We start from the raw sequence: 59,087 nt of genomic DNA, 5'->3' as shown, positions 1-59,087 counted from the left end.
CCAAGAAATCCGCTAGAGCTTGAGCCTTAATGGCAGCTCTCGGACGGTAGCTGATGCTGAATTCGGTGAGCTCAAATGCCCACTTGGCTAGCCTACCAGATTTTTCAACCTTGCCGAGAACTTTTTCCAACGGCTGATCAGTTAAGACCACTATCTGATGGCAATCAAAATAGGGTCTCAGCTTCCGAGCAGCTACTACTACCGCGGAAAGCGACTTTCTCGAGTAGAGGGTAGCGAGTCTCGGCATCCGTCAGTGTATGACTGACGAAGTAGATCGGTTGCTGATTTTTATTTTCTTCCTTCAGCAATACTGCGCTGATGGTGACTTGGCTAACGGCCACATACAGGTACAAAGTTTCCCCTTCAGCTGGGCTAGCCAGCGTTGGGAGTTGAGCCAGATGCTCCCGAAGCTGTTTAAAGGCTTCTTTTTGCTCTTCCTCCCAAACGAGCTCTTTTGTTTTCGGGAGTTTCAGGGCTTTGAAGAAGGGTAACCCCTTATCCGAAGCTCTGGAAATGAACCTCGAGAGGGCTGCCATTCTTCCGGTGAGCCGCTGAACATCCCGCTTCGTTTTCGGCTCAGGAAGGTCGAGCGCCGCTTTGACTTTGGAGGGATTAGCATCAATCCCCCTTTTGCTGACCATGAACCCAAGGAATTTCCCTGACTTCACGCCGAAGACACACTTCTTCGGATTAAGCTTCATTTGATGTTTTCTCAAGGTGGCGAAAGTTTCAGCCAGGTCCTTTACATGGTCCTCAAGTTTTTTGCTCTTGACGATCGAATCGTCGACATAGACTTCCATGTTTCGGCCCTTTTGATCGGCAAAAACTTGATCCACCAGCCTTTGATAGGTTGCCCCCGCATTTTTCAATCCAAAGGGCATCATTTTGTAATTGTACACCCCAGCGTTCGTGACGAATGCTGTCTTTGCTCGATCGTCGGGGTGCATGAAGATCTGATGATACCCTGAGAATGCGTCCATGAAACTAAGCAAGGCATGGCCACTTGTCGAATCGACTAGCTGATCGATCCTCGGCAAGGGATAGAAATCCTTCGGACAAGCCTTATTTAGGTCCGTGAAGTCAACGCACATCCTCCAGGTACCATTGGGCTTCTGAACCATCACCACATTTGCCAGCCATTCTGGATATTGGCAAGGTTCGATGAACCCTGCCTCCAGCAATTTTTTGACCTCGGCTGCGATGTCTCGGTTCTTATTAGCGGAATAATTCCGCTTCTTTAGCTTAACTGGTCGACACGTTGGGTCAACATTAAGCTTATGGGAGATGAGGTCTGAACTTATCCCGGGCATATCAGCTGCCGAGAAAGCGAACACATCTCTGTTGTCCCGAAGGAGCTGAATAAGTTCACAACGGGTGTTTGGATCAAGGTCCATCCCGATTGTTACACATTTCTCAATGTCTCTTTTGGCCAACTCAACTGTTTCAGTCTGCTGTTCCATGTCCATTGCTGATGGACTGGACTCTTCATAATCTGGCCTGCTGCCAATGTCAGCAGGTCTCCCAGTCTTTTTGTTCATCGGCTGGCTCTCTGAGTCTTGCAGCTCAGCTGAAGAGCTAGCCTTTTCCCTTTCGGGCCCTTTTTCTCTGGGCACAGATCCTTGGGCCGAAGCACTTAGGCCCTTTGGCTTTTTTGTGCTTGGCTCTCTTTCTTTCTCCTCCTCATCCTTGTCGTCATCTGGGCGACTACTGGATGGCTTGAGGTAGTTGCACCTTCGGGCGTCCTTTTGGTTGCCCTGTATCCTTTCGGGGAAGCCGGCGTCTGAGACATAAATCATCAGCTGATGATAAGTTGAGACGACCCCTTGGATCTCATGAATTATGGGTCTCCCTAGAATCACGTTGTACACTGAAGGAGCGTCAATGACCAAAAATTCAATCATGACGTTCCTGGCTGCCTCATCGCAACCGATGGTGACAGGAAGTGTCACCTTCCCATCTGGATAAGTTGAAGCCCCGTTGAACCCGGATACCGGGTAGGGTACCGGCGTAAGGTGCTTGGGCTTCAACTTGATTTGATTGTAGGCCTTTCGGAACAGAATGTTTGCTCCGCTGCCACCGTCAACAAGGACCTTACTGACGTCGTGGTTAGCCACCGTGGCGATGATCACCAACGGATCCTCGTGAGGGAACGCTATCCCCCGGCAGTCGGCGGCTGTGAACGTCATGTTCGGCACCGGCGACTGGGGAGATTGAATGTCAGCGTTGTTCACCTGGTGAGTCAAAGCTCTAAGGTGTTGCTTGTGTTCCCTCCGAGAATATATTCCTCCCGAGATAACATTGATCGGAGGGAATTTCCCCTCCGGCTTTTTACTGTTTTTCCGGGGGAAGTCGAGGTCTTGCCGAGAGTCCTTTGCTGACTTCTCGGATTCTTTTTTCTCGCGGTGATCCGCGATATATTTTTTCAAGTATCCCTTCCGGACCATGTCCTCTATCTGGTCCTTCAGTTGGATACACTCCTCAGTGTTGTGTCCCGAAGACTCGTGGAACTCGCACCACTGATTTTTATTTTTTCGCTGATACCACTCTGGAAGTGGTCTCGGCTTTTGGTAACTCTGCTCCCCCTTCGTCACGCTGTAAATTTTGGCGCGTGGAAGAGAGAGCGGAGTGTAGGACTCGTATCTGCCTGTGTATGAGGCAGATCTTTCCTTCCTTGGGTCGCTGGCCGAAGATTGCTCCGAGGCCTTTGACTTTCCCTTTGCCTTATGGCCTTGGCCTTCAGACAAGGGTATTTGTCTCTGTTTCCCTCCCCCGAATTGAGGTTGGGTTCTCGCTTTGTTCCATTCTTCGGCTCGGATGAACTTATCCGAAGCATGAAGAGCTTCCTCCAAGGTCTGCGGGGTATGCATGACCATGAAGTCTAGGAACTTTCCGGGCTGAAGGCCATTCTGCATTGCGAAAACGGATAGACCCTGGTCCAGCTGAGAGACGCTGGATGACTCGTTACTGAAACGGGTCAGATAGTCTCGGAGGCTTTCGGTTTCCCCCTGCTGCAGACTCATGAGTTCTGCAGTAGTCTTCTCTCGGCGATTAGCCGTGGAGAACTTGCTCCTAAATTTGGAGGACAGATCATCCCACCCTGTTATGGAGCCCTGCTTTACTCCCTTGGAGATCCACGCTTGCGCGACCCCCTTGAGAGTGGTTGGGAAATATTTGCACCAAGTCGCTTCGGACCTGGGGCAAAGATGCATATGAGTCTCATACGAGGCCACGTGATCCTTCGGATCCGAGGTCCCGTCATATGTGATGTGCGACGGTATTTTAACCGTGGGCACGCGCTCTTCCAGTATCCATTGCTCGAATGGTGAACTGGCGGGAAGCATAACGGCCTTGCCCTTGTTCCTGGCCGAAGGGACCGCGCTCCGCCCTCTTAGAGAGGTAGAAGTGGTTTTCGTCCCTGGCTGGGAAGTCTGGGCCTCGGCTGCAGGGAACGAGAGGCGACTGCGCACGCTCGGTTCCTTGCCGCCGAGTCGGTCGAGGACGCTTCGGCGAACAGTCTCAGGTTCTCGGTGAGTAGATTCTGGCCGAGAAGCTGAGCTGCTGCTCTAATGCGTTTCTTGCCGGGAGGTTGAGGATCCTTTGAAAAATTGAGGGTTCTTTTTCCTCTCTTTTTCAGTTTTCCAGGAATCCTCCTCCCACTCTTCCAGTTCCCGGAAGGAAGGAAGCTTCCCACCATCATGGTCTAGCCTCCTCCGTTGATGTCGGGTATGCGGAGGAGTTCGACCACTAGGTGGTGGCATATTTTGTGCCCTCATTGCCTCCATGAGCACTGCCAGCGCTCTTGCCACCTCCTCCGAGCTGGGCCCCGTCAAAGGGGTCCTCGGCAGAGTGTGGGAATGAGAGCGCACAGTCGATGGTTGGCTTTGAGGCACTGAATGTGTCCTATGATCGGACTCACCCCTGCTAGACCGAGAGTGACTCGGCCTCTGATGAGAGTTATGAATTACGGGAGGAAGGGAATCCTCCCTGTATGATCCTCCCCCCGAGCTGGCACCCATGGGAGGGTTCCGGTCCGGCGAAGGTGATGGTGTAGGAGTCTTAGGCTTTTCGCCCGCTCCTTGACGGAGACTTTTGCTCTTGCGGTTCTTAGCCATTGTTGCTAAGATATTTGCAAGATAATCTTGGTTAGAGATTTGGCTTAAAGATTTTTGAAAGTCTTCCCCACAGACGGCGCCAAATTGTTTCGGGTGAAAACAATGGGACCTTGCCGAAGGTCCGCTGAAACGGAGAAGACTGGATTCGGTCCAATTAATGTTGGGCCGAAGGTTTCCTGCACAGTAAACACACGTAAACTAGCCTCGGGGGTGTTGCCGAGGAAGGCCCCTCCGATGCTAAAGTCAGTACAATGTGTAAAAAGAGAACACTATGCAAGAGAGTTTAATTGCTTGAGGCTTTGATGGAATATCTGAGAAATATATGAATGAACATGTATATTTTTGTGTATGTTTCTGTATATGAATGAATCTCTGAATATTGATGGCTTTTATACCTCTTCATAAATGGATAGGTTGGGCCTTAGCCCAATTGACTTGCTCTGTGGGCTGACCTTTGACTTTAGCAGAATTGGAGAGTTGAACCTTGACCTTGGGCTTTTAATTGGATCATTTAATGCCTAGGCCCAATTGGACTAAATTGGACCCAAACAGAATCCTTAGCAAGATATACCACAGACACATCAAAAGTCCCACCACCAAGATAAAAAACAAGAACATTTTTTGCAGCCTCTTTAATTTCAACAGCCTTCTTCTCAAGACCGTACGCAATGGCAGCAGCAGTTGGCTCGTTGATGATACGCATGACATTGATCCCTGCAATAGTGCCAGCATCTTTAGTCGCCTGTCGTTGCAGATCATTAAAGTAGGCAGGTACAGTGATGACAGCATTCTTTACTTCTGTACCAAGATAAACCTCAGCAGTTTCTTTCATCTTCATAAGGATCATGGCTGATATCTCTTCAGCAGTAAAATGCTTCTCTTCACCCTTATATGTGACCACAATCAAAGGTTTATTGTCTTTATGTGGGAAGGAAATAACTTTGAAAGGCCAGAGTTTAATGTCACTCTGAACTGTTTCCTCTGTAAACCGCCGACCAATTAGCCTCTTTACATCTGTTGTAGATTAAAAAGAAGAGAGTGAAGTTTAACTTGATCTTACAAAAATTACTTCATCAAAATCATTCAATAAATAAATGACTAGAAGACAGTCGAAAAAATTAATTTTCTTAGACTAATTAAGTATTTTTCCGTAAGAACAAAAGAGGTCCCTTGTGTATGATTATGACACAAATGCCAAAAATACTCTTTTTCTATTCAAAAAAAAAAGTTCAAAGCATAAATTAATAAAAGTAGTTTTTGAAGTCTTGTAGATAATGTGAGAGGGCTGCATTGCTAGCATGGTGAGATCATTAAATGGTAGATCTTCCGGACAATTAGCATCTAATAGCATAAGATGGGAAATTATCAATAGTCATCAAAACCCCAAGAGGTAGTTTTTACGGCAATTTCATAAAATGCCATTGAATACTTAAAAAATTCACCAAATGTCATCGCGTTTTTCAAAATTCACCAAATGTCACTGAAGTTTAGTACAATATCACCATATGCCATTTTCGTTAGTTGACTGTCAGTGTCCATTAGTTGACCCCATCACTTGCCACGTGTCACCTTCTAATTAGTCCGTTTTTAAAAAAAATTAAAAAATAACAAAAAATTAAAAATTAAGAAAAAAAAACAAAACTTGTTGCCACCGGCCTATTCCGGCCACCCCACTGCCAGATCCCCGTGCCGCCGAGGCCAGCACCGGTAGCCTGTCGACGGCCAGCACCCACCCAAAACCCCATTCCCCTCCCCTTTTCGATTTCGGCCATCCCACCCAAAACCCCATTCCCCTCCCCTTTTCGATTTCCGGCCACCACACCCAAAACCCCCTTCCCCTCCCCTTTTCGTTTCCGGCCACACACCCATACAACCCACACCCTCAAAATCCGGCAGCCCCTTCCCCTCCCTTTCCTCGCACCCCCTTCGACTATCAAAACCCAACTTCCCCCTTGGTTCGAATCATTGCCGCATCTTCAATGGCAGCCGCAATTTCATTAGAGTTTGGGTGGTTTAGGATTTTCGGGTGTGGGGTTGAGGGTTGCGTTTTGGGGTGGGGAAGGAGAGGGGATCAAATCGATGCGTTTTGAGGATCGAAGGGGGTGCGAGGAAAGGGAGGGGAAGGGGGTGCGAGGAAAGGGAGCGAAAGGGGGCTGCCGGATTTTGAGGGTGAGGGTTGTGTGGGTGGGTGGTCGGAAACGAAAGGGGTGGGGAAAGGGGTTTTGGGTGGGGTGGCTGAAAATCGAAAAGGGGAGGGGAATGGGGTTTTTTTTTAAAATCCTTCTTTTATTTTTTAAAAACGGACCAATTAGAAGGTGACACGTGGCAAGTGGTGGGGTCAACTAATGGACACTGACGGTCAACTAATGAAAATGGCATATGGTCATATTGTACTAAACCTCAGTGGCATTTGGTGAATTTTGAAAAACGTGATGGCATTTAGTGAATTTTTAAGTACTCAATGACATTTCATGAAATTGTCGTAGTTTTTAAAAATGTATTAAGTTTTTTTTTTTTTTTTTTTGATGGAAGAATGTATCAACTTATAATGTAAATATACCATAATAAGTGACTTTTACAACCATTTCTTTTTAAATAGACTTGCAACCTCGAGTACTCGAACACTTAGGCACTTCATTTTAGTTCAAAATCATGGAAATTTTTCATAAAATAGCCAAGTCGAACACTTGGACACGTACCCATCTCGGACATGGGTACCCGAGTCTGAGTAACATAGCTTGCAACCTTTTTAATATCACTCTTTGGATTTTACCACCTTATACTTTTTTTTTTCCTCCTTTGGTTTTTAATACCTTAAGTTTATTTACTCATTAAATTTCATTACCTTAATCCGTTTCCGGCATCTAATCCGGCCAAGTGGGATCCACACTCACCGATTTTCTGTTTTCCCTCTTTTGCTGGATTTTCAATCAATAAACCCATGAACCCTCATATCATTCATATGGTGAAATTCAACCCAAAACTCAAAATCATTCCAACAAAATATGTAATGAGAGCCGAGCTTTACCCCCTTTCCCCCATTATTTGCTTGATTTTTAGCCCAATAGCTCTTAATTGAGCACTAGTTAACACTTCTCAGCTTAGGGTGATTATTTTAACAATAAAAAATCAATCCATCAATCCCAAATTAACAATTCCTTGTCTCTACTAGTCTATTTAGTTACTCTGTTAAAACTTACATGTAAAATAAGAATCTAATAAGAATTACGGTCCAAACTTCTGTTAAGCGAAGGAAGCTTAGCAATGGCGCTCCTCTTCTCTCTCCTCTCCCTTACAACCACCGTCATCATCCTTTTTTACCACCATGAAGAGTAGCCATTCCAAATCTTAGTCTGAAATGATCTACTATCATAACAATAACTACTAGTGATGTATGGTATGAGATCTTTATGGAAATGTTATGTTAGATAGAAGAGGTGAAATTTGAATAGAAGCTAGGTTATATTTCTTGTCATGCCAGCTACAATCGTATCTGGAAAGGCTGGCATGAGCAACACTGAAAAGACGAACAGAACAGATCATCTACTTTCAAATTTTTTACATGGCGTACATGTCAACGGCGAGGTAGACATTACTAAACAGTAATAACTTTTTTATTTACCAGAAAAAAAAAAAAAAAGTAATAACTTTATGTGGCACTCACATACAGAATTTGGAATGGTATGGGGCTAACACCTAGGATGCACGGACACTTCGTCCAACAGCCGTGTCCGTGTCCGACACCGTGTCGGACACACATAAAAACTGCATCCGATTTTTTAATATATTTATACACTTTGAGATGAATCGTATCCTACTACGATACGATCAGTTTGCATTTTGATATGTCACCTCATCTTTTTAACTTTTTTAATTCGAAAGTTGTAAATTATGAGAGAAAAAAGTAAGAGTTATAAATACGAGCGCCTTCCAAACACATTTCATAGCACATTATTATATGTGAATTAGGAGAATATCATTTAGCTACGGTAAATGACTTGTTTTAAGGTTAATTATTTAGTGTTTTGTTGAATAGGTTGTCAAAATCACGTTTTTTAAAATATATTATTTGTCTTGTTATTTGCCGTACCCGTGTCCCCTATTTTAGAATTGCCGTTTTGCCGTGTCCGTATCAGTGCAATCTAGGCTAACACACAAGTCAATACTCAATACTAAAGAAAATGCAGGGAAAAAGGTTTCAATTAATGATATTTTATTTGACAGCAACAAATGTTTTAGAGAAATACATGCAGAATTAAGCTTATCAACTTGAGCCTGTAAGCAATATAAACATCAAAATCAAGATCACTGAAATTTACGACAATCAGCATAAAGTGATTAAACAAACAACACTTTGATTCAGAATCTACGCACCATTGCTGAATACATGTTTAATTAGGAAACCAAAGATGCTTTAGTAAAACTTGATTCAGTGGCTTCCTTGGAAGCATAATTGTAAACAGAAATAAGCTAAAAATAAATTTAGAGCCATCAAACTAGTACAATGGCGCTTAGATACATGTAAGTAGAATTTAAGAACCATAGAGCTGTACCAATTAAGCACAAGTAGCAACCACTTATAAGCACCTATAACTAATTTTGCTAAGTCTAGTTTGGCTCGATTTTGGGGATCTTACCACTCAGATGGGAGTTGTTCTGGTGCATCTTAGCAATGACAGGGTCACAAATGTTCTTGACCTCTGTCAACTTGTCCTTGAACTTAGAAGTATCGGTAGCATCATAATTCCAATCCAGCCAATGAATTGTTTGCTCAATTGCATCTTCAATCATATTCTTGTCCTGCATCACAATCTTTTTCCAGAATTGACCCGCTCATGATATCCCACATTTTGCTGACATATATCTCCAAGTTAAACTTTGCTGTGGCCACCGTCTGTTTCTCCATATCCTCTGCCCTATATTTCTTGGCCTCTTTCACCATCCTATCAATCTCCTTGCTTGATAAGTTCCCACGGTGATTAGTGATGGTCATTTGATTCTTGTTTGCAGTGCCTTTTTCTTCTGCTGTCACAATCAAGATGCCATTTTCATCAATTTCAAAGGACACAAGTAAATCAGCAACACCTTTTGGGGCTGGTTTGATGCCACATAAATCAAACTTGCCCAAAAGATTGTTGTCCTTGACAATGAGTCTCTCTCCTTCATACACTAAAATATTCACAATAATCTGATTGTCTTTTGAAGTTGTGTATTTCTTCATCATCTTTGTTGGGATCAGGGTGTTCCTAGGAATGACGATATTCACGTCACCACCACCAACCCAAATTCCAAGTGACAAGGGAGTGATATCTACAAGCAAAAAGTATCCTTTATGCCGAAAGCCACTCAATATTGCAGCATGAATGGCAGCCCCACAGGCAACAGCCTCATCTGGATTAAGGTTATTGCAGAGCTCTTTTCCATTAAATAAATCCTTTAAGAGCCGTTGGACTTTAGGGATCCTAGTAGATCCACCCACACAAACAACCTCATGAATATCCTCTTTTTCCATCTTGGCATCTTTCAACACTTCTCTACCGGGTCCATAACATCACTGAACAAATCCATGTTCAACTTCTCAAATCGAGCACGAGAAATGGTTGAAATCAATACTCTCGTAAAGGCAATCTAATTGAATACTAGTCTCAGTAGTTGACGAAAGTGTCCTCTTTGCCCTTTCACAGGCAGCTCTAAACCTTGCAAGAGCTCTTGGGTTGCCACTTATATCTTGATTGTGCTTCCTCTTGAACTCAGCCGCGAAATGGCTCACCAATCTGCTACCAAAACCCCTTCCTCCTAAGTGTGTGTTCCCGCTTATGGCTTTAACCTCAAACGAATCCTTAGCAAGATGTACCACAGACACATCAAAAGTCCCACCACCAAGATCAAAAACAAGAACATTTTTTGCAGCCTCTTTAATTTCAACAGCCTTCTTCTCAAGACCGTACGCAATGGCAGCAGCAGTTGGCTCGTTGATGATACGCATGACATTGATCCCTGCAATAGTGCCAGCATCTTTAGTCGCCTGTCGTTGCAGATCATTAAAGTAGGCAGGTACAGTGATGACAGCATTCTTTACTTCTGTACCAAGATAAACCTCAGCAGTTTCTTTCATCTTCATAAGGATCATGGCTGATATCTCTTCAGCAGTAAAATGCTTCTCTTCACCCTTATATGTGACCACAATCATAGGTTTATTGTCTTTATGTGGGAAGGAAATAACTTTGAAAGGCCAGAGTTTAATGTCACTCTGAACTGTTTCCTCTGTAAACCGCCGACCAATTAGCCTCTTTGCATCTGTCATAGATTTTTTTAAAATAAGGAGTCAGTTTAGCTTGATCTTACATAAATTGCTTCATCATCAACACTCATTCCAAAGTATAAATGTAAGTATAATTTAAGTACTGGTTTATAATTTTGTAAGTGTATATCATTATTTCAAGCAACTGAGGCACTGAGCTTATGATGAGTAATACATGGCTAATGGCTCAAAGAGAGAAAGACGACAAGGGCATACCGTACATTGTATTAGTAGGATTAACACCAGCCTGATTCTTAGCAGCTTCACCAATTAGGCGCTCAGTTTGGGTGAATGCAACCCAAGACGGCGTAGTATGGTTACCCTGATTGTTAGTGATCATCTCAACATGATCGTGCTGCCAAACTCCAACACATGAGTATGTGGTTCCAAGATCGATTCCGATTGCCGGCCATTCGCCTCCTTTCCCCTCCATACCTTAATTAATCAATTAAATCTAAAGACAGACATGTATTGTTAATACGAAATTGATGGCAAAATTTATCTTAATATTGTTGGGAAAAATGCACACACAAAACAACATTCACAATCACAAAGCAGAAGCTTAACGACCTCATTTCTCAAATGCGATACTAAATGGGCAAACACAACCAATCTCAAGCAAACAAATTAAAAAGACATTCGTGGAAACTCCAATAGACAGGGAGAAAAATACAATACATGAACAAGTGGGTATACCAAATACCAATTTATCTTCTTTAACAAACACTAGAAGCATATAAAAATCATCAAGATACAATCTTGGAACCATAAAATTCATCACAAATAAGTGGCAAAATAAATTAAGGCTGAGCATAAAATACCGACTTCCAATAGTTGGATATTGATATGTAGGTTGGAATGACAGGAGCTTTGTGTTGAAACTTGGCGTCGATCGGGTTCATTCGGAACTCTAACAGATGGCTGTATTGCTGGACTGAAACCGCTCAAGAACTCAATTTCACCACTCCCTGCCTTTTCTCTTCTATTTTGTGAGTGGGTTTTGCTGCTTCCTGAGGAAGTTTCTAGCAGCTCTCCTTAGTCCTTAATTCCTTCAGCATGATTTCCTTTTGGTCCTATTAGAATAGACCCATTTCAGAAGGGCCCAATTATGCATATGCACATTTTGAATGTACAATTGAAATTGCAAAAAGTCTATCATGTTGTGTAATATAAAGAAAAGAAAAGAAAGTGGTACCATTAAATAATCTAAAAAACATACAGTAAATTATGAGCTGTTGCAAGATTACCTTGTCTTAGAAACATCAATCACGAAAGCATAAAACATTGTTCTAATAAACCTGCAAAATATTTAATTTTTTACAAAAGGACTGCAGTAGATCAGCACTAGCAAATTGGATGTGGTGAAGAATCAGTTCAGAACAATAAGCAAATCTTTAATTGAGTTAATTGCATAATAGGACTATCTAGGCATACTACATTCGAATTAGATATCAGACCGGCTCAATTTTGGTGCCGTTTACTCCAACATCAGCTACATTCTTCTGCATTTCAGCAATGACAGGGTTGCAAATGCTTTTGATTCCTTCAACTTCTCCTCAAACTTAGAAGCTTCAGTAAGATGGAAATTCCAGTCCAACCATTGAATAGTCTGTTGAATGATATCTTCCATTGTCTTCCCTTGTATTATGACTTTTTCTCCAGAGTTACCACTCACTATACCCCAAATCTTGGTGAGATAGTTCTCTAATTCAGATTTAACTCTTGCCAATTTCTTGTGTTGTGTACCTTTGGCCCTGTACTTCTTAGCCTCCTCCACCATCCTATCTATTTCCTTCTTTGATAGCCTCTCACTGTGATTGGTAATGGTGATGTGGTTATTATTTCCAGTGCTTTGGTCCGATGATGTCACGGTTAAGATGCCATTGGCAACAATGCTGTAGCAATCAATTACCTGTGAAACACCTTTTGGTGCTGGGGGTATGCCATAGAGTGTAAACTTACCCAAAAAGTTGTTCTCCTTAGCAATTTGTCGTTCACCCTCGTACACACAAGTAACCATACTGGTCTGGTTGTCACAAACAGTAATATATGTCTTCTCCAATCTCCATCTTTGTTGGAATAGGTGTATTCCTAGGAATCACAACACTCATTTCACCATTAACAACTTTAGTACCAATTGATAAGGGAGTGACATCCACAAGCACAACCTGCTGATTATGCCTCACACCACTCAAGATTGCAGCATGAATGGCTGCCCCATATGCAACAGCCTCATCTTGGTTAAGGCTTTTGCTGAGCTCCTTTCCATTAAAAAAATCTTGCAACATTTTTTGAACCTTAGAGATGCGAGTTGACCCACCCACAATAACAAAGTCATTGATATCACTCTTTTCCATCTTGCCATCCTTCAAACACTTTTCAACAATGCCCATGCAATCCCTAAATAAATCCATATTCAATAATTCAAATCGAGCCCGGGAAATGGTAGAAGAGAAATCAGTACCCTCATAGACCTCATAGAGGCAATCTACTTCAATAGTAGTCTCTGTGGTTGATGTGAGCGTTCCCTAAACTCTCTCACATGCAGAATTCAACCTCACAAGAGCTCTAGGGTTCCCACTAATGTCCTTATTGTGCTTCCTCTTAAACTCACTCACAAAATAATTCACCATTCTGTTGTCAAAATCTGTACCACCAAGGTGAGTGTTCCCACTTACAGCTTTAACTTCAAATAGACCTTTTCCCAAAAGCACCAAAGAAACATCAAAAGTCCCGCCACCAAGATCAAACACCAATACATTCCTTATAGCATGCTTTTGATTAACAGCCTTCTTCTCAAGACCGTAGGCAATGGCAGCAGCTGTTGGTTCATCTATAATACGCATGACTTGAAGTCCAGCAAGAGTAGCAGCATCTTTAGTTGCCTGACGTTGAGAATCATTGAAACACGCAGGAACAGTAACGACAGCATTCTGAACATCTGAGCCAAGATATGCCTCTGCAGTTTTTTTCATCTTCATTAAGATCATAGAGGATATCTGTTCAGGAGCAAATTGCTTTTCTTCACCCTTAAACGTGACCGCAATTGCAGGTTTACTGTCTTTATGAGGCCAGGAAAGAACCTTGAAGGGCCAGAGTTTAATATCACTCTGTACTGTTTCACCAGTGAATCTTCTGCCAATTAGCCTCTTAGCAACTGTTATCAATGAGCAAAGATGAAAGCATAAAATTCGAGGAGGTTTTGATAAATGCATGTAGATTATACTAGGGTAGTGTAATCTAGCTAAATATGTACCAGATTTTAAAGAATATCAAAGGAAACAACAAATCACTAAACCAGACAGCTAGAGTTTTTGATAATGTAAATACAAAGTGTATTATCATTCAAACAATCAGAGTTTAATTGATTAACGCCCAATTTTCTTCCATAGGGTCATTTAACACGCCTAGCATACTCAGATATGACCTGAATAGTATACCGTGCATAGAGTAAGACTCCATAGCAAATACTTCGTATTTAACATCAATCCATTAGGCAGTGTTGTTCTCTAGACCCGAATGCATTTAAAATGAAGCTTTAATGTTATTGAATACTCCATAACAAAGGTGCATAACGTTCAAAAGACTTTGGTTGGAGACTTGAGTATAGTCTTGATAAACGGACAACCCTATCATTCGTTCTTTGTTTATGCTGCACAACATTAGTTATTATACTTCATAATGCTCATACTTCCTCCATTTCACAAAATGGTTACACTTAAATTTTAGCTATCTCCCCTGCACCCTTTTGAGTTTGCTAATATTTAGTGACATTATATTAATACTTTGTAATAAAAATCAAAGTATTACAAACGAATTAAACAAGAACCCGCATAATTATTGTAAATTGGATCAACAAAACTGGCAGTAAATCATACAAAAGTAACAAAACGTTAGTATAACATGCTTGTTAAACCCTAGATCACATAAAATCGAATCATTGCAAAATTATAAACAAAAGAAAATGTATACAAATTTTAACCCCGAAATATAAAGAGAACTATATAAAAATTTTAGACCACATTTGACTTAATTTGACCATGTTGGACAAAATTTGACCTAATTCCATAAAATTAGTCCGAATTGATTAGAAAAAATAAATCAAATATGAGTCCAAAATAAACTAAATTAAACTTGCATGCACCAAAATAATTCCAAATTAGAGAATAATTTTGACAAAATTAGAGGGAGTAGAGAGAAAACCGTAAATGGTATTTGTAGAATTTGCAGCAGCCTGATTTTTGGCAACTTCACCAATAAGGCACTCAGCTGAGGTGTCGGTGTCGGACACGTCCGTGCACCTAGCTGAGGTGTCCGTGTCGACACGCGTGTCCGACACCGACACGGGTGGGACACGGTGCGATACGTGTCCGACACTTCAAAATCCGTGTCCCTTTTTTTTTAAAAAAAATACGTCATGGACACAGACCGTGTCTCCCTATGACACGGCCCGTTTTATTTTGGACACGCCCTTTTGTTATTCCAGCCCAACTCCCTCAGTTTCTTTTTTCTCAAACCCTACTGCTTTCAATCTTCCTCTTCACGAGTTCACTCTACCTCAACCTTCTCGAACCCAAATCGCCGCCGACTGAAGTCGCCTGACCGTCGCCCACCGTCCACCGTCACAGTGTCAGTCGTCGGCTCGTCGCTCGTCGCAAGTCCTCAGTCATCACGAAACCTGGCCACTTTAATACTCTATTCCTTCAATCCTTCGTCGACTCGCCGTCAGCCCGTCACTCGTCGCTCGTCGCCGCCGTCCAGGCGTCACTCTCGCCGGTGCTCTCAGCCTTTTCACTTTCTCAGGTATTCCTCTCAATCTCTCATTCTCGTTTTAAATTTTTAATTTGATTTCATTCCTTCACGATTTGCTTAAATTGGCTAATTTCAGTAATTTGTATCATGGTTTTGTGGTTCAATTACTTCAATATTCTGTTCTAGATTAAGGGATATGTAGTGTTTTATCTTTTTGGATAACTTTATGGTTTTCGTTTTTGTTATTTGTTTACCCCTTTTGAGTTTTGACCATTTTTGGGTTTAAAAACTTGCTTTCAGTTAGTCTAAACTTTTGTGCATTTTTGTGATTTTTGTGATCATTTAGTCTAAACTTTATGCTTGCCCTTCAACTGCTGCATTAGTGCATTGATATATATGCTGTGTATGTTAGTGCCCATTGTTTTGGAGAAATAATATGCATGTGGATACTGGATATATAAATGAAACAGTACTCTATATTTCTAACATTTACACTATAAACTTATACATATAACACATGTGCATTGTGTAATTTGATTGTGTTGTTTGAGCTAAACTGGAAATGTTTGATTTGCTGAAAATGTGTTGTTGTCTTGTTGAAATTGTCAGGAATGTCTTCTAGTGGTTCTAGTGCCTCTGCTTCGTGCAATGTTAGTGGTAGTAGTAATTCATCTGAGTCTAATAAGGACCCCTACCCTTTGTGGAAGTTTGTTGTTAAGGGTGATAAAATATCGGGTGGTGGAGGAAATTATAATTGGAAATGTAACTTTTGTGGTGAAGTTAAAAATGGTTCATACACTAGAGTGAAAGCTCATTTGCTATGTGAAACAGGGAAAGGGATTCAAACTTGTAATAAAGTGAATATTGATGACCTTGCTAAACTAAGAAAACTTCATCGTGAATCTGAGGATTTTAAAAAATCTTTGTTACCAAAAGTTCCACCTTTTTCAAATGAACCCATATCTTCTCACACATCAACTGAAGCTACATCAGTTAGACTAGGTTCATCTGATAATGTTAAGAAGAGGAAATCAAACAATACAATTTCTAATGCTTTTAATATGAAATCTCGTGACCAGTTGGATTCTGAAATTGCTAGGATGTTTTACACAAGGGGGTTGCCTTTTAATCTTGCTAGAAACCCTTACTATGTTAGTTCATATACCATTGCTGCCAATTCTAATCTCTCTGGTTATAAGCCTCCTAGATACAACAAACTTAGAACAACTTTGCTTTGTAAAGAGAAAGAAAACGTGGATAGGTTATTGCAACCTATTAAAGCCACATGGAAAACAAAGGGTGTTAGCATTGTTAGTGATGGGTGGAGTGATCCACAAAGAAGGCCTTTGATTAACATTATGATTGCTTCCGAAACGGGTCCTATGTTTATGAAAGCTATTGATTGCTCGGGTGAGATTAAGGACAAAGATTTCATTGCTACCTTATTAAGTGAGGTGATTGATGAAATTGGAGATCAAAATGTTGTTCAAATAATCACAGATAATGCAAGTAATTGTAAGGCTGCAGGGGAATTGGTTGAGGGTAGGTATCCTCATATATATTGGACACCATGTGTTGTTCATACACTTAATCTTGCAATGAAAAGCATTTGTGCAGCTAAGAATGTGTTGAATAATGTTGAAGTGTATGATGAATGTCATTGGATAACGGAAGTTCATGCAGATGCCTTGTTCATTAAAAATTACATAATGAATCATTCAATGAGGCTTTCAATGTTCAATAAGTTTTCTCCATTAAAACTACTTTGCATTGCCGATACTCGTTTTGCTTCTATTGTGTGCATGCTTAAAAGGTTGAAACTCCTTAAAACATCACTTCAATCAATGGTTATTAGTGAGAATTGGTCCTTATACAAGGATGATCGACGCGGGCAAGCCTCACATGTAAGGGAAAAGATTTTGGATGAAATATGGTGGGACAAAGTTGATTACATTCTTGACTTCACACGCCCAATCTATGATATGATCAGGGTTTGTGACACCGACAAATCTTCATTGCATTTGGTTTATGAAAGATGGGATATTATGGTTCAAGGGGTGAAAGATGCCATCTACAAGAAAGAGGGTAAACAAGATTATGAACAATCTACCTTCTTTAATGTAGTTAAAGGGATTCTTAGTAGTCGTTGGAGTAAGGGTAGTACTCCACTCCATTCATTAGCACATTCTTTGAATCCAAGGTAAATTTTGCTTGTTTAATTCATTTTTATTATCTTTATTTATTTTTTCTTGTTTTTTTTTTTTATTTCTTATGGCTAATCTTATTTTGTTGTTAAAGATTTTACACGGAAGAATGGCTTAATGAGGTCCCAGGACGAGTTGCTCCAAGTGCCGACAATGAAATTTCCACACAAAGATTACAATGTTTTTCGAAGGCTTTTCCAAAGTCCCGATGAAAGATTCAAGATCAACACGGAATTTGCTATATTTTCCCAAAAATCGGAGGGGATCTTTCTCAACATTGATTGCATGTATGATATGGCTTTGATGGATGCTAAAAATTGGTGGGCAACTTATGGTTCTCAAGTGCCTATGCTTCAAAATTTGGCTTATAAGCTATTAGGTCAACCTTCTTCCTCTTCTTGTAGTGAAAGGAATTGGAGCACCTATAAGTTTATTCATTCTTGTACTAGAAATAAGTTTACTCCTAAACGTGCTCAAGACTTGGTATACATTCATAACAACCTTCGATTACTTTCTAGGAGAAGTGAAGAGTACACTAAGGGGAGATCTAAGTTGTGGGATGTGGGTGGGGATGAACATGACAACCTAGGAGAGGTTGGTATTCTAGAGATGGCCGAGCTCTCACTTGATGAACCCGAGATGGAAAGTATGATTTTTGATGATGTACTTGATGGTAAAGAATGAAACTATTAGTACTTATGTTTATTTTATTTATGATTTGTAAAACTACTTAATATTAAGACATGTATTTGGTTTGATGGTTTCTTCCTATGTATGCGACTATATTCGTACACTTTGTTTATTTACTTTGTTTAAACAGATTTGTGTGTTTTGAGGCTAAATTTTTAGTGTTTTATTGAACAGGTTGTCAAATTCTCGTTTTTTGGATATATTATGTCTTGTTATATGCCGTACCCGTGTCCCCTATTTTTAGGATTGCCGTTTTCCCGTGTCCATATCGTGTCCGTGTCCGTATCCGTGCAACATATTAACACACTATTTAAAAGAGTTTGGTTGCACATTTAAAAAAAAAAATTAGGGAGTCTTAAATATATTTGAATCCATAGTGCTTTATACATGGATTGTACAAGATTATAACTCATCACCACAAAGTTAAAAATTAAAAGGCTAACTAATACTTTACAGTCATATACATTTTATTATACTTTGTATAGTTTAAAATCAATCAATAATCTATGTACTTCGTATAAATTAAAATTCAAGCTAAAAGTTTAATTACGAAGTGACATGTCACTCTATATCATTATCAGTATTATAATCATCAGTTTGAACATCAATGGAAACCCCTACAAAGGCTGATAATAGAAACCAAGAAAAAGAAAAAGAGATGAAAGAAAAGAGAGAAGATGAGTGGAAGAAAATCTTTATAAAAAAAACAGAAAAACTTAGCAACAAGGTTAAAAAAACATTTCCAACGGAGAAACCCTAAGGAAAACAGAAAAATACTCAAAAGGATGAAAAAAAAATGTAGGTAGCTATTTATATATCCCTAATTGTTGTCCCTTTTACAACATTAGTATCATACTATCATTGGGTAAAAAGTACTTATTAATAACTATCATTGGGTAAAAAGTACATATATCATTTTTGTACACGTGTCATTATCTCATAAAAAAAAATTTATTTATAATTATTATGGCATCATTTTTTTTTTTAAATTCGGTATCTTTTGTCTTTCTTATTTCAAAGGTTGGGAAGTTAATTCCTCTAAAATAATACTCGTAAATGTGAAAATACCAATAAACCGAATATTTTTATATATTTATTTTTTTTATTTTGGGATCCCAATTTGTTGCAAAACCAACTACTCCGTACAAAGTAAATTATAAAGTACTCCCTAGTATATTATAGGAAAAAGTTTATTTTTTTTATTCTAAATCGTGCCATCTAGTAATTTCCTACCCACATACTTCATCCTCGAGACGTTGACCATAATTATATAAACGTTGACAAAATACAATGAGAATTGGCCTGTGGTGTTTTTTTTTTTTTTTTTTTAATAAAAAAAAACGATTAATTATGATCTATCTTGCAGTATTGAGCAAAGAAGGCAGTTGAAGTAGCTATTGTCAACTTCACCTCTGAAGAAGTGAAGAATAGTCTGTTGTAAGAGAAAGGGATTATTATTTGCCACGTTCAAACATGGCGACATATCCCCCCACTTGCCCACTATTCAAAAAATAATTCAGCTATCAAAATCCTTGAAAGCGCTAAAAAACCATGGAAATACTCAGAAATGTAGTACAAAGCCCAGAGAGCTCAAACCACGATTCACGGTTTACGAACGGACGAACCGCCGATCGAATAGACGCTTGGACGCCGGCGAACGACGACCATCCACCCCTAAATTACAAGGTTAGCTCTAACCCCAATTCCCAATTCTTAATAAAAAAAAGTCAGTTTTTTTTTTTCATCTTTAATTTGATCCATTGGTAGAGTTGTTAACTCTTAATTGTTTATGTTTTGTTGAGTTGTTTTGATTTGGATTGTACTTGATATTTGTATGATAGGGTTATACCTAATTGAATAATTGATTCATAATTTTCAATTTAATTGGAATATCTTAAATCATTCAACTTATTCAAACAAATGCAAGCCAATATAAAAACAACCTGATTTTTGACTTTTTTTTTTTTTTGGTTTAAATGAGTGAAATCCCAAGGAAAGACCTCTTTCACTTAGTTTTCAAAGTCAAGAAGATGATATGGAAATAGTTGGTACAAGCAGTAGCAATGTACCACCGGAAGAGGAATAATTGATATATGATGTTGAACTTCTTTTCGTTATCCAAGAAAAAAATTTGAAAGTCATGGCTATGATTACAAAAGCCTTAAAACTAAAATTCTTATTAACTAAGACAGAAGAGTGGTTAAAACTGGTAGTATAACATCGGTTATATATAACTAACTAATAACATCGGTTAATCTCTCTTAATGATTTATATGGTCTTCATTCAAATTATTTTGTTGAATTCTTCATGTTGCCTAGCTAGCTTTCTTCTTATGTAATCCATCCGATCTTTTTTTGGATAGAGTTAAAAATCAATCATAAGTTTCAACCATAAGCTTAAACTTTTGATTAACATATTCATTTGACATTATCAAGAGCCAATGTAATGTTGCATGATAGAAAATCTAATCATAAGCTTCAATCATCAATTTAAACTTTTAGTTGAGTTGGTCCTTTCACATTTTTGTTCTTCCAATTTAGAATGTTTTTGTCCTTTGGCTGTGTTTGTTAACTTAGCTTTGATATATTTTTATCAAACATAGCTGCTGTAATAAGAGCATAGAACGAAAATGAGCAAGAATGGAAAAGATTTAGAGACAGCTATAGGAATCGATCTTGGGACAACATACTCTTGTGCTGCAGTTTGGGAGCATAATCACGTTGAGATCATTGTTAATGACCAGGGCAACCGTACGACACCGTCTTGTGTAGCCTTCACAGAGAGCCATCGCCTCATTGGCGAGGCTGCTAAGAACCAGGCAGTACTTAATCCTACTAATACAATCTATGGTAATCTCTCTGCTACAAACTCCATTAACTCCATTTTAGCATTTTGCATGCTTTGTATTGTTTTTGTTTGACTTTGTTTGATTTTTTATTTTTTTTATGTTTTGGATTCACTACAAGAAAACATAGGATTACCAATGGGCTTTGAATTGTTTTTGTTTGGTATTTTTTGATGTTTTGTATTCACTATAATCTCACAGTTCAAAATTAAAGCCTAGCGCAATTATCGAGTAGAACTCATGTTGTGTACATGTATATGATGCAGATGCAAAGAGGCTTATTGGTAAGAGATTTACAGATGAAACAGTACAAAATGACATAAAACTCTGGCCATTCAAGATTATTGACTCGAACAATGACGAGAATAAACCTTTGATTGTTGTCACTTACAAGGATCAACAAAAGCAATTTGCTGCAGAAGAGATAGCTTCAATGGTTCTTTTGAAAATGAAACAGACCGCGGAAACTTATCTTGGGTCAGAAGTAAAAAATGCAGTTATCACTGTTCCTGCACACTTCAATGACTCCCAGCGTCAAGCAACCATAGATGCAGGCACCATTGCTGGGCTCAATGTCATGCGCATTATCAATGAGCCAACAGCTGCCGCCATTGCTTATGGCCTTGATAAAATGCATACTGACCGCAAAGAGGCAGCCAAGAATGTGCTAGTTTTCGATCTTGGTGGGGGAACTTTTGATGTTTCATTGGTCCGTATTAATTATGGTATATTTGAAGTGAAAGGAGTAACTGGGAATACCCACCTTGGTGGAAGTGATTTCAACAATAAAATGATGAGCCACTTTGTTGCTGAGTTTAAGAGGAAACACAAAAGGGACATTAGCGAAAATTCTAAGGCACTTGGGAAGCTGAGAGATGCTTGTGAAAAAGCAAAAAGGATGCTCTCTTCAATTTCTGAGGCAACTATTTCTATCGATTCTCTCTACGACGGTATTGATTTTCACTCAACCATTTCCCGCTCCAAATTTGAAAGATTGAATAATGCTTTCTTCACAAGCTGTATTGATTCCATTGAGCAATGTTTGAGTGAAACTGGTATGAGAAGTGAAGATATTGATGATGTTGTCCTTGTTGGTGGGTCCAGTAGGATCCCAAAGGTTCAAGAAATGCTGAAAGATTTCTTCAATGGGAAAGAGCTCTGCAAAAGCATTAACCCGGATGAGGCTGTTGCACATGGTGCTGCAATTCAAGCTTCGATCTTGAGTGGTGTACGTAACAATGAAGACTTCTTTCTATTAGATGTCACTCCTTTGTCTCTTGGAGTTGAGCTTCATAGTGGTGAGATGAGCATTTTCATCCCAAGAAATTCTACCATTCCAGTGAAAAAGTCAGATTATATCTGTACTGCAGTCGATTATCAGACATCGATTAGGTTTCCTGTATATGAGGGTGAAAGACCCATGGCCGTAGACAACAACTTCTTAGGTACATTTACTGTGGCCAATATCCCTCCAGCCCTAAGAGGTAAACATATGTTTGACGTCTGCTTTGAAATCGATAATAATGGTATCCTGACCGTGTCATCACAGCATATAGGCACTAACAACAAAAGGCAAATCACTATTACAAATCACAGTAGTAGGTTATCTAAAGAAGAGATTGATCGAATGCTGAAAGATGCTAAGAAGTACAAGGCGGAGGATGATGAGTACGAAAAAGCTCAAAAGGTCAAGCTTGAACTGCAGAAATATACTGATAATATGTGGGATATGATAAAAAGGGGCGGAAAGCATATAGTAAAGAATGCTACAGAGATGGTTGTTGAGGAAGCCATTGATCAAACAATTCAGTGGCTTGATGATGGGAATTTCAATATAAGTGAGGCTTGTGAATTTCAGGAAAAATTGGATCAACTTCAGAGCATTTGTGATCCTTTTATATCTCAGTTTTCCTTCTAAAGCTGCTGATATTTCATGATTTCTAAAAAGCTTCATCACTGACGTACTTACTCTGCAAAATTTTATGTTGTTTAATAAAAATATTGTAATGTTCCTGTAATCTCTTTTGATTGTGATTGACAATTCAATACGGAGTAACTCCTAAGTTGATCTACATAAGCTCCAATGCTATAGCAAAATCATTATTATTGTACGATGATATAAAGGTTAAATAAGTTCTAATTACTATGGTTAATCTCGTTCCAATCAATCATAAGACAACTTATGTACTCGATCTCATAGTCTCATATATATGCTCACTATGCCACGAAGACAAGCTAAGGTGTAGAGCCGAGTTTAGAAGGGCTCGTCATTGAAAAAGGATTCCACTTTTCGTGAGTAGATTTGATCCATGTTGAATAGGCGTAGCTGAAAAGAAAACAAAAGGAAATGATATTAGATTAATGGTATAAGAATTCAATGTTCAAAATATTACAACTCATCAAAATTCATACATGGGTGTGGGCTTCGGAAAGGAGTTCGCCATGGTGTCTCTCCTCCCATATAGAACGCAAAGGTGTACGACGATGCAAAGGTGTTTCTCCTCCGGCCACAATGTCTACTTAACTAATTTAATGCACATCAAAACAATCATCTTTACAGTTAACTTGCGACACGAATGGTTGGGGGGCGGTTTACCGGCGTGGGGGGGAGTGGGGGAGGTTTTTGGGGGTGGGAGAAGGGATGGAAGGTTTCGAGGGTTGGGGTGGGGGCGGCCAGCTGGCTTCAGAGAGTTCGAGTGGGGCGGCAGGCCGGTTTCATGGCTTGGGGTGGTCGCCCAGTAGGGGAAGTTGGTTGGGGTGAGGGGTGGGGTTCTTGCGACATGTGATGACATTTTAAAAAAAAAATCTTTTAGCAGGTGATTGGTCACAAAGGCTAATAAAAGAAAACACATTCCAAAATTGGGACAATTTTGCAATGGCTACAATAATTTTGTAGCCATTTTAACTTTATAATCATGACCATTCATTTGTAATACTAAATCTACACCATTCACTAAGACCAAAAAAATTAAGTTGACCATTAGATATTTTAAATATTGTACCTTAAGCAGATCTTCTTTGGCTCTTTCATTCCCTCTATCTTCATGAAACTCGATATCCTCTCATTTCTAATTCAGGGCTTTAAGCTATTTACATGGCTAATTAGCGAGTCATTTTCATCTTTATTTTATTTGTCGGTGTAATGGGCATTCTTAATTTATTAGTGTAAAAAGTTCTTTAATTAACATGATATCTTAATTTGCAAATTGCAATAGGCATTCTTCATCACTGAATATGTATTATTTCAAGCTTTTTGCAATGGTGAAAGTAAAATCCATTTTCAGATTTTCTTTATCCCAGAAATGAAATAGATGCTGTACTATTGAAAAAATTTAAAAAATTGAATTTTTTTTACATGAAATATGATCTTGATTTACTTGAGCCCACATCTTGGTGAATTAGTAAAATAAAGCAACTTGATCACCATGAAAATGATATGAATATTTGACAGTACAGACTTCTACCATTTTTCTACGAAGAAAGCAGTTACGGAGTTTTTTTTTTTTAAAGGAAAAATTGTTAGGAACTACTCGCTTAACAGGTCAATTTGTGAACAACTACTCGCTAAAAAGTTTTATCAAAAAAATACCCCTAAATTTTAAAAGTTTGAGTAGCACTACCATTTTTCATTTTCCGACGAATGGGGCCCATTTGTTATTTTCCTTCCTAAAAACCATTCTCACCCTCGTATATATTAATTAACCCTCCTTTTCCTTGCAAACATTCATCCTAAAAAACCAAATCTTTGTGAAAACCAAATCGTTTTTCCTTCTTTGATTGGCGATTTTCACAAAAAATTGGTTTTTTGGATTGAATTTTTGCAAAGAAGAGGAAGGTTGGTTAATATACAAGTGGGTGATGATGTTTTTTGGAGGAAAAATAACAAATGGGGCCCATTTGCCAGATTTAGTTGCTGGAAAATGAAAAAGGATAGTGCTATCCAAATTTTTTAAATTTAAGAGGTAGTTTTTTATGATAAAACTTTTTAGTGGGTTGAGATTTACCCTCATTATAGTGGCTACATTTTTATTGTGGCTATTGAATAATCCCCAAAATTGGATTATTCAAAAATAATTTAAAATTGTAATTATTTAAAAAAAAGTCAGTAAAAATTAGGATTGTTAAAACCGATTTTTCCTTATAAAAATGAGCATCACCATTCAATTTAATTAACTTGTTCATATATAATAATATAAACAAGTAAAATAACACAATATTTATTTTTTATTTTTTTGAAAAAATCCCGGCCATGACATTAATTAAAGAAGGTCAATCTCCGCCAAAGTAAGAAGGCTTTGGGGAAAGGACCTAGACAAATGTATTCGTTACAATCACGAGAGTCCCACCTCGCAACAAGGTGAGCTAAAGAGTTACTAGACCGCCTAACATGAGAACAAGAAAACGCATTAAAAGCACTAGAAAGATAGCTAACATCATCTACAATCATACTAAAAGGATCATAACCACAAAGCTTCTTCTTCACTGTTGTAATCACGTTGAGAGCATCGCTTTCAAGCTGGACATTAGAGAATCCCAGCCTCGCAGCCACCTGAAGACCGAACCTGCAAACAGCCACTTCCGCAAGCTCAGGCTTCCACCCTACATTCTCCCTGCGCACCGCTACCACCAGGATGCTGCCCTGTTCGTCTCTGATAATAACTCCAAGCCCAGTTGTGCCACCAATATGTGCATCACAGTTAATTTTAACAAAAACAGCATTCGGGCAAGACCAATTAGAAGCAGATCGGGGGGATTAATACCAGGCCCTTTGAAGACCTTTGCAACATACTCACCATACTCAACAACAAACTTTGACATACTTGAAGCAATCTGGACAGAACATACATTTGCTTGCTCGAAAATGATCTTGTTGATTGCGGCACCACCAAGCAGCCCACGCAAGAGTGGCCATAATTTATGAATCCTTCCTCGAAACCTTTGAAGCTAACCACAGAAAGCGTGAAGCAAAGTCAGAGCAGGATGCCTGTGCAACCACATCACTAAACAGACTCGCATTCCATATTTCCTCAGCCTTAGTGCAACCGAAGGTGGCATGAATAGTCGACTCCTTACCCCTACCAAAAATAGAGCAGATTTTGTCAGGAACTAAGTGACGATAATGTAGGCGTTCCCTCACAGCAAGAAAACCTTTGCAAGCTCACCAAAGAAAATGGCTAAGCTTAGGTGGGCAACTAAGGCTCCACACAATTCTCCAGCATTCATCCAGCTGCTGCGTCACATAGGTAGACGGACCAAGCGAACCAAGCCAATACCCAGACTTAACACTATATTCACCCGATTTTGAAGGCCACCGAAACATACTGTCTTGAGTACTCCAGACAGAGAGGGGACTTGACAGGATAAGTGCTTGGTCATCAACAGCACAAAAGTTTTCTGTTATAACATCCACACGCCAAGATTTTGAGTTATGGTCAATTACATCACACACAAACCAGTTCAAATTACAATTCGGCATCGGGGTAGGGACCAAAACTGATGAGTTCCCAGGCATCCACGCACTACTCTATACTTTCACCTTACAACCATTCCCAATCCTCCATTTCAATCCATCGAGAAGAAGGGATTTAGCCCCCCTAATACTACGCCAAGTATAACTTGGATCATAGCTCCGATGCGCCTCCAAGATATCACAGTGTTTAAAATATTTAGCTTTAAAGATTGAATGAAGGAGAGTACCTTGAAGATGATGAAGCCGCCAACATTGTTTAGCCAACAATTCTTGGTTAAAAACACGTAGATCACGAACCTCCATACCACCAAACTTCTTCGGCTTACACAAGTACTCCCACTTTTGCCAATGTAGCTTTCTTATAGAATCCGAGTAGCCCCACCAAAATCGAGCCAACATCAAATGAATGTCATCTATATGACCATCCAGAATTTTGAAAATACTCATCATGTAGATAGGTATAGCCTGTGCCACTGCTTTAAGAAGAATCTCCCTACCCAGCATTGAGAGGAGCTTTTTCCTTCCAACCCTGTAATTTCTTCCAGATACGCTCTTTTAGCCCTGCAAAAATTGCCTTTCTCGATCTACTAATGATAGTCAGTAACCCAAGATACTTCTCATATCTATCCACCTCTCGAACACCCAATGTATCAATAATTTCCTGTCGACGATTCATACTCACCTTTTTACTAAAAGTCACTTCTGTCTTACTCAGATTGACATTTTGACCCGATGCGAAACTCATATTTTCTAATTATATTAGCTGTCACAGAGCATTCTCGAACATTTTCCCTAGAAAAAAGGATACTATCATCAGCAAAGAAAAGATGAGAAACACGGGGAGCACCTCTACACACATGCACTAACACCGTGAATAAGATTATTTTCCGCCGCCGTACCAATCAGAGTTGAAAAAGCATCCGCACACAACAAGAAAAGATAAGGAGATATGGGATCACCCTGTCGGAGACCCCTAGTAGGAGTCACAGAACCTGAAATCTGCCCATTTATTTTAAAAGCAAAATTTACACTACTCAGGCAACTCATAACTCTACCAATCTAGGAAGAAGAAAATCTCATTCTTTCCATCACCTTCTTTAAAAAGCTCCACTCCACTCTATCATAGGCCTTACTCATATCCAAGTACAAAGCAAAACTACCCTCCTTTCCTTTCCCACTTCTCTTCATAGCATGGAAGATCTCAAAAGCCACCAAAGCATTATCAGAAATAAGACGTTTTGGAACAAAGGCACTCCGATTTTGAGATATAATCCCATTAAAAAAAAACCCTTTAATTTATTGGCCATTGTTTCACTGATAATTTTATAAATGACATTACAACAGCTAATAGGCCTATACTAAAAAATGAGGGTCGGATCATTACAGTACATTTAAGGATAAGAACAATGCAAGTATTATTAATATCATGTAACTCCACTTCTCCCCTCCACCACTTCTTCACATAAGACCCGACATCAGGACCAATAATATGCCAGAAAGATTGAAAAAATAGAGCATGCATACCATCAGGGCCCGGAGCCTTATTTGGATGCATTTGGAAAAGGGCAAACACAATATTCATTTAAAATTATGTCATGTTCATATTCAACAATATAATTATATTAATGAGAACTATATAGATAATCATACAAAAAAACTCCCTTGAAAGAAAGGGCTCTCTCTCTCTCTTGCAAAAAAGTCGCTCGATAGTTTTCTCCGGTTTCCGGTGAGTTTTCAATCGGCTTTGCTATTTTTTCACGCTATGGCGGAGGAGATTACTGAACTGTGCTCTCACCTTCGCATTGAGGAGGATGAGAAAACTGCTATTGACCTAGGCGCAATTGAATGCGATGATGACAAAAACAACCTAGCCCTAATGCTCTTGGGCAAATTGTTGACTGAACGATCGTATAATGTTAAGGCATTTAAGAAAACGATTACTAGAGTTTGGGCGCCTACTCATGGGATTACAATTAGGGTTCTAAAATCTAATTTATATGCTTTCCAATTCTTTCATTGGAAAGACATGGAGAAGGTATTGAAGGGTCGCCCATGGTGTTTTGACAATATGTTAGTGTTGTTGAATGAAATTGAAGGAAGAAAACAACCGGAAGAGGTGGAATTTAAGAATTTGCCAATCTGGGTGCGAATAAAGAACCTCTCCTTTAATTGCAGATTGGATGCACATGTGAGGGCTTTGATTGAAGGTATGGGGGAGATTCTTGAAATTGAAGAAGATGAATTGGGGAAAGGAAGATATCGCAGGGTTCGGGTTATGCTTGACACCACCCAACCCCTGTGACGTTACCAGACTATCAAGGATCAAAAGGGGAGAGAATTGCGGGTCGACTTTACCTATGAGAGGCTGCCCTTCTTCTGTTTTGCTTGCGGCATCATGGGGCACTCAGAAAGATCTTGCCAGCCACAGGGTGTCGGAGGATGACAAATAATCAAACTTGGGGTGGGGTGCTTAGCTCAAAGCCATACCGAGGAAGGGTCGAACTAAGGAGGTTAAAGACATGGAGAAATTGAAGGCTGCCAAGTCCCTTTCATTTGTGACTAAGCGCTCTGAGGAGAAACAATTAAATGAGATCTCATACCTGACTATTAAAGAACCCCAATCTTCCCTTAACCATGATCAAATGGTGACTCTTCTTGAGGTTCTTGTGATCTAACATGCGGTGCAAGGACAAGGGGAGCTTTTCTTTTTCAATGCAGGGTTGGGAGAGGATTCCTCTCCTCTACTAGGTAATGATGACCAGCTCATGTTGGAGAAACAAGGTGTGCGTAGGTGGAGAAGGTTACCTCGGAATGATAGCAACTCTAGTACCAATAAGAATGCGTCTTTCACTTCTCTGAACACTCCTTGGAAGATGGTGACTCAGAACCTTTGAAGGAGGTTGAACTGGAAAAAATCATTAAAACTGACACTCTCATTATGGACACTTCTAATCCGGCAGTGGTTGGCTCTAACCAACCCTGCCTCTCCTCATGAATGTACTATGTTGGAACTGCCAGGGATTGGGCAACTACCGGTCAGTTCGACAGCTCCGAAAATGGAGTAATCATCTTGCCCCCGACATGATCTTTGTGTCGGAAACTATGATAAATAAAACGGAAGTAGAAAATTTAAGGGAGCGTATAGGCATGTCGAATGCTTTTGGTATTTCAAGCAAGGGGAAATCTGGCGGTATTTGTCTTTTTTGGAAGAAGGATGTTATCTTTAATCTAGTTTTGTATTCCCACAATCACTTATGTGGGGATATCACTACTTCTATGGGGAAATAGAGGTTTGCGGGTGCGTATGGGTGGCCGAAGGAGGATGAAAAGCACAAGACTTGGAGTCTGATTAGACATCTCTATGAAGAGTCTCCTTTCTCGATTCTTTTGGGTGGTGATTTTAATGAGTTTTTGCACTATGATGAGGTTGAAGGAGGGGAAGCAAGGGTGAGGAGAGAAATAGCAAAGTTTCGTGAGGTGCTAGATGATTGTAGACTTCGTGATTTGAAGTTTGAAGGGAGCTGGTACACATGGGAAAGGGGCAACACTGTTGACACTCGATTACAGGAGCGCATAAACTATTTCCCTCTCATTATGTTGAGCACCGGCTAAGATACAAATCGGATTACACGGCAATTATGCTTAGGCAAAGAGATCCCTGCAATCATAAGAAGAAGAGGCCAAGAAGTTTCAAGTTCGAAACCAATTGGCTACTTGATGATACATGTGAGTCAACTGTAAAACAAGCGTGGGCCGAGTCAATGGGTGTGCCTATGGTGGAGAGAATTGCCACAGTTGCAAGAGGGTTAGGAGAGTGGAGCAATATTATACACTTCAGAAGCTGGGAGAACAAATCGCTAATACAGAAAAATCCCTTCTTGAAGCGCAGCAAAGGATGGTTTCGAACAGGAGTATTGAAACTTTCTCTAAACTGGAGAAGAAACTTGATAACCTGAATGAAAAGCTCGAGGCCCACTGGTACATTCGTAGTAGGGTCGCAAAGGTTAGGGACGGGGACAAGAACACCAAATATTTTCATCATAGGGCTTCTCAGCGGAAGGAGAGAAATTTCATTCGTGGAATGCTTGATAATGAGGACGAATGGCAAACCGACGATGACAAAATTGAAAGCATCATTATGCACCACTTTGAGGGCCTGTTCTCATCTTCCGACCCCTAAGACATCACCATGGAATAAGTTCTCTAGAATATCAGTCCTTGCATCTCTACGGATGTTAATGCCGAGCTTACCAGGCCTTTCACAAAGGAGGAAGTTCTCACGGCCTTAAAACATATGCACCCCTACAAGGCGCCTGGTCCTGACGGTATGCATGCTATATTTTATCAGCGTTTCTGGCATATTGTTGGCACTAATGTGTATGCTTTTGTTAGTAGCATTTTGCATGGTCTTACTTCCCCGAGTCGTGTAAATAATACTAACATTTTGTTGATCCCAAAAGTGAAGAGTCCTTGTAGCACTTCTGAATATCGCCCCATTGCCCTCTGTAATGTTCTGTACAAGCTCGTGTCAAAATGCATTGTTATTAGACTTAAATCTGTCCTACCTGATATTGTCTCCGAAAATCAGAGTGCCTTCGTTCCTGGTCGTTTGATTACTGATAATGCCTTGATTGCTCTTGAAATTTTTCATACCATGAAGTATAGGTGTAAAGGGAAGAAGGGTTTTATGGCTTTGAAACTCGATATGAGTAAAGCCTACGACAGAGTTGAGTGGGGATTTCTACGAAAGATGCTTTTGACTATGGGGTTTGATGGTAGATAGGTGAATCTCATTATGGACTGTGTGTCTTCAGTTTCGTACTCTTTTGTTATTAATGGTGGTGTTTGTGGTCCGGTACTACCATCTAGGGGACTCCGACAAGGGGATCCTCTTTCCCCGTACTTATGTATTCTTGTTGCAGATGTTTTCTCTAGAATGCTTCAAAATAAAGTGCGGATGAAGCAGTTACATGGGGCAAAGGCTAGTCGTAATGGACCTGAAATCTCTCATCTTTTATTTGCTGATGATAGCTTACTTTTTACCCGAGCCAACCGACAAGAATGCTCAGTTGTAGTTGATATACTCAACCAGTATGAAAAAGCATCCGGACAGAAAATTAATAATGAAAAATCGGAGGTCTCATTCATTAAAGGGGTAAGCGCCGAGCAAAGAGAAGATTTGATAGCATTCTAAATATGCGACAAGTTGACAGACATGAGAAGTATTTGGGTATTCCTACCATCGTCAGAAGATCCAAGAAAGCAATTTTTGAGGCGGTGGTTGATAGGGTCTGGAAGAAATTACAGGACTGGAAGGAAAAACTTCTTTTGAGAGTAGGCAAGGAAGTACTCCTGAAATCTGTTATCCAATCCGTTCCGACTTACTTAATGGGTGTTATAAATTCCCAAAAGATACTATTCAGCATATACAATCGGCTATGGCACGTTTTTTAGTGGGGATCGGACGGTTTTAAAAGGAAAATTCACTGGAAAAGTTGGGAGTCATTGTGTATGCTTAAGTGTCTCGGAGGTATGGGGTTTAGAGACTTGTCTGTATTTAATGATGCATTGCTAGGTCGACAGGCGTGGCACCTTGTGAAGGCTCTACCTCTCTCTTGGGTCGCGTTTTCAAGGATAAATACTATCCTCACAGTGAGTTTCTTGATTCCTTACTTGGTTATGCTGGTAGTTTCTCTTGGAGGGGTATTTGGTCTGCCAAAGCACTCATTAAAGAAAGGATCGGATAATCTGGAAAATTGGTGATGGGTCGAAGGTTAATTTGTGGCGTGAGCCTTGGGTTGCTGATGATTTAGGGAGATTTCTACAGAGTGCTGAGGTTCCTAACTTGGAGCTTGTCAGTGACATTATTGATTTAGCGAAGTTTGAGTGGAACCATGAGATCATTGAAAATAATTTTGATGAGAGGGATGCTCGCTGCATTCTTTCCATCCCTCTCAGCGAGACGGATAAATGTGATGAGCTCACTTGGGCCTTCTCTAAGGGAGGAGAGTACTCTGTAAAAACCGCTTACCTTCTCGGTAAGGGGTGTGATCTTGACATGTTTCACCATGCTTGGGTCGAGATATGGAAGGCAAATGTTTCACCCAAGATTTGGCACTTCTTTTGGAGAATCTGTACGGGTACTCTTGCTGTCCGAAGTCTCTTGAAGCATCGACATATGATAAAGGATGCAGCTTGCCCTTGGTGTCATTCATCGGAGGAGACCATCTAGCATGCCTTTGTGGATTGTGTGAGAGTGCAGGACTTGTGGGATGAATGTCTTTGCGCTGCTACGTCAAAGTGGGAGGGGTTTTATTCGATCAGGGAGCTGATTGTAAGCTGGAAGCAACTTGATGCCTTGACCTTGCAAAGGGCCGGGGTATGACTCTTATGTGTTGTATATGAGGAGAGCACAATTTGAAGGTTTTTCAGAATAAATGCACTCCCAACAACATCATCATTGGCCGAGTTGAGAGGTATGTGGAGGAACAAGGAAGCTATGCTAAACGTATTTATGCGGCTACTGGTTTACAATCCCCCAAGAGTCCTAACAAGTGGACTGCGCCACCTACTGGGGTGGTGAAAATCAATGCGGATGCTTCCCTTTCTGATGAGGGATGGGAAGGGTAGGCCTGGGTATGGTGGGAAGAGACACTGCTGGTAGGGTGCTCTTTACGACCACTAGGAGGTATCGTGCCTACTGGTCTCCTGACATAGCGGAAGGCAATGCCTTATTATTTGCACTGCAGCTGGGCAAGAAATTCAAGCTGGATGATCTTGTTCTGGAAACCGATTGCAAACTAATTGTTGACGGCTTTTGAAGGGTGCTTTATGTTCTGCTGATTTAAAGTTCTCGGGGATATCCTTTCCTTAGGATCTAGCTTCAAGTCTGTCTTCTGGTCTCATGTAAAACGTGACGGCAATTGCGTCGCGCATGCTCTACCTAAGGTTATTACGTATAGTTCTGAGCAAATCTGGGAAAACTCTTGTCCCCATGAAATTACTCCATATGTACTTATGGACCGTTTATCATCTAATTAATATATGCTTAGCTTGTCTTCAAAAAATATATATATATATATATATATATATATATATATATATATATATATATATATATATGTATGGAATAGGATCATGTAAAAACAAGTGTTAAAGTAAAAACTGAAAACGTTTAATCTGAGCCGTTCATCAAATTGTATGGCTCATATTTCTTTCCTCTTATTTTCAGACATCTCTGAATTTCTCTCTCCTCTTTTATTTTCAGGTTATTTTCTCTCTCCTCTCTCTTCCCTCTTTTCTTTCGTACTTTCTCTCTCTTCAACCAGCTTCTCTGTTTTCTCTCTCTACTGCGTGTTTCTCTTTCTTTGTTCTCTCTCTAAATGCGGCGGATGGAGGAAGGCGGCAAGTTTTGGTGGATTCGACTTTCAGGAGAAGCGGCTAAGGTATTTTTTAGTTCGATCTGATATTTTTAATTATTTTGGTTTTTTGATATCTGGAAAATTAGGTTTTCGGTGCATGTCTGATCTGTGTTGTTGTTATGTTATTGTATATTGTGGAATTTGCTGGAACTTTGAATTGATTTTCTCATTGAATGAGAGGTAGAATCGGAAAAAGGAATTACGTTGAATGTAGTCGAATTTTGAGTAATTTGAAGTGTTTTTAGTGGATTTGTGAGTGAATTAATGACAGTTAGGAGTAGTTAATTCGAATTTTGAGTAATTTGAAGTGTTTTTAGTGGTTTTGTGAGTGAATTAGTGAGAGTTTGGAGTAGTTAATTCAAATTTTGAGTAATTTGAATTGTTTTTAGTGGATTTGTGAGTGAATCCGGGAGAGTTTGGAGTAGTTCATTCGAATTTTGAGTAATTGAAGTGTTTTTAGTGCATTTGTGACTGAATTCGGGAGAGTTTGGAGTAGTTAATTCGAATTTTGAGTAATTTGAAATGTTTTTAGTGGATTTGTGAGTGAATTAGTGAGAGTTTGGAGTAGTTAATTCGAATTTTGAGTAATTTGAAGTGTTTTTAGTGGATTTGTGAGTGAATTAGTGAGAGTTTGGAGACATAAATTAGCTCTGCTTTGTACAGAGAATGAGTACTAAGAAAAGGAAAACCTCTGCTTAGAACACGATCAACATTGAGATTCAGGAGCAGAGTTGTCTTAGAGTGAGCTTAGAGTTCTAGTGTAATATGAGGTTATCTGGATGAAAGTCTGCATTTCAAAGTACTTAATCTAAATGTATGTATTCTGTAATGGATGTAGCTAGGTGAGACCTCAAAAACCAGTATTTTCTGTTGGTATATAAGGGACAATTAAGAGGCTGGTCAGTGGAGGTATGATTTGGTTGATTCAGCTGTACTCGCTGATGTTGAACTTTGATTACTGGTCTGATTTTCTTTTCCTTTGACTGGTGGGATGCAGAGTGTGACCCCAAAGATCTCTCTAGGTGGTGAAATTTTCTGGACTGGTCAGCATTGAAAATCTGGTGTTGGTTATGCTGCTCGATACATTAATGACAAGACGGTAATTTGACTTTGATTTTCATGAATTTTTACATGTTCAGTTTTGTACCAGTCCTTGTTATATTAGTATGTTGGCCTGTTAAACTTTTGGGTCTATGTTATGAATTTATGTTTTGGTACTCTACCTTGCCTTCATACCTCTTCAGTAAAGTTCGATCCACATAAACTTAAGTCGGGATTCAGGAAGTATGTTACTCTCATATTCAGGAGTCTGCATATGATGAATTCTCAGTTAGAGTATGAATGTCCATATACTTGTATTGTCTAAGAGGTCCAACTTCCAAGTTTATGTAATGTGTTGTTCTGTTTGAATTTTGTTTTTTTTTTTGGCCAGCGTGTTTACTAAGATAGAGCTAGGACGTTGTTTTGCATCTTTGTTTTTAGCTTTACTTTTTTTATCAGATTTTTCATATCTCTTGATTACTTGAATGGTATTAAGACTTTGTATTTTGTTTGAGTACACTATCTAAATCCAGTGGAAAATGATGCATTATATACTCCAATCCATCATGCATAGTTGTACAACACTCTAAATCTAATTTTACAAGGCCTCGATTAGTCAACTTGAGCAAAATTAAATGTTCACGAATGATGATTTTATTTCACCCTTTATCGATCTTAGTTTTTTATGTGATTTTTGGCTTGTTAAAAGCCTATTAGCTCAATTGGTCGAGCACCGTGTAATCACGGGATGTAGGTTCGAATCCTACATAGACTTTTTTAATACTTATTTTTATATTTATTGACCTCTTTGTAAATGGTGTCAAATTGATATAATTACCCGAAGTTTATATACAGTTACCTTATTTTTGATATAATGACCTTAGAATTATGGAAATGTTGTAAATTTTGTTTCAGTCACCTTATTTTTATATATAGTGACCTTTATTTTTGTATATAGTGACCTTTATGTAAATGGTGTCAAAAACTTAGTCGATATAGTTACTTTATTTTTGTATATAAAGACCTTAATGTAAATGTTGTAAAAACTATTATAGTTATCCTATTTTTGTATATAGTGACCTCTATGTAAATATGGTCAAAATTGAAATAGTTACCCTATTTTTGTATATAGTGACCTTAATGTAAATATTGTAAAAATTGATATAGCTACCCTATTTATGTATATAGTTACGTTATTTTTATATATAGTGACTCTATGTAAATATCGTCAATTTAGATAAAGTTACTCTATTTTAACATGTAGTGACCTTTAAAACGTTGCGTTTGTCAAAAAAAAAAAGACCTTTAAAACGGTTGAATTGATTATATGTAAGGTTGGAATGATCTTAGGGCTTTAGAATCGTCTGATCTTTTGTGCTAGGAATGAATGGCTAAGATTGCTTGTTTTTAGTTTTCACCATAAGCTCTGTTTTTAGCAGAACCTCCCCGTATATATATATATATATATATATATATATATATATATATATATATAATTATATTAATGATATTTTTTCCAAAATTGTAGGCTTGTAGCATTACCCCGTTTTGTTTTTTTGGCTAGAATCTCAAATAGGTGGACCCGCATGGCCACGTTATACTTTTTCCACATTATACAATTTTTTACACTATTAGTTGTTTCATTTTAGACGTTCCAAATAGGCAATAAATAATTTTTTTCATTTTTTTTTTCTTTTTTTTCATAATATAATAATTTTTAAAAATATAGTCCATAGAAAAAATCAAAAACTGATCCAACCAGTTAGGTTCAGGTTTTGGACTTGCTTTATCGGTCCAAGCAAAACTTGTTCAATCTCCAATTCTTTAATTTGCAAATTTCAGTCTTGAATCCGGTCCAATTTGATCATATATAGTTCGGTGTTAAACAACCCTAGTGGGAAGGACTGAAAATTTATAGAGAAGGTATTGGGTGCGGCAAGCCGCACCAAACAATTCGTGCGTCAAGTATATATGATATGCAGTATTTGATCAGGATATGTATTATTTGATAGGGGATATGTACAACTTGTTGGAAGATATGTGTTATTTAATAGAGGATACGTACAGTTTTGTTGTAGGATATGTATTGTTTGTTATAGGATATGTAGTATTTGATAGAGGATATGTACAATTTATCTTTGTAGAGGATACTACAGTTTGTTAGAGGATATCATCATATAGCCAATAGAGGATATCGTCCAGCCTATAGATGATATCATAGACACAATTAAATATAAATGATATCATATAGCCAATAGAGGATATCGTTCAGCCTATAGATGATATCATAGACACAATTATAAATGATATCTATAGCCAATAGAGGATATCTTCCAACCTATAAATGATATCATAGAAACAATTATAAATGATAGTCAATAGAGGATATCATCCAGCCAATAAAGGATATCATAGACACAATTATAAATGATATCATGTAGCCAATAGAGGATATCATCCAGTCTATAGTTGATATCATATACACAATAGATGACATCATCTAGCTTATATCATACAACCAAAAGAGGATATCATCTAACTTATAACAGATATCATAAAAACAATAGAGGATATCATCAAAACAATAGAGGATATCATCCAACTCATAGAAGATACTCATATCATAAAAATAATAGAGGATATATTAAAAAAAAAAAAAAGAGATATTATCCATTGTATAATAATATTGTAGACACAATACATGATATCATCCAGCCTTTAGATGATATCATCTAGACAATGAATGAATAAAATTATACAAGTACATATTTTATTTAGTAATCTTTATTTTTAAAATAAACAAATACAATAATTGTCTTCCTACCATTGAAGGTCAACAATGGCGGAACCACCATTGAAGGTCCCGTACTAAGCTTATGGGTATAAGCTAACATGCTCATTTCTCAACCATTTACATCTATTTGTTATCAAACGCTCACAATTCAATATACAATCACATACGACAATCAATTTCAACAATTATACATCACACAGCCCCAAATTGATTTTTTTGGGCATTTTTCAAAATATCCGAGAATCTCAAGCAATTATCAAGCCAATTCAAGCATAACTCATGGACAAATATAATCAACAATCAATGAGTTTCTCACCGTCGACGATACCACCGCCAATAACAACGTTGTCGATGGGAGCGATCATTGGTATAAAGCAAAAACTTGCTATACTGACGAAACATTTTATCAGTACGTAATGACGCAATAGTTTGTAAAATTTATACTAATTAGTTATCATACTTTGGGTGGAGGAATGCGAGATATTAAGGTTGCACCGTGTTAATTTAAAGTAAATTTCTTAAAAGAAATATTAAACCTTGTCTTTTATTCTCTCAGTTTTTTTAAATGTTACACTTTGATTGACATATATTCTTAGATAAAATAATTAAATAGAAAGAACAAGGGATTTGAGAGGAGAAAAAAAAAGTTTTGAGTTTAGTTGAGAACCATAAGAAGTGAGAGATGTATGTAATACTTCATCTGTTTTCTTTTACTCTGTTTTGTAGCTCATTCTTATGGCACATACTTATTTTTTACGGGAAAAATAGCATGTGCCATGAGAATTAGATTATATAAGCGATAAGTTAATCAAAATGATTTGTACACAAATACCTAATCCTTTCTTATTCCCAGTGTTAAAATTATTTTGAAAAATGTATTTGTTTACTTAGGGCATGTAGTGTTCACCTAAGCTTCACTTATTTAAAGTCTTATATGTTTAGATAAGTTAAGTTAAGTTTGATTAGTGTAATTATGTTTTAATAAGAGTTACTCAAGCTCAATTGACAAATAAAGTAAGTTTTGATTAGTTTTAATAACTTCAGATTAATTAGAATATGGTAAATTGAACACACCCCTATTCTAATTACCTTTTTAAAAAGTGTCTTAAAATTGTGTTGCACATTATTAAAAAAAAAAAAAATAGAAAAACTATTAAAATATTTAGTGATTTGACAAAAGTGAAAGTGTAACACTTTTCTTTTTTTAAAAAAAAAGCAAAGGGTTGCATTAGATATTTGCATCATTTATAAAATAAAAAAACGATAGTATGACTTAACTTCAATTCAATTTAACTCGAAAGAACAAGTTCTGATGAAATATGTCTAACAAAAATCACAACAAATGGACCATATTCACCGGAGACTGACTCTAAGAGTCTTGTTCATGAACGTGTTGGATGAATACAAACAATCTTGGTAATAACGCGTACTCCTAATAATGTTAGAAGTATGGTACTATGAATTAAGGAATGGAATAGTCTTCAAAATACATCTTGTAAGGGGCGAGTCACATCAAACATTTCGTATTGTTATGTGGAATTTGTAAGAAACAAACCAATCTTGCTTATTTAGTTTACGAATATAGCCTTAGCATTATCTCAAAATAAAAGAAAATTCAAAATAACTCTATGAATCACACACACACAAATAAATAAATAAATAAATAAATAAAGGTATTGTCCAGTCAATGAATGAGTCAATAAGTCATTAAATTTTTGCTCTACTTGATTTCATTATAAAAAGTTCCTTTCCTTAGTCTCGCTCTAAGTACGTTTTAAAAGTCATTTCCAGTCACCAGCCTCTAAATTGTAAGTTCCTCAAATTATTTTGTTAAAATTTTCGAGTCATCTAACTCTCTTCTTATTGTTACATGTATAATCCATCCAATTCTCTTTTGAAGGTGTATGATGAGTTTTAATTCAGTAAATCTCTGTTACTCACTGTGAGAAACATTTTTTTTCTCACAGTGGCAGTTCCGTAAATAAAATGTACCACCATGACTAAAGTGGTACAATTTTATCATCCATTTCATAAATAAAATGTACCACCGTGATTAAAGTGGTACATTTTATTTAAGAAACTGCCACTGTGAGAAACAAAAACGTTTCTCACAGTGAGTAATGGGGACGCCCTCGTTTTAATTATAAGGTTAAACTTTTTGTTAAGTTATTACTTTGACATAATATGAAGAGCTAGCTTGAGGGATATGAACCATATAATAGAGTATAAAAAAACTAAATTATGAGCTTCAAACATTAGTTAATCTTTTAGTTAAATTGGTCCTTTCACATGTATGTTTTAATTTGGATTATTGATTGTGAGATGTTGGACAAATAGAGTAGTTTACTCTTCCAACTTTTTATTTTACGTTGTGTTTGTACTTAATTTGTTAACTGAGTACTAATGTCTCAAACCTAGCTGCAGTAATAAATAATAGCACGAAAATGAGCAAGAATGGAGGAGAAGTTTTTGGGCCAGCGGTAGGAATCGATCTCGGGACAACATACTCTTGTGTAGCTGTTTGGGAACATAATAAAGTTGAAGTCATTGTGAACGACCAAGGCAACCGTACAACACCATCTTGTGTAGCCTTCAATGAAAGCAATCGCCTCATTGGCGAGGCTGCTAAGAACCAGGCAAATCTTAATCCTACTAATACAATCTATGGTAATCTCTCTAACTCTAAGCTAGCTGCTACAAACTCTCATTATAGCATGTTGCTGCTTTGAATAGTTTTCATTTCGTTTTTTCATGTTTTGTATTGTTATGCTCTTTGATTATTACTGATATATTGTGGAAATTTTGTCACAAGGACTTTTTATTTCCACTTTTTTGTCATAATTATATTCAAGTTATATGTATCATTTCAAATCTTTCATATCTTTTGTATTAAAATAATAATTTCAATGTAATGATATCCTTTCCTCCCAAAATCAATATAATTTCTTACAACTATATATAGAAATTTAAGTAGATATTATTATTTTTACAAAAATCATAATATTTAATGAATATGAACCTTATTATAATAAAGAGTTTTGTAAAAAAAAAAATTGAATTACATGCAAATTATTGTAAATTTTTTTATAAATTTTAGTAAAATCATACATTGCACGTAGGAGTGAAAGTTCAGTTTGGGGTGTGGTTTAATTATCACCCAAGCTAAAACCAAACCATATTAGGTTTGAGATTTTTTAAACCGCACAATACCATATTTGATCCAAACCAAACCACATCACTTTTAATTTGGTTTCAAAACAAAAACCAAACCGCACCACAATTTTTTGGGCTTAATGTTTTAAGTTTTGACTTGTATCTTTTTTGGGCCTGATTCAATATAACTTGTTTTTAGCCTTATATAGTAAAGTTGAAAATCAAATTTGGGCTATAATTTGGATATGGGCCTATATTTCGGTTTGATTTTGTTCTTTCGGTTTTTTAAATGATAAAACCGAAACAAACCACAAACCACAATTTTTTAATTTCTCAAACCGCATTGAACCATATTAACAAATAAAAAACCAAACCGCATTACTAATTCGATTTGGTTTGCGGTTCGGTTCGATTTTAAGTTGTTTCACCCTAATTTGCACAAGATCTTAGCTAGTAAGGTGCTAAAAAAAATTAAAAAAAAATCCATTACGCTAATTTACAAGTAAGTTACTTCAAAAAAAAATTAAACTTAAATTAATTTTTTCATATATTACTAAATTTATACCAAATACGAAGTAATTAAATAATTCTTATTTGTAACCCTAATTCCCATGAAGGGCTACAAATATTATCTTATCACAATTTTCTATTTTTTCAATAATATTTGATCTCCGATAAACAAGTCATTCGGGTTGCATGGCAACGGGTCGGGTAATTTTTAAGTCAACAAATAATCGGGTTAAGTTCAAGTTGGGTCACTTTAAATTTTGGGTTAACAAATAATCGGGTTGGGTTTGAATCAAGTCACTTTGAGTTGGGCCATTTCGGGTCGGGTTAATTTTCAAGTCCAATTGTCAACTATGTCGAATCAAGTTTAGATCGGTTCATTTTGAGTCATGTCAATTTTCAGCTTCATTTTAATTTTTAATTGTGCATGTATGTAGATATAGAAATTTGATGAATAAAGTGGAAATCTTAGTGAATTACAAAATTACACACTACTCGTATCATGTAAGACTGTGTTACAAAAAACGTTTTTTTGTTGTTTATTTGAACAGTTAAACTTGCTAGTTGGCCACAAAAACCATGTGTATTACAGTATTAGAAGCATTATAAGTGCTATTGTTGTAATAAAATAAAAATAAAAAATAAAAACATTATAAGGTAATTATAGTTCTGGTCAATCAATTCGGGTCATCACTTCGGATATCGGATCAATTTTGGGTTGGATACAATTGTATTGGGTCATGTTCGAGTATCGAGTCACGTTCGGGTGAACTCCAGTTCGGGTAGGGTATGGATCGGGTTGGGTAAGTTTGGGTTCGGGTCAATTTTAAGTCGTGGATCGAGTCATTAATATGGTTTTTAAAATAAGCTATGGTATAGTTACAAAAATACCCGCTCCATGATCATCATTGTGATTCTGTTCCACTGTAAATCAAATTTAATAAAACTAGCATTTTGGCCCGCTTTGATGCACTTGTTGTTATTTAAGTTATTTTTATACGTAGGTATGTTATTCTATAGTTGTAACTTTTGATATAAAATACGAAGTAATTTAATTGTTTCATGACAATTAAGGCGAATGAAATTCACTGTTAAAACTTAAAAGAAAGAGAGAGTGAGGGTGGAACTGTAGAAAAAGAGGAAGGAATTTAGTTAGGTATATAGACCTGGAAATCCTGCCTCAGACTCGATGACCCGAACCGAATGACCTAACCCATGATCCTCAAATTAATTCCAATTATAAAGGTTATCAGCAAAGGAAACCCTATTTCGCTAATTTCACTAGATAATCAGATTAATTAAAACATAATAAAAACTAATGCATTCCAATTAAGGGTTTTGTTAACTTTGTGTTCAGGTTACAAATAAATTTTTTTAAAATGCAACAATTGAGTCCGTAGAAACAATTTAGACAAAGAATCAACGACTGTCGCAAGTAACGACTGCCGGAAAACAATTCCAGTCCATACCTTCAATTAAGACAAAGGAAGCAACGACTGCCGGAAAACAATTCACGGAACTACCGACGAACCAAAATTTCTTTTTAGCTCCGGCAGAAACCGCTGTCTTAGTCTCTTCGGAGCACAGTAACTACGGCAGCAACCACTGTGTTAGTCTCTTCTTCGGAGCACAGTAAATACAGCAGCAACCAGCGTCTTAGTCTCTTCTTTGGAACAGAGCACAGTAACTGCAGGGAAATGGGAGATGAATAGAGAGAGACTAATTTTGGACCTAAAATGAAACTGAAAGTAAAACCCCTGAATATAAAAAATGACAGAAACGGGCATCCGTAATAGTTCAAACAACAACGGGGTGACGTGCACCTCACCATCAGTCAAGGATTGTATATTTGGGTGTTAATGTGTTATAGTCCCGATGTATTTACAAAGCATACGGAAGGGCAAGAAGGTAAATTCGACAAGTTTATGGACATAAACTGACTCTACGGTGGTACAATATAACATACCATTACATACTATTATGCAATTATAATGTACCATTAACCTAGAAGTTGTCTTGAAAGTATTTTTTTGAGTAATATTTTTCCCTGTAGTGTTACTTACTTTCCAGCATCATATTAGTTGAATAATTACCCCTAACATAGTTCACCTGTCACTTACTAGTCATGATACGAATAACTAATTAGTAGGCAAGTGACTAATAACTAACAACTAGTAAAGTTACTAATAACTAATTAGTAGTGAAGATACTAACAACTAATTACTAGTCAAGTTACTAATACCTAAGTCACAGTACACTAGAATCTTAGTGATTTGCAAATCAAACGTTCGGATATTTACGATGACCGTATAGCACAGTTGGAAAGCATTGAATGGCAGTAACCGGGTTCAATGCCAATTTATCCCGCAACACCTACATGTATCAATACTAGATTTCTCTGTAGGGACTATATATCGCATTCCCGGAATGATGCTTTGACTCGACGTAGGTTGTTAAAACATTTTACCAAATGAAACGTGTTGTGTTTCTAGTACACTGGCTCATGTAATCAAGGGTACCACTATGACAACTTTGGTAGCGGGTTCAATGCCAATTTATCCCGCAACACCTACATGTATCAATACTAGATTTCACTGTAGTGACTATATATCGCATTCCCGGAATGATGTCTTTGACTCGACTTAGGTTGTTAAACCATTTTACCAATCAAACTGTCATGTTTCAAGTACACCAGGTCATGTGATCAAGGGTACCACTATGACAACTTTGGTACCACTAAAGTCAGGTACGACTAGTTATGAATAACAAATTAGTAGTCAAGTGACAAATAACTATTTAGTAGTCAATTTACTAATAACTAAGTAGTAAAGTGACTAATAACTAGTTAGTAGTCAAGTGAATAATAACTAGTTACTAGTCAAGTTACTAATAACTAATTAGTAGGCAAGTGAGTAATAACTAGTTACTAGTTAAGTTACTAATAACTAATTAGTAGGCAAGTGACCAACAACTAATTAGTAGTCAAGTTACTAATACCTAATTATGACTAGTTACTAGTCAAGTTACTGATAACTAAGTGACAGTACTCTAGAATATTCGTGATTTGCAAATCAAAACGTTCGGATATATGACCATAGAGCACAGTTGGAAACTATTCAAGAGGCAATGAGCGGGTGCAATAGTAGAGTTCTCTTTGGTGACTATGTATCACAGTCCTGGAATTCTGTGTTTGACTCGACACAGGTGGTCACAGGTGTCAAGTTTCAAGTACAGCGTGTCATGTGATCAACGGTACCACTAAGACAACTTTGGTACCACCCACCTTTTGGTGGTACAAATCTTGTCATACAATGAACCACTGAAAAATGAAATGGTTTATACCTCTTCAGGGTGGTACGAATACCTGCGTCGTACATCACCCTATTCACTTGTCACTTATTATCCATTTAGTGGTAATAATTTCCATGATATATTTGGTATATGGACTCTAGATCGAGCGAAAATACAAGAGATTTAGAAGGAGTATGAAGAGAAAAAGGGACGGATGAGACAGAAATGGTCGAGAAGGGACGTGGTTAAGTGATGAGAATGAGAGAGAAAGGGTTGTGGTGAAGTGACGTGATGGATGTTCCAACACTAATGTCAAGCTTGCATGCCACTTTAATGTTGGGAATATGCATCCATCCCAAGTTCCACATGGAAGAAACAAGGAGGAGGATAACTCCTTATTAATGAGATGTTCACTATACTAGGATGAGGCTTTTTCGGTAACCCAAAAATAAATCCGTGCGGGCTTAGCCGACCTTAAGCGGACAATATCATACTAGTGGGTGTGTGAACGTGTGCGGAGCCCCTAACATCTAAAATACCGTTGTGTTTATTTGAAATTGCTCATGGACATACAATTAATTTGTTTAGCGTCACATAATTGTTTTGAAAACATAATTGGGTATTAACAACACTTCAACGAACAAACACCAACAAATATATTATATTATATAATCGAACTGCTTAACACCAAATAAGCCACAACATGTACCCATACAGATCATTACATCAAGGATCATAGTCAAAACATAATTAAACCATACGCAAAGGATCATTACACATCCTATAAAAGGGAAGTTGATATTCGTTCACAGACACATACACGTAAGGGTTCCACATGCCCTATTTGTCTGTGAAGCAAAATATTTCATCGCCATTCCTCATGGCCGCACCCTTAACATCCATTAATGACGAGACCTCCTTGTTCTCGTGAATCATAAGGATTTTACTTGGGCACACATTCACCTCCTCACTCCAAGCTCGAAACAGGCCGTCCAGAGAATCAACCAGCTTGACTAATACCTTCTTCCTAACTGCACGTGTTCGAGGCTCTCGGAGATATACTAGCTTCTTACGAACATCCATGTTGGCCTCAGGTTCCTACGTGAAAACGAAATTCAGCTTCACAATGTAACTAAGTTTAAACACGACTGTAATAATACCGAAGTTCAGCTAAAACGTATTTTAATTTACGGGTTAAATTAGTAGTGTTAAAACACAAATTAAACGAAATGAATAACTGTATAAAGTATAAGTGTAATACTCCGAAACAGGCCACTGTACTTATTCCATTATACGAATATGTCGTACTTAAATTGAACGACATTAACAGCAAACGTTAGTCACAATGACAATTTCACTAAAATTTAACATACAATCAACGTTTTATTTTGTTTGGACGACCTAATTTCAACACGAATGAAATAACACTAATGTTACTAACTATATTTTGTGGACATAAAATTCATCAAATTTCATCAGAAAACATTTTTCTCCATTAACCGTAAACATTGACTTTCGTTGTACAGAACGGAGGGTGTTAATTCTGGAAGTGCCCCCAAACAACAACTAATTTACCATGTGTCCAAACTCAATTAACAACTACGAATTCTACAGATCTAACAAAAATAATAAAATTAAACCAACTACAATTATAACTTATTTAGTAACTACACTAAATCTAAATTAACAGCTACTATTTAACCAAAATACCAACACATAAACAACCTCAATTAAAAATTAATGACAGACTTCTTACTACGGAAGGATAAGAACCGAACCTTGCTCCGAACCCATAGGACAGCCCCATTCACAATACCACCCAACATTGGACTGTTATTACAGAGAACGATGCCGCGAGCGTTCACGATAGTAATATCATTCGAGTGACAGTCTACCCTCCTAGAATAGTCATAGTAAACATTCTTGAATGATTCATTGATCTTGAGTTTATACTCGAGGCCGGGATCATCGTCGTTTAGGCTCTGAACCCTGAATGAGATCTTTGGAAATAAGTTGTCGGGAGTTGATGACCAACCCTTGCTTGCTTAGCTGTAGACCGACGATTCGCAGCAGGCTGTACAGGCCCTGGCATTGCAGTGGCAGGTGCCAGGACAACCACATCATCAACATCATCATCTTCTTCCCGAACGGGGTCGTCACCTGGAATGTCAATAACTTGCTGAACAGCAACACCTTCACAGCAAGGCCCTTATTTTCCTCAACAGGAGCAACGACCTCCGTGTGCTCCTCAGCAGCTACATCCTTGTACTCCTCAGCGGCAAAATGCTTGTCCTCACCATTCAATTTCTTGGTTTTCTGGGTTTACTCGGAAACAACATCTTTAGAACCAACCTTGGGCAATGTAGAAGAGCGGCCTCTTCTTTGCATCGTTAGATCAAGTAGAGGATCTTCGACGATCGAAGCAACATATGACTGGCACACTCCATGGCGTCCTTTTGGACCGGCGCCCCTGACGCCACACGCTAGATCCTCTAGTAGGCTGCGACGGCGGAACGTGGTCTTCCTTTTCCTCAACGGCGGAGAGGTTTTGGAAAGGATCGGACTATGGTGGTGGTTGGGGTTTGGAGGTGTGGAGGAACTCATTTGGATTGAATATCTTTGTGTGGGTAAGACAGTTGAACAAGTTCTTTGCCAATTATGGTTTTGTGAAAGGAATGTAGTGGTTGTGGGTGTGATATTTATCTAATTTGTCCGGCATTGGAATACGGGTCGTTGCAAACCGGTTGCGGTGTGAAACGGTTTATTTTGGGACATTTTCAGGTCTGGTTAAATGATTATTAGTCCGATTTGGTTTTTGTTTATTATTTAGTGGTTTTAATAATATTTTGGTTGCAGACGATCCGGGTAATAAACAGTTTATTGGTCAAATTATTAATCAGTTTTAGTTAAGTTGAGGGTGTTTCTCCACTGAAATTGTTCTTGTTTTTGTGTGTATTGGTTACAACGAATTTCGTATCTGGGTCCCATTCAGATTTCAACAATGCAAAAGGGTTCGGGTTGTGCTCGAATAACAACCCTCACTACTACATTTTTGATCAAATACAACGCCAAAAAATGAGCTATTGCAACGCCCTATCCAAATGCCGTGGCAATAGATAGCCTATTGCAACGGTATTTTTATTGCCGTTGCAATAGAGTAGGCTATTGCCAATTAATGCTCTTAGAGGTAGAGCTATTGCCACGGCTCTAAAGAACCGTTGTAATAGCCTAGCTATTTTAACAAAAATGAAAGCTAATGCCACGGTAGTGTTATATCATGAAAATTTTAGATAATGCGCGCATTGTTCCCTCTAATTTTTTCACCCAAATTTTGAACAACACGTGATGTTTACTTTTCTCACCCATTTTCTCCACTCATTCTCACAGAGTCACAGTACCCATTCTCACCCAATTTCTCCAATTTCTTAATTTCCCCCAATTCTCCATTTTCTCAATTTCCCCCATCATCTCACATTCAACTCTAGAAATTCTGAGGTGAAAATCACGAAAAACAATCGTTCAAAAATTCGAAGAGGAAAATAAGCAAATGATTACGAGGAAGTAGTAGACGAAGGCGGCAGTCAGGATCGGAGGTGGTGGCTGATAGCGGCAGTCAAGCGGTGGTGGCTGATAGCGGTACAGACGGTCTCAATTTCATTGTTGCATGTTGCTTCCTTGAGCTGATTGCTCGAAATTCTCTTTAAGGTAAACAACGAATTTTCGTTTTTGAGAATTATATTTGAAGTTTTTGCTTTTGTGTTTGGGAATTTGTATTTGATGCCATGGAAGATGATGTTTATGCTTTGGTAAATCTTGGAATTAAACGGCTAATGGGTTTCGTATAGCAAAATTGAGATTTTTATTTTTTTATTTTTGAAACCTAGAAGTACTGAATATTGTATTTGAGTAGTCTAATGGGGTTTTTTGGGAGGAATTTCATATAAATGGATAAGAAGATATACTGATTTGGGGTGGCTGATTTGGTTCATGGGGTAAGACTTTAGTGATCCAAGTTTCTAACTATTTATTTTTGATAATTGGTGGCCGAAATTTGTTTTTTCATAATTGCATGTGTATACAACTCAATCTGTTAACCAATCTAGATCAAAACATCCCTTGATTGAACAAGCTGGCATATCCTAGGAGGTTAGAGTTTTTAGATTTCAGCCTGATTTTGCAATTCTGATTTTTGCCAAGCTTTGGAATAGTTTGATATTGTGTTATTGGTTTTAGCTCTTAAATTAGTTGTTGCTACACCTCTATACTTGTACGTATTGATGTTTTCTCTGTTCTGTAAATTCATATGATCTGGTAATATTTTTGCTCTACAGTTGTAGTATCATATCTTGTCCTGTCATTTAACTGTCTCTGATTACACTAATCAATGCATTGCTAAGGTGGGTGGTGAATGAACTATATGAACTTCTATTTTCTGTTCATTTTGTTTGAAGCTTGTCAGATTGGCTTTATCTTTTCTACATAACTGCATTACGTCTGAATTCCTTTTATATTCATTCTCATATTTTCTAATATGTTGTTGGCATGTCTCTATCTCTGGAACCAGACCAGGCAACGTTGGGTAGATAATAAAAATCAAAGTAATAAAGGGCAGCAAGTTCGTGCTCCAAAATTAAGATTGGTTGACTATATTATTTTGAATCTGTTCAAATTACTAGCTCTTCATTTGCAAATAGTATGGTAATTTGTTCTGGTTTTTGTTGATGTATCTGAGTAATTGATTATGTTTCCCGTCCTAAGTTAGTGATGGTGTGCCTATTCTACATTTGTTGAATTTTAAAGGGTAAACAACGAATTTTCGTTTTTGAGAATTAAATTTGAAGTTTTTGCTTTTGTGTTTAGTTGAAAATTGATTTGGGGTGGATGATTTGGTTCATTCATGGGGTAAGACTTTAGAGATCCAAGTTTATTACTTTTTTCTAATTGCTATAGCCATTGTTCAAGCTCATGTGCATGCTTGACCTAAACGAACAAAAGAATGTAATCAAGCTAATTAATCCACTTTGATTTCTCTTTTCTTGGACAGTAAGGAACTCTGATTTAATATTAATAGGTTGCATAATGACGCTATATTTAATTAATTAGATGACAAAATAGCATGATAAATTGTGTTTTTACAGGATTTATTAATTTGTTTATTTTGGTTGAGTTTGAATCAATTTCCTTGGATCCACACAACTAAACTTACTCCGTAAATATACTGAGTATATAGACTTTCTTGTATAAATCAGATTTAAATAACAGGGTTTATACGCTGTACATGTCTTTTGGTCTTGTCCCTTAGTTGTAGCCAATTAAATTACCCAGTGGAGGAAGGGCATATCATGTATATGATAGTGGGTTTTGGAGGGTTTAAGGAAAAGAAAAAGATAAGATTATTTTGGCTCCAAATGTTGTGTTTCAGTCTATTTTATTAAGTCATGCATAAATATATAGCATTAATTTTTTCAATTCAGAGTAAGAGAAGCATTATTAAGTTGGCAATAAACCGCAGAGGCCATCAGATCAACTTACTAGAAATTCAGTAAATGCACAAATGGAAAATACATACAATTTTTTTTTTTTTAAGAAAGGAACTAAATGGAAAGGATCTAGGCATTATTCTAAGTGGTCGTACGAATTGAATGTCATTTACTCAATACACTATGTAGCATTTGAACTGTAAGTGTTCAATTAATTAAGTTGGCTTTTTGACTTGTCAAGCATCATGCCAGTGGAGTCAATCTCTGAGTTTGTTTGGGATTGTTTGAACTATTTTGTTGTGGAGTCCATCTTTGATTTTGTTTGGGATTAATTGAACTATTTTGTTATAACGAATGCAAGTAAATGATTTTGAATGACCCTTAATCACATAGTAGTTACTTCCCAATTAATAATACTATTGAAAGCATATGCAATCATTCAAATCATATGCCTATGCATTTTAAAAATAAAATAAACAAAACACAAAAAATTAAATTAAAAAAAAAAACCCTGTTTTTTCCAAGCATAGACTCTCAGGATTTGTAGTGAATCCAACATACCCAAATCAGAAGGTAGCTCTTTCAGGCTATGACAATTAGTGATGCTCAGAGGCACTAGTGTGTTGTTCTATATGGCTCATTAACTAGTTGCTTTGGGCATTCGTATGGCTATGGATGCTCCTGTTTCTTCTGGGAAGAAAAAAAACCAGAAGATGCATGCTCATGATTCTGTAACATCTAAATGTACAAGAACTGATTTCTCTATGGTGGTGTTTAGGTTTTTTTTTTGGGTAAATCAGCACTACCTTGCAACTATGTGTAGTTTTAATGATGCTGCTAAGTATAGTCTAATGATGCATGAATCTGGTGCTTTTGATCATGTCTTTTGTCAGTCACAATCACCTAGAATACTTTTGACTACTACTTAGTTCTATTTCTTGTTGGTTATTTAGCTAGTACTTTGTTATATTCTGGGGTGCTATTTTGCTTTTCAGACTTGGAATGTTTATCTTTTGGTAATTAATGTGGCTACTGCCACTATAAATTAATAATATTTTCCTTTCTGTATAAAAAAATAAACTTCTTTGCTGCCATCTTTTAAACAACCATCATCTGTGCGTTTTGAACTTTTCTCATGTTGATTGTGGCCTTGGTCTATTATAATTTATAATTTAGTTCAATTATATTTCTATTATTTTTTTCAATTTTACGTGTAGGTGCATGGGGAATTAAATGGAGTGGAAGTATAGTGACTAGTCATCTAACAAATGGTGCATATATATTGGCGACTCTTATTCAAGTTCCGGCTTTGTGAAGATTTGGAAATTTCGGCTTATATATATGTTGACAATTTGTATTTTGGACGATTAAATTAATTATCTAACTTTTATTTATTATTAGTAGGGTATGTCATACCAAAAACAAGCAATTAATATTTTGTAATGTACGTATTTCACATTATAATTATTATATATAAATGATACTTTAATTTGTTTCTGTTAGTATATTTAGATTTGTAATGACTAATAATACATATTTTATATTACCATTCCATCCTAACAAAAAAAAAAGAAAAAAAAAACCAATGATTAATCCGTTGCAGTAGATACGTACTCCTATCATTGTATTAATTAGCTTCATCCGTTGCAATAGGTTTAATTTCATCATAATTATTAGTCAGTACTCTATTGCCACGGATAAGTTATGCCGTTGCAACAGGTATTGGTCTATTGCCACGGATCAGTGGTGCCGTGGCATTAGGTGTCATAAGCTGTTGCATTAGACCTACTGCAACGCCAGCAGATGCCACGGTACATGGCCGTTGCATTAGGCCTAATGCCACGGATTTTGATGCATAATGCAACGGATTTGGGGGTTGCAATAGATAAAAAATGTAGTAGTGCCTTACGTACGACCTAACACATACACATATTATGGTACAAACATAAATAACAACTTAAATTACCATTGTACATTTTATTAACCGACTCAAATTACCATCGTATTCTAGCACCAGTTATACATATACCTCATAATCGCAAATTTGTAAAACGAACATATATATGTTGGGAATATGCATCCATCCCAAGTCCCACATGGAAGAAATAAGGAGGAGGATAACTCCTTATTAATGAGATGTTCACTATACTAGTATGAGGCCTTTTGGGTTGTGCCCAAAAACAAATTCGTGCGGGCATAACCGGCCCAAAGCGGACAATATCATACTAGTGGGTGTGTGAACGTGTGTGGCGCCCCTAACAATATATACAATGTAAATTCTTCTTTTGTTGAATCCTTCTAATTAAGCCCCGTCCAACAATTGTTATTCTGTCACAATTGCATTACCAACAATGCAGATACGATTTACGAATGGGTGTATGAGACATTACCAAGTATGAGTGGGGGTAGAGGGCCAATTACATGGTTTCACCATGGTAACTCACCTTAATTTACGAGACACTTTTTTGGCCAATGACAAAGCAATGCCAATATAGACATCATCGTGCTTTGATGTATGATAACTGAAGGTTAAAGCTTACACAATACGTCCAGTGGTACATCTAGTTCTGTAAGAAGGCAAATGGTTACACAGTAGTCAATTGTACCTTGGCACAATGTCCAAGACATTGTGCTGTATTTGACAAGAAAATACAATATGGAACTGACACATCAGTTTAAAAGAATTTGAAATAATGTCACCAAAAATAAATTCGCTTTCTATTCCTATCCAACTTCTGCATCCATTACCTTCCATTTATCATTATAAGAAACAATAATGGCCGGAACTTCTGTTGTGAAATATTGTATCTCACGTCACCAACCCTTACCCTACCCGGAACAACCGATATTGTATTTTCAAAAAACAGAGAGGGGGGAATCCGAATTAAACCTGAATTTAGTTAAGTATTTCAGATACTCCTACACCTTCTACAATGGGATATACCAGCCTGTGCAGTCCATTAGAGCACATCTCCTCCAGTCAATGTGCTGCCACTGATGGCATGGTGTTACAAGATGGGAGGCCGACGACGGGGCACCTTCCTCTTTTAGAGGACTTGGTGGGCTGCTATGACGAGGGAGCCTATGTCATGCTGTACTAGCTCATAGACAGGTTCTATTTCTCCCCGTCCCCTGTCACAGTATCACCTGAAATACAGGAAGCAGTTAAATTGAAGCCCAATCTTAGTACCGACTCCATAGTTGCTTACAGTTTCCCCACGAAGTGGCGCACAATATTTGTTGGCTCTTTCACGGATACCCTCCACTTCATGACGGTCGATACTAGTAACATCCACCTGAGGTTCCAGGTTGAAGGTTGTACCTTTAATCCCAGTGTTAACCATCGCTAGCCCATACGTAAACGGTACAACCGTGTTACCTATAAAGGAGAACATCTTTCGTCAGCTACCGAACAGTATGGCGTACTCGCTCGGGGGTCGCACATTCTACTTTGGAACGCCCGAGGGTGCACATGGCCCTCCTTCACGGAACACTTCGCAGCCCTGCACAATAAATTTAACCCGATGTTGTTCATCATTTTGGAAGCCCGTGTTGGAAAACATGAGGCGAGCGACCTCGTTCTTCGTAGCCTCCCTGGTGATTATGAAGCACAAATATGTGGTCCACAATCATGTCCTGGTGGAGTTATGATGTGTTGGCAACAACATATGTTAAGGGCCAATTTCTTCCACATATCGAGTGACCCGATTGGGGTGGCTGCTGATGTTTTTTTCCAGGTGATTTGTCTGATTTATAATATTGTTTGGAGTGTAAGTTATTGGGAGTTATATTATTTAGGTAACTATTTGTTGTTTCGAATTACAGGCTCCACCACCACCACCACCACGACCATCGTGGCCTCCGAAACCAGTTCATTTTAACAATGACCCATTAAGCTCGGACGAGGAGGCAAAGCCAGGTAGCTACTACTTCAACTCTGGCTTGGCTTTCGACGACTCCATCCACCACCTGGGATTTGGGAAAGACCTATGAAGAACCGGGGATCCGACACTTCAGAATGCTTTGTGTCTTTGTTGAACTAGTACTGTAGTTGAATTTCTTTTTTTCTGTTTTGATTTGCTTTGCCTTTAAATTCCGTTTAACTAAAATTTTATTCTGTCCAAGTTGCAATGTTGAGGCTTGACGTACATCTCAAAGCCCTAACTCTGATAATTGGATCAGTTTATTCTGCCTTTGAAACTAATGCAAGGCCTTTGAGAATTATAATCTCCGAATAGTAATGTCCTTTAATCTCTTACCATTGATACCAATTTGAACACTAGAAATTATTATGTGTACCGTTAAGATTTTAATGATTATCTTAGATCTTTACAAAAAAATTAATCAACGTTACCTTTGCATTGAAATATTACACAACCAACAATAGAATTAATCAAGAAACTCCGCTTCACTAGGCTAAAGTAGTCTATCCTCGATGGTCGAGGAAAATTGCCACCAAGAAAAATTGTCATTACCATCCTTTTCCAGCTCATGAATGGCAGTTTTCACATCCGGTTTTCCAACGACATCAGCAGTGTGGGGTATGTCAGCAGGAAAAATCTCACTAGCCCCATTGAGTCATTGACCATCATAAACCTGTCCAAGCAAAAAATGTCGTACAAATGTCATATTCTAAGAGATCCCAGTGCCTCGCAGTGAGACACATAATTGTATCTCACAATGACAAATTTGTAAATAAATTCAAATTTTTTAATACCACTACAGTCACGGTGGTACGACCCTCATTACATAAAAGTTCCACCAAAATCTAGGAGGTACAAAAACTTGCATTGTTAGATTTAGTTATGTCACATTCATTAAACTTGATTTCTTGTTCGTGTGTAAAGGGGTCATGTTGCGGCCCACATAACTTCATACGGGGCCATACAAGTCACTAGGGGTGAAACTAATGCGGTTTAAAACCGAACCAAACCGCAAACTAAACCGAATTAGAAATATGGTGCGATTTTTTTTCTACTATACTTCGGTGCAGTTTGAGGAATCCCAAAACTGAATTAATATGGTTTGGTTTCGGTTTTAAGATTTGAAAAAACCAAAAACCTTAATCCAAACCGAATTATGGCCGATATCCAAATTATAGCCTAGTCCAAAACTAATTTCTACCCTACATATATAAAGCCAAAAAATAATAAAACTTGTGTTTTTTTATGTCCTACAATGTCAACCAATGTAAGCGATGTTGGAGTGAACGACCAGTTAAATGGAGGAAAAAGGAAGAGGATGAAAAATTTCGGTGTGGTTTGGTTTTTTTTTTAAAAACCGAATTTAAAACGGTGTGTTTTGGTTCGGTTTCAATTATAATATTGTGCGGTGTGGTTTGAAAAATCCCAAAACCACATTAATGTGGTTTGCTTTCGGTGTGGACTATAAACCACACCGCAAACCGAACTTTCACCCCTACAAGTCACGACAAACGAAGCCAATTTTACGACGGTTCTCTGCTGATTGTCAACTTTCGTCCTCCGACTCTGTAGTGCAACCGTTGCCATTGGCCGAAAAAAGTGTACAACAAAAGTCCGAATGACTTGCTATCAATATTTCCGAACTTTGTCATTAGTCAACAATATTTGAGGCACTAGGGAAGTGTGTCATTGCATGGAGTTGTCATTGTCAACAGTTTTTGAGGCACTAAGGACGTGTTTCATTGGACATTAGTTTTCTTCTTATTAATCAACCCATTGAATTGTCAAATCAAACCTTTTCACTTCACAACCGTCACCTTCTTTTATTACTTCACTGTATAATGTTTGATTAGCGGAAAAATGTATAATTTCGTTTATGTCACTTCATTGGCAGAGGAAATTGTTTGGCAGGGGAAATAGTTTGCCGGAGGAAATTGTTTTGGCAGCCCAATGACTTCTTATCCAGTATTTCTGACACTGTGTCTTTGTATTGTCATTGTCAACAATATCTGTTAAGTCATTGTCAACAATATTCAATTGTCATTACATTGCCATTGCTAAATAAATTATCACGTGAATTACGGTGAGTTACCGTGGAGGTCCTTTTACCACACTCATAGTTTCAAATATCTCATACACTCATGCATAAGTCGTATCTGCAATGTTGGTAATGCAATGCAATTGTGACGGAATAGTGATTATTCGACAGAGCTAAGAAGAATTCACCAATAAACTTAATCAAAGAAAATGAACCACACTAGTGAATTTTGAGAAAATGAAAAGTATATTCATATCTAGTAGACTAGATAAAACTAACCACGCTAGATGACGACGAGGAAAAGTAACTCATTAACTAACAACGGTGCGTTTATTTCAACTATGAGCGAATCAACAATTGTCTAATACCGTACTTCGATGAACTTGCACAATATAATCATTCAAAGGAGCAATGAATGGAAAAATACGATGAAATAGAGAAGAACAGTAACATTTGGTTTTCGATGCCGAAGTAGATACGAATACCTGAACGGTTGGCTACTTCAACTGCCACATACCCGAGTTTGATCATATGTAAGGGTTTAGCCATTAGGGTTTGAAGGGTTTAGGTTTTAGGGTTTGGAGGGTTTGATTTTTCGGGTGGTTCTTTTATTAACGAACATAATATTCAGTACGACGGGGTTGAATGTGTGTTGGATGGTCCCACTATTACCCCTTCCTCATTTTAATTCACGTAATGGTTGCACATGTACCATTATTTGGAAATCCTTTTTCCCATTTTTCTCATTCGGTAAAACGTTCATTTTATCTAATGGTTAGCGTATGGGTAATAGCTAGTTGATTGATGTCACACCAACAACCTACCACCAATTGCTAAGAAATTAAGAGCTTTATAGGTTTGGTGAATTTACACGTCGTCATCATTATTATTTCTAGTATTATTATTATTCACCATGTGTCCTTTATTTTGTTGTAATTTTTTTTGCAAAAAACGCTTTAACTGCAAACAAGTATGATAATGGGGTATACAATTGCAACATAATTGTGTAACAGATTTATAGTGTAGTAGACGGATTAATAGTGTAGTAGACTATATTAGTCAAGTAATGTTGCTAATGCACATATACAATGATAAACGAGTCTTTTTAATCACATAATACTAAAAATAAACACAGTTGCGCTAAACCTGACTACAGGGTACCGCACCGTATCAACTGGCAAAAAAAAAGCAAACTCGAAATGCAACCGCTCTACATCGAACCGTTTTCCATTACAGATGTCCAATATGTCAAATTAACATATTAAATAAATATCACACCCACAAGGACAATATTTCCTATCAGAAAATTAGAATTGGCAAAGAACTAGTTCAACGCTACCACCAATACACTGTTCCTCCCAATACACAGTTATTCAAGCAAAATGAGTTCCTAAATCCCTTCAAACCCGAACCCCTACTGGGGTCCGAACCATTCAAAATCCTGTCCACCACTTAAGAAAAGGAACACTATGTCGGGCCGTCACAGCCTGTTGGAGCAGGTAGCGTGTGGCATGAGGGTCGACGGACGAAAAGTCGGCCGTGGAGTGTGGCAGTCTCGACGATATGTTTCTTCGATCATCGAAGATCCTGTACTTGAACTAACAACACAAGCAGGACGTGCTGCTAAACTACCCAAGATTGTTTCTAAACATGTTGTTTCTCAGGATACACACAGGACCCAGACAATGAATGCTTCTAGAGGTGTTGCTCTTCAGCAAGTGATTAACATTCCAAGAGACGACCCCGTTCAGGTCGAAGATGATGAAGCTGATGTTGTGGTTGTCATGGCACCTGCCACTGCTAAGCCAGGGCCTGTACAGCCTGCTACCAAGCGAGGGGCTGTAGCTAAGCAAGCAAGGGTTGTCCGTCCAAATCCCGGCAACTTCTTTCCAAAGATCTCGTTCAGGGTTCGGAGCCTATCTGACAACGACCCCGGCCTCGAGTATGAACTCAATATAAATGAATCATTCCATATAATCTACTATGACTATGCTTATAGGGTAGACTCTCACCCGGAAGATATTACTATCAGGAATGGTCGCGGCATCGTTCCCTAGCATAATAATCTAGTGTTGGCCGGATTGTGAATGGGGCTTTCCTGTGGGTAGTAGCCAGGTTCGGTTCCTTTCTTTCGTAAAATTAAGTTAAAATTTACTATCCTGTTCTGAAATTGAGAGTTTTGTTATATTGTGGTTGTTATATAATTTATATTGTGGTTTAATTGAAGTTGCTAAGTTGGGTAAATTGTAGTGACTTACTGTAGTTTGGACTAGCTATGTTTTAAATAAAATGTGCCACCGTTACTACAGTGGTATACTTTTATCATCCATTTCGTACATAAAATGTACTACCGTAATTAAGGTGGTACATGCTATTTACAAAATTGCCATTGTAAGAAACAAATACTTGTTAAATTGGTTGGTTTATTAGGCTCTTACTTAGGCTATTAATTAGGTTGGTGATGGGGGTGTTGATGGCAGGTCCAGATATTTTTGCTCCCCTAGACTGTATTACAAAGTCAATATTTAATGTCATTACAGTAAACTGATGTTAAAATGTGTTAATTTCTTTATTACATAATCTGTTATGTTGGCTAAATTCTTCGTGGTAATTCATATATTACAGTTTTGTTTCGTATAATTATAGTGATTGATGTTGTTGAATTTTGATTCGATAAATTCGTATAATGGTATAAGTATAGTGGTTAAAACTTATTTAAAATGCGGTTGTTAATTTTGTTTACACGTAGGTACCCGAGGCCAACATGGATGTTCGTAAGAAGCTAGTCTATCTCTGAGAGCCGCAAACGTTCAGTGAAGAAGAAAGTACTAGTCATGTTGGATGAGTCTCTGGACGGCCTGTTTCGAGCTTGGAGTGACGAGGTGCGGGTGAGTCCTAAATTTTTTTTTAATGATTCACGAGAACAGAAAGGTCACGCCAGTTATGGATGTTCGGGGTGCGGCCATGAGGAATGGAGACGAAGTATTTTGCTTCACAAACAATAGGGCATGAGGAAGCTTAATGTCTATGTGTCTGTGGAACTAAAATCAACTGAATCCCCTTT

At 37.9% G+C, this 59,087-nt stretch overlaps 5 protein-coding genes, 1 long non-coding RNA gene and 2 pseudogenes across 7 annotated transcripts; 5 read left to right on the top strand and 3 right to left on the bottom strand.

Annotated features, from left to right (window-relative positions):
- Nucleotides 1–8,831: 8,831 nt before the first annotated feature.
- On the bottom strand, nucleotides 8,832–10,846 carry LOC110683940 (annotated as a pseudogene).
- Nucleotides 10,847–11,905: 1,059 nt separating this feature from the next.
- On the bottom strand, nucleotides 11,906–15,584 carry LOC110683934 (annotated as a pseudogene).
- Nucleotides 15,585–15,776: 192 nt separating this feature from the next.
- Nucleotides 15,777–17,581, top strand: LOC110683933. The gene is made up of 2 exons (XM_021860334.1): nucleotides 15,777–17,365; nucleotides 17,464–17,581. The coding sequence occupies exons 1-2, from the start codon at nucleotides 15,777–15,779 to the stop codon at nucleotides 17,579–17,581; spliced, it is 1,707 nt and encodes a 568-aa protein (XP_021716026.1).
- A 3,094-nt stretch (nucleotides 17,582–20,675) lies between these two features.
- On the top strand, nucleotides 20,676–23,059 carry LOC110683939 (heat shock cognate 70 kDa protein-like). The gene is made up of 2 exons (XM_021860335.1): nucleotides 20,676–20,909; nucleotides 21,172–23,059. The coding sequence occupies exons 1-2, from the start codon at nucleotides 20,690–20,692 to the stop codon at nucleotides 22,821–22,823; spliced, it is 1,872 nt and encodes a 623-aa protein (XP_021716027.1). The 5' UTR covers nucleotides 20,676–20,689; the 3' UTR covers nucleotides 22,824–23,059.
- A 3,370-nt stretch (nucleotides 23,060–26,429) lies between these two features.
- LOC110683931 lies at nucleotides 26,430–27,957 on the bottom strand. The gene is made up of 5 exons (XM_021860333.1): nucleotides 27,765–27,957; nucleotides 27,468–27,664; nucleotides 27,245–27,374; nucleotides 26,990–27,125; nucleotides 26,430–26,904 (listed from the first exon to the last, which is right to left on the bottom strand). The coding sequence occupies exons 1-5, from the start codon at nucleotides 27,955–27,957 to the stop codon at nucleotides 26,430–26,432; spliced, it is 1,131 nt and encodes a 376-aa protein (XP_021716025.1).
- Nucleotides 27,958–28,894: 937 nt separating this feature from the next.
- On the top strand, nucleotides 28,895–30,555 carry LOC110683930. Its single transcript, XM_021860332.1, has 3 exons — nucleotides 28,895–29,035; nucleotides 29,664–29,899; nucleotides 30,123–30,555. Exons 1-3 carry the CDS (start codon nucleotides 28,895–28,897, stop codon nucleotides 30,553–30,555), a joined length of 810 nt encoding a protein of 269 aa, XP_021716024.1.
- Nucleotides 30,556–31,170: 615 nt separating this feature from the next.
- LOC110683928 lies at nucleotides 31,171–32,607 on the top strand. The gene is made up of 2 exons (XM_021860331.1): nucleotides 31,171–31,530; nucleotides 32,203–32,607. Exons 1-2 carry the CDS (start codon nucleotides 31,171–31,173, stop codon nucleotides 32,605–32,607), a joined length of 765 nt encoding a protein of 254 aa, XP_021716023.1.
- A 6,553-nt stretch (nucleotides 32,608–39,160) lies between these two features.
- LOC110683938 lies at nucleotides 39,161–51,512 on the top strand. 2 transcript variants are annotated; one of them, XR_002503707.1, is made up of 3 exons: nucleotides 39,161–39,439; nucleotides 40,050–40,298; nucleotides 49,147–50,756. It is a non-coding gene; the product is annotated as an uncharacterized LOC110683938 (long non-coding RNA). The 2 variants fall into 2 exon arrangements; XR_002503708.1 differs by lacking the exon at nucleotides 49,147–50,756 and adding an exon at nucleotides 51,280–51,512 and having other exon boundaries at nucleotides 39,162–39,439.
- Nucleotides 51,513–59,087: the final 7,575 nt, after the last annotated feature.

Source organism: Chenopodium quinoa, unplaced genomic scaffold (assembly GCF_001683475.1).
Source record: "Chenopodium quinoa cultivar QQ74 unplaced genomic scaffold, ASM168347v1, whole genome shotgun sequence".
Taxonomy (NCBI): domain Eukaryota; kingdom Viridiplantae; phylum Streptophyta; class Magnoliopsida; order Caryophyllales; family Amaranthaceae; genus Chenopodium; species Chenopodium quinoa.
Note: the sequence above shows the minus strand (reverse complement) of the source record. Positions and strands in the feature narration are given on the sequence as shown.

What these genes read in the sequence shown, in the direction of transcription:
- LOC110683939 (XM_021860335.1), top strand. Translation starts at nt 20,690, where the DNA reads ATGAGCAAGAATGGAAAAGATTTAGAGACAGCTATAGGAATCGATCTT. An exon ending in TCCTACTAATACAATCTATG is followed by an intron (nt 20,910 to 21,171) that starts GTAATCTCTCTG and finishes TATATGATGCAG; the next exon opens with ATGCAAAGAGGCTTATTGGT.
- LOC110683933 (XM_021860334.1), top strand. Translation starts at nt 15,777, where the DNA reads ATGTCTTCTAGTGGTTCTAGTGCCTCTGCTTCGTGCAATGTTAGTGGT. An exon ending in GCACATTCTTTGAATCCAAG is followed by an intron (nt 17,366 to 17,463) that starts GTAAATTTTGCT and finishes TTGTTGTTAAAG; the next exon opens with ATTTTACACGGAAGAATGGC.
- LOC110683928 (XM_021860331.1), top strand. Translation starts at nt 31,171, where the DNA reads ATGGACTGTGTGTCTTCAGTTTCGTACTCTTTTGTTATTAATGGTGGT. An exon ending in AGGTCTCATTCATTAAAGGG is followed by an intron (nt 31,531 to 32,202) that starts GTAAGCGCCGAG and finishes AGATTTCTACAG; the next exon opens with AGTGCTGAGGTTCCTAACTT.
- LOC110683930 (XM_021860332.1), top strand. Translation starts at nt 28,895, where the DNA reads ATGGAGAAATTGAAGGCTGCCAAGTCCCTTTCATTTGTGACTAAGCGC. An exon ending in AAATGGTGACTCTTCTTGAG is followed by an intron (nt 29,036 to 29,663) that starts GTTCTTGTGATC and finishes ATGGGGAAATAG; the next exon opens with AGGTTTGCGGGTGCGTATGG. An exon ending in TTGAAGTTTGAAGGGAGCTG is followed by an intron (nt 29,900 to 30,122) that starts GTACACATGGGA and finishes CTGTAAAACAAG; the next exon opens with CGTGGGCCGAGTCAATGGGT.
- LOC110683931 (XM_021860333.1), bottom strand. Translation starts at nt 27,957, where the DNA reads ATGAATATTGTGTTTGCCCTTTTCCAAATGCATCCAAATAAGGCTCCG. An exon ending in AGTGGAGCTTTTTAAAGAAG is followed by an intron (nt 27,375 to 27,467) that starts GTGATGGAAAGA and finishes ATAAATGGGCAG; the next exon opens with ATTTCAGGTTCTGTGACTCC. An exon ending in GAGGTGGATAGATATGAGAA is followed by an intron (nt 26,905 to 26,989) that starts GTATCTTGGGTT and finishes AAGAAATTACAG; the next exon opens with GGTTGGAAGGAAAAAGCTCC.